Genomic DNA, 72,089 nt, shown 5'->3' on the forward strand with positions numbered 1-72,089 from the left:
ACCCACCAAAGAGACAGCAGCATCTATGAGTACATCCTTAATAAATTCAGTCAAGAAAAACATTGTATTTGTGCCTCCATCATTAACAGAGACAAGGAAACAGTTGTATCTGAACCCATATCATTATCAGACACAAGGAGACAGTGGTATCTGGACCTACATAATTAACAGAGACAAGGAGACAGTTGTAACTGGACCTAGATCCTTAACAGAGACAAGGAGACAGCTGTATCTGGACCTAGATCCTTAACAGAGACAAGGAGACAGTTGTATCTGGACCTAGATCCTTAACAGAGACAAGGAGACAGTTGTATCTGGACCTACATCATTAACAGAGACAAGGAGACAGTTGTATCTGGACCTACATCATTAACAGAGACAAGGAGACAGTTGTATCTGGACCAACATCATTAACAGAGACAAGGAGACATTTATATCTAGACCAACATCATTAACAGAGACAAGGAGACATTTATATCTGGACTTACATGATTAACAGAGACAAGGAGACATTTGTATCTGGATCTACATCAGTAACAGATTCAGAGAGAGAAATAATTTTATTTCTGCCTATATTATTAACAAATAGAGACAAGGAGAAAGAAGTATCTGTGTCTACAGTGGGTATAAAAGTCTACACACTCTTGTTAAAATTCCAGGTTTCTGTCGTGCAAAAAAAAACACATCAAGAAGAATCATTTCAGAACCTTTTCTACTTTTAATGTCCCCAATGATCTGTATAAATCTGTTGACAGCAGTATCTGTACCTTCATGATTAATAGGTAGATACAAGGAAACTTTTCTGTGCCTACATCATTTACAGGTTTAGACAAGAAAAACATTTAATTTGTACCTTCATTATTAACATATAGAGACAAGGAGACAGTAGTAACTGTTCCTATATCATTAACATATAGAGACAAGGAGACAGTAGTACCTGTGCGATCATCATTAACGTGTAGAGACATGAAGATAGTAGTATCTGTTCCTACATCATTAACATATAGAGACAAGGAGACCGTAGTATCTGTTCCTACATCATTAACATATAGAGACAAGGAGACAGTAGTATCTGTTCCTACATCATTAACATATAGAGACAAGGAGACAGTAGTATCTGTACTATCATCATTAACATGTAGAGACATGGAGACAGTAGTATCTGTTCCTACATCATTAACATATAGAGACAAGGAGACAGTAGTATCTGTACTATCATCTTGAACAGGTGGAGACAAGGAGATAGTAGTATCTGTGTGTATACCATGTGGTGGGCCTATGATAATTGGCACCTACCAGTAGGATGAGCAGCATGAATAAGCTGATTGAATATCATATTATGTATAATACACTCTTACATCAGTAGGAATCGGAATGTGAACTATAAATTGCCATGATGTCACTTTCAACTTTTTTTTTTCTAATAAGCAACAGTTAAAAGTACTTTTTGGTTTTACCATAATTTTATCTGTAGCCTAAAAGAGCATTTTAGCCTATGAAAAAAACAAGGATGAGTACAAAGGTCCTCCTGATACTTACAAATGAAAATTGAAAAAAAATGATAATATTACCCACCCAAGCCGAGCATGTCCATGTTGGAGTCAGTATAGATAATAATAGGTATTATTATCATAAGAGCCATTATGTAGATCGGTATATCCAAGAAATGGTAATCTAATCACTATCCATTCTTACATCTAATCTGAAGCCTTGACATCTACTCTCGATAATGTCTATATTAGCACGCATTCTCTGATAAGGTTGATGAGTTTGTGGGGTCACGGCTGGGGATTGGGAGTCCCAGTAAGTTAGTGTTCTAGATCATAAGAAAAGATAAAAATGTCTATGTCAAATACATTATCAAGTGAGCATGACAAACAGTTTTAATGAGCCCATATTTTTTTAATGTATTTATTCTTATTTCCACAATATCACCATCGTATGAGTCTGGAGAGCTAAGATATGGGAATATTTTGGTAGGGTTTTCACACTGCTGTTGGCTTGCTAGCCTGTGAATAGTGCAGTGACTGGTTACTTTCTTTCTCTGGCTAGCAATTAATCTATTCACCCTTCGCCATTAAAGCCGGCCATATATACTAGATGGCTGTTAGCTAAATTATGCTTCGGTCGATTGTATGGCCGGCAGCTATCTCAGCTGACTTTCCCATATACAGGAGCACTCGTTTGGCTGAGAGTCCCTATGTTCTCTATGAGACAGACACCGACTGGCACATCTCTGGGAGAACAAAGCGATCAGGAGTCTGAAATCGGACATGCCTCATCGACATTTCTCCATCAGTTGGCCAGCGCTCCATTCAGATTAGACTAGGCCTGCACAATATACGCCCCACGGGCCGCGTGCAGCCCGCTGATTCCATTGCGGCCCACAGAGAGCCAAGAGACTCCGGTTTTCATCTGATATCCAAACATATTTGCGTATTTGAGACGCAAAAATATTTCAATATATGAAGACCAGGACAGGGTCAGAGGAGCGCTCATCAGTCCCCAACCTGCAGCAGCGTTATGAGGTCATCACGCTGCTGACCTCATCACACAAGAGGGGGCCCTGCCCTTGTGGACTTACATTCTACAGAATAATGGGGAAGGATACAGTAGGTCGGGGCTTTGCAGTAGCTTCGGTGGTGGTGAGGAGGCAGCAAGGTCATTGCAGGCTGTAAGCTTTCTTGAAGAGATGGGTTTTCAAGTTTCGTCTTAAAGTTCCAAATGTGGTGGATAATCGGACGTGTTGGGACACAGAATTCCAGAGGATGGGGGATACTCGTCGGGAGAAGTATTGGAGGTGATTGGGTGAGGAGTGTACAAACGTGGAGGAAAGAAGGAGGTCTTTGAAGGACCCCCAGGTTTCGTGTCGCATGATATTGGGAGATTAGTTTGGAAACATACAGAGGAGACAGATTATAGATGGCTTTGTAGGTCAATGTTAGCAGTTTAAACTCAATACGTTGGGGAATTGGGAGCCAATGAAGGGATTTGTAGAGGGGAGAAGCTGAAGAGTAGTGAGAAGAAAGGTGGATTAGCCAAGCAGCAGAGTTAAGGACGGACTGGAGAGGTGCAAGAGTGTTAGCAGGGAGGACACAGAGAAGGATATTGCAGTAGTCGAGGTGGGAGATGATGAAGGCATGCACTAACATTTTAGTAGATTCAGAGTTGAGGAAAGGACGTATTCTTGAAATATTTTTAGGTAGAGGTGGCAGGAGTTGGTGAGAGCTTGTTTGAAGGACAGGGCAGAGTCCAGGATTACTCCGAGACAGCAGACTTCCGGTACAGGGGAAAGCGTGATGTTGTTTATTGTAAGATAGATCAGGTAGGGGAGTCAAGTGAGATGGACTGACTGTGGTTCTGGTCCTGTATTCATCTATTGATGGTGGTTTTGGAGCTGCATTCTTCTATTGATGGTGGTTCTGGCACTGCATTCATGTACCGATGGTGGTTCTAGCACTGTATTTATGTGCTGACGGTGGTTCTGATCTTGTACACATGTAGCCATCCATAATATGCTTCATGGCTATGCTAAAACTGAAAAATCATCAAAACTTAGAGTTTTGTGATTATGAGGAGGATTTGACAGGTTTTTGCTCCAAAAAAACTCAGTGTAAATTAGACTGTGTTTACACTGAGTTTTTTGAGCAGAAACTCTCCAAATCCTTCTCAAATACTAAAATCTTGGTTCCGGTGATGTATTAATGATGGTGGTTCTGGTGATGTATACATGTAAGTACTCCTTTAAATTTTTTGAGGCCTTTGGAATTGATTCAGTTTGACAATGTGGCCCTTGGACTAAAAAATGTTGTGCACCCCTGCATTGGACCATCAGCCGAACCATCGATATTGGTGGGTTTGGCCACCATTAGTCAGATGTGTATGGCGCACTTTTAAGACTTGATATTTTGTTAGGAAAAGAAAAACGTTTTGGGTCCTAGTGATTGTTCTATATCAAAGTCAAACACTAAGAAGACACCTAAAGCCACTTTTAGCTCTGCTTCCGGGCATAAAGTTAGAGCATGTTAAGATGTAGTGTATTTATAGTGGCTTTTTATTTTACAAAATCCTATTTAGACATAGAGAATTAGAGATCTATGTTAAATCCAACAATAATCCTTATCCCATGAGTGTTTCCGCAAAACCTAATCACATGCAGCAGAAAATTTCCATTAGTGAAAAAGTCTGGTGGAAATACTTAGCTTGCTGATTAATCCATGGGCTGCAATCTTCATTCATTTCCGGACCCCATGATATGAAGTTTGCAATTTGATCCAAGTTTCAAATTTCTCTCTTGTGTGAGTCAATCTCCCGGTAATACAGGCTGGATATGAGCTCTCTGTGTATCCAGGGTGTTCTCTTTATGTATCAGAACAGCTCCAGAACTTCACTTGTCTCTTCTTCTTATGCTTTCCTCCTTGCCCACATTCTGTTTTCTCTGCTCTACCTCTCTCAACTGAAGATCTGTGTACAACCCTCTTAATCCTGCTTTCTCTAAGGCTATGTTCACACGTTCAGTATTCGGTCAGTATTTTACCTCAGTATTTGTAGCCAAAACCAGGAGTGGGTGATAAATACAGAAGTGGTGACGTGTTTCTATTATACTTTTCCTCTGATTGTCCCACTCCTGGTTTTGGCCAACAAATACTGATGTAAAATACTGACCAAATACTGAATGTGCAAAATGTGGTCTAACAATGAGGAGAGAGAGGAAAAGCAGAGAAAACTGATAGGATGGATTTTGTGTCTTTTTTTTCCCACATTACTCACCTAGGTAATGTACTTATAGATATTCTGCTGCAACAAAGTGCTAGAAAATCTTTAATGAAAACTATTTTGAAAGTTGCTAAACTTTGCATCGCGGTGAAAACGAACAATGAAAAAAAAATGCGGTCTTTAAAGAGGACCTGTCAAAAATAGCCAGTTTTTGCACTTATTTTATCCCTGTTGCTCCCCCAATTATGCTGTTTTTTTTTAAAAAAAATTCTATCCTATGGTGTGGCTCACATGATGACAATGCAGAGCAGTTAAAGACACCCCTAGATGATTGCTGTGAACCACGCCTTCTTGGTAAAGAACATAATAATTAACACTAACTAAAAAGGCCCATATCTCTGAAACTGTATGGTGCAAGGCAGCAGCCATCTAGTGGACTCAATACACTTGTATGGATCGAGTCTGTGCCCACTAGATGGTCAGAAACCAGCGAATCCTCGCAGCACACAGTGGTGCACTGGGTGGATACAGACAGACTGCAGTCACACATTTTAGACAACCATTTTAAGCCAGGTATGGCTAAAAAAACTATAAAGTAGAACATTATGTGCTCCTTACTATTTTTGCAGGCTTCACATGGAGGTCCTCCTCTCATACTCACAACTCTCGGACTGCATAATAGACATATATTTACGAACTCGGACTGGCCCACAGGGGAACAGTTGAATTCCCCGGTGGGCCCCCCCCCCAGACTCCTTGAGCTCTATGTAACAGTTCATCAGCCTTATTATATACTGAATATGATCCCTTTAACAAAACAACGCTGTGATAACGTCAGTAAAAAAATACCCAGTGGCCATCAAGATAAAGTCCTTATTAGACCATAAACGTGGTGTGATTTTATACAACGCAGTTATTAGAATGTGAGCGCAAACAATCAAGATATGTCGAGCAGTCAAGGTCCATTACATGCAAAAATAAGGTCAGGCTGACATTAAAAATAAAATATCATGTCTTGTCTTTTTGTCTTGCTGAGCTGGAAAACTTAGTGGAACTGATACGGCCCCTACTGCTGCATGATTTTATGGCACCTTTATATGTCCTATCAGTGCTATAAAATACAAGATTTAAGAGTGAGTTTAACAATAAAAGGCGATATCACTGCTTGGATACATCCTCCATTCAGGAGCCTGGGAGAGCTTGGTGTCAGGACCTGTGAGTCAGTGATCACATTCACTTTTTATTCACTTCCATTTTATTGGCTGTCGTGTAAGGATCGTACGAGTCACGTAATGAAGAGCTGTGTGCAGATTAGAGGCCATGCTGCAAACATATGGCCATACTATTGCAGGGGATCTGCTCTTTATGTGACAAGTTATTTCTATTCATAGAATCATAGAATGTTAGAGTTAGCCGGGACCTCCAGGGTCATCGTGTCCAATGCCCTGCTTAATGCAGGAGTCACTAAACCATCTCAGACAGATGTCTGTCCAGCCTCTGTGTGAAGACTTCCATTGAAGGAGAATTCACCACCTCTCGTGGCAGCCTGTTCCACTCATTGATCACCCTCACTGTCAAAAAGTTTTTTCTAATATCTAATCTGTGTCCTCTCCCTTTCAGTTTCATTCCATTGCTTCTCGTTTTTCCATGTGCAAATGAGAATAAGGACGATCCCTCTAAACTGTGACAGCCCTTCAGATATTTGTAGACAGCTATTAAGTCTCCTCTCAGTCTTCTCTTTTGCAAGCTAAACATTCCTAGATCCTTTAACCGTTCCTTATAGGACATATTTTGCAGTCCACTCACCATCCTGGTCGCTCTTCCCTGAATTTACTCAAGTTTTTCAATGTCTTTTTTAAAATGTGGTGCCCAGATCTGGACACAGTATTCCAGATGAGGTCTGACCAAGGAGGAGTAGAGGGGGATAATTACTTCATGTGATCTAGGCTGTATGTTTCTCTTAATACATCCCAAAACTGTATTTGCCTTTTTTGCTGCTGCATCACACTGTTGACTCATGTGTAGTCTGAGATCTATTAGTATACTCAAGTCATTTTCAGACACGCTGTTGCATAGTTCTATTCCTCCCATTCTGTAGATGTCATTTTTGTTTTTCTTACCCAGATATAGGGGATAGATGATCACTATGTGAAAACCTGGCTGTAAGTAGAGTTCCCCAATAATGATTTTCACTGCAATAGAAAAAGGCCTAAGGTCATGTTCCTGCGTACAAAAATGCTGCTTTTTTTTACTCTGCGCAGAAGCCATCTGTTCTGATTATTGCAGTTTTGCTGCATTTTCAGCTTTTATTTCTGTTTTTTTTGCTGCAGATTTGATGCAGCATTTTTTCGTGTTCTTTTTTATGCAGAAACGCTGGAATTCTGCACTTAAATATGTGATTTCGTTTTTTACATGCGTTTTATTTTGCAGGAAAAAAGCACCAACAAATGCATAATTTGACAGCATCATTAACCCCTAAGAGCTTGCCCATTTTTAGGACAAAGCATTTTTTTTTGTATTTACTTATTTAATTTTTATTTTCATTTTCCAGCAGCCTTTTTTTTTTTTTTTTAAGATTTTTCTGTTGACACAGTTATATGAGAGCTTGATTTCTTTCAGGATGAGTTGTATTGGTCAGTGGCAGCTTTTGGGGGGGTACATATTACGTATCTAACTTTTGTTAACTCTTTATGGGGAGAAATTTAAAAAAAAAAAAGCTGCAGTGTTTTTGTTTTTTGATGTTTTACATTTTTCACTATTCAATATAGTGGATCAGCACAATTGTGATGATACCAAACTTATAATATCTCATTTATGTCTTACTACTTTTGAACAATAAATACTCTTTAAAAAAAAAAAAATCATTTGTTTTTGTGTCGCCAAATGTTTTACAATTTCCTATTTATGGAGATGTGTGAGGGCTTATTTTTTGCGTAGTTTTCAGTGGTACCATTTTCTGATACATACGAATTTTCGATTACTTTTTTTTTTTGTACATTCCAAAAATGTGTAAAAAAAACCCCAAAACAAACAAAAAAAAAAACACTGTTCACTATTCAGTGTAGTTGACATATTAACTTTATACCACAGGTCAACAAAACTTTATTGATATACTCAGGTATGGATTACATGGGCTTTTGATGCATTTCCGCCACGCAAACACGCTAAAACCACATGTGCGTTTTTTTGCTGTGGATTTTCCACATCTAATGCAAGTCTATGGGGAAATTCCACACAGAAAACTCAACGTACCAGCAATTCCACTATTTTTGTTTGATAATTTTTCACTGTACAGTAGTTTTATAGTAAAGATCAATACGATCACACTGCTATCCAATTGATATAATTTATTTTAACATTTTGCTTCTTTTGCCCAAGAATATCACTTTTTAATGAAAATCTATATATTTTTTAATCATGTTCTGAGAGCCATAACTTTTTCATTTTTTTTTATAGAGCTGTATGAGGGCTTTATTATTTTTTGAGCAACAAGCTGTAGAATTTATTGGTACTATTTTGGAATATGTACAACTTTTTGATCACCTTTTATTTAGTCTTTTCTGCTGTGAGGGGCGGAATGAACAAAGAAGGTAATTCGGGCGGGCTTTTTGCGGCATTCATCGCATGGGATGAATAATGATTCAGTGTTATAGTACATATCATTATGGATGCGGCAACAATAAATATATGATGTTTTTAAGCTACGCTTATTTTTTTCTACATTACAATTTTTTTTATTGGGAAAGCTGGGATTTGGGGGAGGGTGTTTTTATTTTTAATATTTTTTCACAATATTTGTCACTCAAAAGGATTTCAACATGCAATCTTAGGATCCCGTTAGCAGGACACAGCACTACTTTAGCAGTGCTGTGTATTACAATATCCTACTAGTGTGTATCTACGGCAGTATCTGCTTTGTATCGCAGAACCTGAGGTCCGCCATGGTTGCGACCCCACACCATTACTGACCCACTGCCAAACCGGTCATGCTGAAGGATGTTGCAGGCAGCAGATTGATCTCCACGGCGTCTCCAGACTCTGTCACATGTGCTCAGTGTGAACCTGCTTTCATCTGTGAAGAGCACAGAGCGCCAGTGATGACTTTGCCAATCCTGGTGTTCTGTGGAATTTCTTTGGAGGGCCGCACAGCCCTCCATGTGCTCGCCAGAGGTAGCCTGACTGCCATTAGGTACCGAGATGAGATCCTCAGACCCCTTGTGAGACCATATGCTGGTGCGGTTGGCCCTGGGTTCCTCCTAATGCAGGACAATGCCAGACCTCATGTGGCTGGAGTGTGTCAGCAGTTCCTGCAAGATGAAGGCATTGAAGCTATGGACTGGCCCGCCCGTTCCCCAGACCTGAATCCGATTGAGCACATCTGGGACATCATGTCTCGCTCCATCCACCAACGTCACATTGCACCACAGACTGTCCAGGAGTTGGCGGATGCTTTAGTCCAGGTCTGGGAGGAGATCCCACAGGAGACCATCCGCAACCTCATCAGGAGCATGCCCAGGCGTTGTAGGGAGGTCATACAGGCACATGGAGGCCACACACAATACTGAGCCTCATTTTGACTTGTTTTAAGGACATTACATCAAAGTTGGATCAGCCTGTAGTGTGTTTTTCCACTTTAATTTTGGGGGTGACACCAAATCCAGGCCTCCATTGGTTAATAAATTTGATTTCCATTGATGATTTTTGTGTGATTTTGCTGTCAGCACATTCAACTTTGTACAGAACAAAGTATTCAATGAGAATATTTCATTCATTCAGATCTAGGATGTTATTTCAGTGTTCCCTTTATTTTTTTGAGCAGTGTATATTGCCAGTATGGCCAGCAGTTATCTCCTCTGTCTCTGATGCTCTGGAACTCTCGCCTGGTGCCCTTTCTTTGCCTTAGGTCAGGGCCCCACTATCAGTATTTAGTCAGTATTTTTTCTCAGGAGTGGGAGCCAAAACCAGGTGAGGAACAATCAGAGAAAAGGTATAATAGAAACAAGTCACCAATTCTGCATTTATCACCCACTCCTGGTTTTGGCTCCCACTCCTGAGAAAAAATACTGACCAAATACTGATAGTGGGGCTGTGGCCTTACATACTCTGTCCTTTTTGGCCCGTTACCTTTGTGAGTTGTAAACTCTGGGCCGTACTGCTAGGCGTCCTCGCCTGACACTCCTCCGCCTGCACAGAAGCAACTCAAAGCCAATGCCCATAGGAGAGCAGAACACTAAGTGGAACGTCGGCAATTGCAGTGCACAGGTGGGGGATCTCGGGACAAGAACTAGACGTCACAGGGATACTGACGCTGATGGGAGGCCATACCTAGGTTAATGAAGACCGGAGGCAATCTTATCTTCTGGGTAGCGAACGCCCCATAGCCTGGAAGAACTCAACACAAAAAAATTATTTCTCCACAACAAGACATCTGATATGAGGCATACACGGAAGACTTTTTTCAGCAGTCTACAACCTGTATGCCCATATTAATAGTTTACATAGGTCAAATATGGTGATAGATTTCCTTTAATATCTTCTGGGGAGGATTTTTTATCTTTTTTTTCAGCTCCACTGGGCAACTTGGTCATGGGATAACTTGATTGCCGATATCACACATTATGAAACTGACAAGCTAGTGATCCCATAGGAGTACAAAGATGGCAGACATGGGGGCCTTTATTAGACTTCTGGCTACCATTCAAACTCATGGAAAATTGGGACACTGATGAGGGACAGAGGGAGCTCACTTCTTCTGACTAACTGCTTAGAAGCTGACACTTTCAACTGTAGCATCTAAGGGGGTTAAATCCCAACCATTGCAGCAGAATGTCACTTGCGATATAAACGGTTCTCGTGCCAGTACTATTCCCGCACCATCACTGTGCCATACATTTTACAGTACTCGGTACTAACCTCACACTACCAGCGCCATAAATGTACGACAGATGGAGCCAAGCTCATTCGAGAATGTACACTTAGCAATTCAAACATGTGGCACTTATTTTCTGTGTGTGAACGTGCCGTAACTCAGCTTTGATGAGAAACTGCACAACTCCTTCCTTGAGAAAACGCTAAGGATTTAAGGACATCTTGGATTGCAACCAGCAGAATACATTAGTGATTAGCACACCTTGGCTGCTGACTTTATAAGAAAGGATTGATGAATTTGGCACGGCAGGGCAAGGACAGCAGAATATTATCTTATCTTTTGGAAATCATCCTCATTGCCAGCGGGTTAGTACAAGGTGAGAAAGCAAGACATGAAGCCAGGGGACGAAGATGATCTTGGAAGATAGGACATAGGGCAGATAAGATGTATGGCCCATCTTATCAACACGACACATGGAGATACCAAGTTTCCAGCCCTAGAAAGGGGCAAAGTGTGTCAGATCAGCGAGTGCACCTGCCAAGGAGCGAAGGAGGGAGGGAGCCGTCTGGACATTCTGCTATAATCATTATTACACGGCTGGCAGTTGTAGTTCTACAGTAGCGTGATATGCAGGCATACCTCCTTATGGCATCTAGCAATGCCCCCCTAGTGCACACAGTGGGAAAGTGTACATATATCATTGGTTACACTACAAGCCCAACCTTGTGTGGTCAGATCCTGCAGTCCCCTTGTTAATCCATTGCCTATTTTTTACTGTCAGAAATTTTGGAAGAAGAGAAAGAAAAATTTGAAAAATAAGACTTTTTTGTAGGATCAGATCACACAAAGCTTTGTTTGTAGTCAGTAACCATGGTGACACATTGGTTGGCATAGGAGCTGTATACACAAAATAGAATTTAAAGAGTCGCTAAAGTGTATATACCATTTACAGCAGGGGTATGGAACCGTTTTCCGGCCTAAGGCCATTTGGACCATCTTTTTGTTGGCCGTACAAAGTTATCAATTTGAATTACCCCACTATATTGGGTCAAACATTTATTTACCTCACCCCTAATGTGACGGCTGGAGCAGCTTCTCTTTAGTGCGGCTGTGATGTTAGGTGGTAATGATGATATTGCTACTTGCAACTGCTTTTCCAGGTTTACGTCGGTCTGGAGCACAGGCGATTCTTTGCGATGATAAATTTTTGTAAAGAACTCGCAGCAGTAATTTCCAAACATGTGTATTACACTACAGTCTCCTCACAGTGGGAAATTCATCACTGCTCATGTAACATTTATAGAACTCAAACAGTGAAAGATCTGCAGTATATACACATCACACAGGAGACGCCGAGATTGCAGTATATACACATCACACAGGGGGCGCAGACACTGCAATGTATACATCACACAGGAGACGCCGAGATTGCAGTATATACATCACACAGGGGGCGCAGAGACTGCAATGTATACATCACACAGGAGACGCCGAGATTGCAGTATATACACATCACACAGGAGACGCCGAGATTGCAGTATATACATCACACAGGGGGCGCAGACACTGCAATGTATACATCACACAGGAGGCGCCGAGACTGCTGTATATACACATCACACAGGAGGAGCCGAGACTGCAGTATATACACATCACACAGGAGGAGCCGAGACTGCAGTATATACACATCACACAAGAGGAGCCGAGACTGCAGTATATACACATCACACAGGATACACTGAGACTGCCGTATACATCACACAGGAGACACCGAGGCTGCGGCCACTCACAGAGTAAGAAGATATTAAAGGGCTAGCAGCCGTCAAAACAAAGCTGCCAGCCCGAGCACTGCTTTCCCTCGAAAATTGTCCAAGGGTCAGTTTCCCCACCCCAGCTGTACAGTATCCATAGGAAATATGAGGTTGACATTAATAAGAAGAAAATGACGTCATATCCTGCACATCACCCTAACTATGGTCAGTACAAAATGAGGCTCATACAGCAGATGAGTTTTATTTACATCAATTTTGCATACAAGACTCTTTACAAAGTGACGATTGAAATCCTCTTTGTCCAGATTGCAAAGAATACCCTTGCTGTGGCACTTCATTCAAGTCCATTATTCCCATAACGGGAAAAACGCAGGTTCCCACTGTAGGATAATTAAATAAAAAGTCCTATGGCCAACATGCGGCACACGAGGGGTTGCTCACGACTCCTCTCTTTTCTTGGCGGCTGTTCTCTTTTTCCCTTTTGCATATTTGAATGTCCGTAGTGGGTTCTGTGTCTTCCTCATCTGTACAGCAAGAAGACAATTGGCTTTAATTTCTAGATATTGAACAATACAAGTCATAGAATTCAGGACAGTCCTGAAGGTAACCATCTTTTATAATTTTTATTACATCAATAGTACACATCAAAATAAGAAACTTTTGTAACATATCTTTTCAGAGAAATCGGCTTCTTTCATTTTCACGGGTAAAATCTGTATTCAGTGAAGACACATTACTGAGATAGAATCTTATTAGTAACAGCTGCCATCTCCTATGTAGTGAGTGGAGGTAGGAGCTAAAGGCGGAGCCCCTCCTCCTCCTTCTGTTAACACAGAATGTTAAGAGTGCACTGTCATCTCAGTAATGGGAAAGTCTGACTGCACTGATTTTACATGTGAATTGTGCGAGAATGAAAGCAGCAGATTTCTCTGATAACATATATTACAAAGTTGATTATTTCCATGTGTACTTTTCATTAATGTAATAAAAATTAAAATTATGGTTACCCTTTAAATAAAAGCAACTACCTGCATATTAATAGGTCAGAGCCTAGTGTCTCAAGAGTTAAGAAAAAAAGCAAATGGAGAGTGCCTCTGTCATTCAAATATGTTCTGATATCAGGGCAACTGAGGGCAGGCAAATAGACTGGGAACCACTTGATGCAATTTTTTTGTTTTTTTAAAGGAACGAAGACAAATCCTTTAAAAAAAAAAAAAGTGATGTGCAAAGTTTTATAACTTTCTATGCTGAACAAAATAATAAAAAAATGAAAAAAAAGTTTAGCTATTCTTTAAATTAGATCAATACAAGGATGAATTTATAGAGAGGATTCATGTAATGAGGTTCCTCCCCCATCACCTGCCCCGGTGACAAGTGTGTAAGGAGGTATGCAGGTAAACATGCTAAACTCTATTATCATCACACCTAGCTGACACCCTACTTTACAGGGGTCTGTATAAAAAAAAGAAAGAAAGAAAGAAAAGGAAAAAAAAAAAACCTCACAAAACTGTCACTAAATGCACTTTGGTATTTGGGGATCAGCAGTGTCTGTAACAAAGTTAATCAGTATGGTTTTAAGTTAAAACATCCCCAAAAAGTCCCCTTTATGTAAAAAAAACAAAAAAACAAATTGAGGCCTTGACTATCTTGATAGACCATTCTGTGGTTTGCAGCGCCATCTGGTGGTTGAACATTGCAAATCTCCTCCGCTGAGTGTATGGCAATGCCAATGAGTGGAAATGAAAGAGGGGGGGGGGGTCAAAAGGGAGCTCACTCCCTCTAACCGTTTACATGTTGCGGGAAATTTAAGCTATGGCATCTACAGGGGTTAATTGGCCAGCCAAGGGGTTAAGTGACCATTGCTGATGGCTGGAACCAAGAGGCAGCGGCACTGAGAAAAGCATTGAGCCCCTCTAGCTTTTGCCATCTCTTCTCAGTTTTCTTCCAAGGCCACATTATGCACATTTCATGTACGTGGTGTTTCCGTTGCGGCACGCTCACCTTTTTGGGTGGTGCTTTGGAGAGACCTGGGTGAACTCTTCTCTTCTTTCTTTTATGTAGCAGAGGATTTGCAACAGATCGCAGGGAAGGTGGAGCTGCAATGAGAGAACGGAGTCAAAAAGAACAAATGAGAACTGCTATAACCAATCAATCAGTCTGCTTTGCTTCATTGGGAACTGTACTTTCAACAAACTATTGAACTATTTAACAAGTCTTTTACATCACTCCAGAGCTGGATTCTTAGCTACTCTGCTCAGTACCTTCCTCCATGCCCCTGCTGCTCATCTATGTGCTTTAAAAAGCGATGGAGAGCAGGAATCCCTCTCTGTTTGCTGTGAGAGATCAAGGAAGCTAGTCACCTCCTACCAGCTCAGAGTGGATTGCAAATTAGGCAAAGCCGGCAGAGGGGAAAACTGGTGAAAATGCAGGAAACAAGTCATATAATGGCCAGATATAGTGTTATTCCTCATGTGCACACATAGAACAGTTTATTCTGAAGAGTTACTTGAAAGTACGGTTACCATTTTTTTAAAAAACTGCGGGTGTCCGCACCAAAATAGGCAAATAGAAATCTACTCTGATTATTGCTTTTTTTTTGCTGCGTTTTCCTTTAGTGCAGAAAGACTGGGATTCTGCACTTAAACACACAGTTCTGTTTTTTTCTTTTACATACATTTTTTAGGCTCCCCATAGAAGCCAAAAGGGGAAAATATGCACCAAAAAATTAGTTTTTCAACAAACAATGGGTCCATCCACTTTGCTTGAACTGTAAAAATGCAGGTTTTCTGCACACAAAATAAAAAAAAAAGAATGCAAGGTTTACACTATGTGCGAACATGGCCCAACACAGAGTACAGACCCCATTATTGTGCCAACTGGATTTTTTTTCCATTTTTGATAAAACACTGAACAGTCTCAAAACTGCTTAGTATGCAGTTACGGAATTATAAGAAAATAGGGGAATAGAATATTTAGTGATGTCAAGTAAAAAATATTGTGCATTTATTTCTAAAGCCAACAATTGTAATTTGGATTTGCGTGATACAATCGCCTGGAATTCGGATTACTGTCGGGCTGAGAGGCATAGTGGATGAGCCCCGAGGCTTACACAAAATTCTTGTTCTGTATTCACAAAAATCCTTGACAGTTCTGGCATTGCAATGTAAAACCACAAATAAATCATAGAGATGCTGAAACAAATGACTGTGACCGCACACAATGGGAGACATTGTGCGGTTATTCTTGTGGTCGCTGCCTCCATTATTAAAACACAGATTGTAATTGGATTTGCTCTTGGCTTTGGCTGACAGATGAGGGTCCTGGACAGGATGGGGATAGGGGGTTTCTCTCTGTATACTCAGACTTCCCTTACAATGTACATGGAAATTGTTAGATTTGCCCGTGGGATGACGCCACCGAGTTACACAGGAACCCATTCTTCATTCATACCCCTGCGGGTATTTTAGCCCACACATACTTAGGTATTCAGGAACATTTTTCAGATGAGGTTTGACAATTGCAGGGTGCAGGGGTTTGTCATGTCGAAGGAGATTGAAATCCCTTGGGTTATCATCAAAATACGTCTGCGGGGAGAAGAGAAAAAAAGATTAGGATTGTGACTTTTAGGATCGCTGCTTCTAATAGGTGACACTAGAGTTCTAGATCTCTTCCTCTTAGAAGAGGCAATTTGCATATTTAATTTCACAGAGGAGTATGCCTGGCTACAAAAAAGTCTCATCACTCTGACATGCCAGGATAGGCTTGTCACGTTCCACAAGAAGAAACGTTACCCCTTACACCACTGCAGAGAAGGAAATAACAGAAGTGATCTGATTAGTTTCCAATCACAACCAGAATCATTGAAAGCTTCAAAGGGGATGTATGGACCACCAGAGTTTACAAGACTGAGGTTGCCAGACTCTCCTGTGTAAATGGAGCATTCACTTCTATGGATGGGGAGGTGTATGTGCAATTATGCATGACCACCGCTCCCATGCGCACCGCCATGCTATTCAAACTGGGGTACTTAGGCCTCCTGTTCTCATGATCAATGGTAGGTGGGGAGGGGGGCAGTTGGTTGCAGGAGATCTCTTCGTTTGGCATTACAGACACATTCTTAGAGGCTGTCTCACTCTAGGACCCAGCGGCCACCTCCCTCCTGCTCTAATTAACACGCTGACCTGAGTGTTTAAATACTTTCTGTTTGCTACAGGGAGGCGCCGGTGATATTGACATGTTTCCTAGTGAAAGCTTGGAGCAAGTGCAGTTCTTACTTCCCTTCTGGTGCTAAGAGGACATGTGTTCTCTCTGAAGTCGGCTCAAGCTAAGTTACTTTCCCCCGTGTCTGTCTACCTTGTTGTTTTCAGTTGTTAGAGGGGGCTGACTAGCGCTCATCTCCCCCTTTCCTAGCCAGGGCCTAGCTCTAGGGAAATACAGGGTTTTAGGTTCCTGTGCGGCGATTGATGAGGAACCAATATAGGGACGATATGGGAGACAGGGTGATATTAGATCAGCCTAGGAGGTCTCCACTCCCCCTTTCCCTAGTGTCTGGGCTTCCCCTCATCCCTTCGTGTTGCACTTATTCTTTCCCACACCTTGCGTGACAGATGACCCATCTAAATGGAAAACTTTTTGCCTTTCATAGTGAAATGTTAAAAAATTTTAATTAATGGGGATCTGGGTGTTAAGACCCTCACCGACCAATATTTATTTTACTCACTTATATAACATTAATTCCACAGCGCTTTACATACATTATAATCACTGTCCCCATTGGGGCTCACAATCTAAATTCCCTATCAGTATGTCTTTGGAGTGTGGGAGGGAATCAGAGAACCCGGAGGAAACCCACGCAATCACGGGGAGAACATGCAAACTCCTTGCAGATGTTGTCCTTGGTGGGATTTGAACCCAGGACCCCAGGGCTGCAAGGCTGCAGTGCTAACCACTGAGCCACCGTGCGGCCCAATATGGTAATAATTTCTGGTGGGCTCTCCTTGGAGAAGTCTACACATGGCCCACTTATCTTCACAAGGAGCCTATCCAAAGTGATTCTTAGTAGAGCGCTTCTGGCTCTTCAGTTTAGCAATTGTGTAGAGAATAAGCACATGGACACCCACAGATCAACATTTCATGCATGTCCCTATGTAAGCGTGGGGTCAGTGTACTTGTCTTTTGTTTCCGATTTTGATGGGATTTTATGAGCCATTTTAAAAAGTAATTTTAATCTCTTCCCGAGAAAGTTGGGAGACAACCAATAGGGTTACTACTGCATTGTATCGGAGATTGCAAAGGAATAAAAAGGTATGAAGTCAAGATAGACCCACACAGCACAAAAGAGGACATTCATTTGTGAAATCCTGCAGATTTTGCTGAAACTAGCCCTACCAGACACCGGGAAATGTATCCTGCTGATAAGAGGAACGTGCGGTGCCAGCTGCTGCACAACATTACAGGAGGCACAGAAGTCAGGTTACCTGAGGCAATGACCTGGGGAAGGTCAGGAAGTGACTCAGACAGGACAAACAGGTGTGACTCACCAGGAGCCTCAGCTGCACCCTGTATGGGCAGCCGGGCGAGGTGCGCAAAAGAGCAGCCGGGCGAGGTGCGCAAAAGGGCAGCCGGGCGAGGTGCGCAAAAGGGCAGCCGGGCGAGGTGCGCAAAAGGGCAGCCGGGCGAGGTGCGCAAAAGGGCAGCCGGGCGAGGTGCGCAAAAGGGCAGCCGGGCGAGGTGCGCGCAAAAGGGCAGCCGGGCGAGGTGCGCTCAAAGGGGCAGCCGGGCAACGCGCTCAAAAGGGCAGCCGGGCAACGCGCTCAAAAGGGCAGCCGGGCAACGCGCTCAAAAGGGCAGCCGGGCAACGCGCTCAAAAGGGCAGCCGGGCAACGCGCTCAAAAGGGCAGCCGGGCAACGCGCTCAAAAGGGCAGCCGGGCAACGCGCTCAAAAGGGCAGCCGGGCAACGCGCTCAAAAGGGCAGCCGGGCAACGCGCTCAAAAGGGCAGCCGGGCAACGCGCTCAAAAGGGCAGAAGTAAGTATCGAAACTACATATATGAATTAGAAGGCGTAATTGCTTACTTTTAAGAAAGAACGTGAGTTAGAAACCACGTGGCCGAACTAGACAGCCAGCGTGCCCCCGCCCAGGCAGGCAGCTGAGCAGCCAGCGTGCCCCCGCCCAGGCAGGCAGCTGAGCAGCCAGCGTGCCCCCGCCCAGGCAGGCAGCTGAGCAGCCAGCGTGCCCCCGCCCAGGCAGGCAGCTGAGCAGCCAGCGTGCCCCCGCCCAGGCAGGCAGCTGAGCAGCCAGTAGATGTGCGACAGATTTAAAACTAAACTGCTGCAAATGAGTTTAGATGATCCAAACTTTATTTATTTTCACCGACATATTTCAGATACAGTAATTAAACACCTAGCAGTAACACCCCGCTTTTATGGGGTTGGCACAGACAATATAATGGGTAACTCTAAAGGAATATATTTTGGAAAATCAACCATTACAGTGGGTACGGAAAGTATTCAGACCCCTTTAAATTTTTCACTCTATGTTTCATTGCAGCCATTTGATAAATTCTAAAAAGTTATTTTTTTTTCTCATTAAAGTACACTCTGCACCCCATCTTGACTGAAAAAAAACAGAAATGTAGAAATTTTTGCAAATTTATTAAAAAAGAAAATCTGAAATTTCACATGGTCATAAGTATTCAGACCCTTTGCGCAGACACTCATATTTAAGTCACATGCTGTCCATTTCCTTGTGATCCTCCTTGAGATGGACCTCACAGCCCACAGTAGTGCATGTCAGACCAAATGAGAATCGTGAGCTCAAATGAACTGCCCAAGGAGCTCAGACAGAATTGTGGCAAGGTATAGATCTGGCCAAGGTTACAAAAGAATTTCTGCATTACTCAAGGCTCCTAAGAGCACAGTGGCCTCCATAATCCTTAAATGGATGAAGTTTGGGACCACCAGAAGTCTTCCTAGACCTGGCTGTCCAGCCAAACTGAGCAATCATGGGAGAAGAGCCTTGGTGAGAGAGGTAAAGAAGAACCCCAAGATCACTGTGGCTGAGCTCCAGAGATGCAGTAGGGAGATGAAAGAAAGTTCCACAAAGTCAACTATCACTGCAGCCCTTCACCAGTCGGGCCTTTATGGCAGAATGGCCAGACGGAAACCTCCCCTCAGTGCAAGACATATGAAAGCCCACATAGAGTTTGCTCAAAAACACATGAAGGACTCCCAGACTATGAGAAATAAGATTCTCTGGTCTGATGAGACGAAGACAGAACTTTTTGGTGATAATTCTAAGCGATATGTGTGGAGAAAACCAGGCACTCCTCATCACCTGCCCAATACAATCCCAACAGTGAAACAAGGTGGTGGCAGGATCATGCTATGGAGGTGTTTTACAGCTGCAGGGACAGGAAGAATGGTTGCAATTGAAGGAAATGTGAATGTGGCCAAGTACAGAGATATCCTGGATGAAAACATCTTCCAAAGTGCTCTGGACCTCAGACTTGGCCGAAGGTTCACCTTCCAACAAGACAATGACCCTAAGCACACAGCTAAAATAATAAAGGAGTGGCTTCAGAACAAATCTGTGACCATTCTTGACTGGCCCAGCCAGAGCCCTGACCTAAACCCAATTGAGCATCTCTGGAGAGACCTGAAAATGGCTGTCCACCAATGTTCACCATCCAACCTGACGGAACTGGAGAGGATCTGCAAGGAAGAATGGCAGAGGATCCCCAAATCCAGGTGTGAAAAACTTGCTGCATCATTCCCAAGAAGACTCATGGCTGTACTATCTCAAAAGGGTGCTTCTACTCAATACTGAGCAAAGGATCTGAATACTTATGACCATGTGAAATTTCAGATTTTCTTTTTTAATAAATTTGCAAAAATTTCTACATTTCTGTTTTTTTTCAGTCAAGATGGGGTGCAGAGTGTACTTTAATGAGAAAAAAATGAACTTTTTAGAATTTACCAAATGGCTGCAATGAAACAAAGAGTGAAAACTTTAAAGGGGTCAGAATAATTTCCGTACCCACTGTAAGAGGGCGCACTGTGGATCTCAATTTCTACAGCCTCCTGTTGATCTGTGGATTTTTTACCATCCAAGTGAATGTGGAGTAATAAGATCCCATTCACACGCAGTGTCCTTTACTTTTGCTGTGGATTTACCTGCAGACCACAGGGATATGCCTTAGGCCACATTCCCACATTCTCTCCGTGTTGCATGTTTTTTTTTCTCATCCGTTTTTAAAAACTGAAGCACATGGTCTGTCTGAGCTTTTAACTCTTAGCGAAGCATGGGTGAGGAGGGATGCCGAGTACAAAGTCTGGGTTTCATCTGTTTTACACGGATCCCCATAGACTTTAAGACTGCAGATGAGAATAGGATGAGCTCCGAGCCTCACAGACCTGACACACCGATGCAATTTTAAAACTGATGTATCTATGGGTCAATGAAACGATGGATCCGTGTGCTGTCTGAGAATAAATGATGTGTGAATGGAGCCTTATACTGCTATAGTTGAGTTGTATATAAGCTGAGAAGAGGATCTAGGCTGTAACGTCATCAGTATTATCATGGATTGTTAGCTCTCACCTTCAGCTTCTCGGAGTTGAGAAGTTCTTCCTTTATCTCCTTTAGACGAGCTTCTTTAATGGCATGTTTAGTTACTGATCTCATTGCATCCTGTGGGAAGAAGCAACATCACATATAATAAAATCCGCCACCATAAACTGCCCAGCGTATACTTATTAGGCATTCTTAAAACTTCAACAATTGCCAGCAGAACCAGTGTGTATGGCCACCTATTCATCTTGTACCCCCCCCCCCCGCTGGGTTCAGCTGAACATATGTGTTCACATTAGTGTGAGGGAAACAGGCCTCCGGTGGGAACTAATCTCCTGTGAAAACAAGGGATTGGGCATGTTGAAATCCAATATGCCCAATCATTCTTCCCCCAAGATCTGCTATCGGAGAATCAGACAACCCATGCAGATTGATAGACTACCTGATCCTGTAACAGAAAACCCAAGTAGGTCCATAAGAAAAGACACAAACCCATAAAGGTCACAAGTTTACATCAGAGTTTCCCTGCAAGATACTAGTTACTCTTGATGTAATGTCTGGCCAGAAGAAAACTGAAAGATCTGGATATTGCCAACTTCAAGTATGGCCTCCAAATCCACTTTGTCAGGAGATTTGCTTCTGCCATTCTCCACTTACCCTACAGCGATAGCGAAAGCCTTCCACTTCTTCCATTCTGAACCTGTACGGACGCAGTACACACTCCTCAGAGTTTCCTATGAGAGAAACATAGGACTGGAGATTACAGTAACAGAACACCGAGAACATGAAAAAAAACTTCAAGGAACATAGTAAAAGGGGTTTTCCAGGTCTGCAAACTTTATGACCTATCCTTAGAAACAATGACCTACACAGTGTAGACTCAATATACATAATTAAAGGGAAGTATCCACTGAAGAAAGCTTTGTCTACTGTATTATATATTATCATGATGCCCAATCACATCTCTGCACTTCCCCTTTTACATCAGCGCCATTCTCCTTTGTGCCAGTGGATTCTTTCCTCCTGCATAAGGACCTGGGTGATAGCGCAGGCCTCCAAGCCACCTGTCTCGGCACCGTTGCGTGACTACATCACACTCAAGATATTATTTTAGAAAGGGCAAGAGGAAGGACCGTGGCTTGTATTGCAACATTAAATTTTGTCTAAAAGGGGTTGTCAACTCAAGAAAGAAGATGATTTTGGGTACTCACCATAAAATCACTTTCTCAGAGCCGTCATTGGTGAAGACAGGAAACCATAGGTGTATGCTGCTGCCAATAGGAGGCTGATACCAGGCAGAAAAAGAGGTTAACTCCCCCCCCCAGCAGGGTATACCCACCAACTGGAAACCAGCTAATCAGTCAGTGAGAAAGCAGTAGGAAAGGAGATAAAGAGAACATAAAAAAACTGAATCAAAAATGGTGGGTGCTGTGTAAGCTAATGAAGGACCAGAGAAGGGAGATTTTACGGTAAACACCCAAAATCTTCTTTTCTTTATCACCTGTGGGGCACACAGGAAACCATACGAAGCCTAGATGTGGAGCCATCATGGAGAACAGCCAAGGAAGCCCCCACACGACATGTGGTGTGACCTCAATTCGGGGTGGCTTTCTCTTCACTCGATAAGCTTCAAGGATGGCAAATTAGATCCACCAGGCAATGGTGTACTTGGAAGCAGGAAGACCTCTACGATGACCATCAGGAATCAAGAAAAGAGAATCCAAACATCTGAAAGATGTTCTCTTGGAAATGTAGAGCCACAGGGCTGACAAGATCCAGTCTGTGTAGAGATCACTACAGTGGATGACAGGGAGACTGAGAGAAGGAAAGACAATTTCCTCATTGAGAAGAAAAGAAGAAACCACCTTTGGAAGGAAGGATGGCACTGGACATAAGACCACCTTATCCTCATGGAACACAAGGAAAGGCGAGCAACAGGAAAGAGCTGCAAGTTCAGAGACACACCTGATGGCGGTGATCACTACAAGGAACGAAACCTTCCAGGAAAGTAGAGCGATGGAAATATCCCAAATGGGTTCAAATGGTGAACCCCGAGGAGCGGACAAGACCTAATTGAGATCCCACGGCTGCAAGGGAGAAAGATCGGGAGAGACAGAGTGAGCAACTCCCTGTAAGAAAGTTCTGATTTTAGAACGAGAGGCCAAGCTTTTCTGGAAAGGATAGAAAGGGCAGACACTTGACCCTTTTTGGAGCTGAGAGACAGACCGGAATCTAAGCCTGATTGCAAAAAAGCCAGGAGAGAGGTAAGATAAAAGGACAAGGGTACAACCGGATTGGTCTTGCACCATCAAAAAAAGGACATCCAAGTGCGATGGCATAAGCGGAAGGAAGACTGTTTCCTCGCCTCGATCATGGTTTGGATAAACTAGTCGGAGAAACCTGCAGTCTTCAAGACTGCAGCTACAACAAACATGCCGCTAAACTGGGAGACTGAATTCTGGTGGAAGAGGAGACCTGGGAAAGCAGGTCTGGACGATCTGGGAGAAGACAGTTGGATTCAGAGACCACTCACCCGCAGAGAGACCCTCAAGGTTGAGAAAGTCGGTGGCCCAGAAATCCACCCTGTGCACTGCTGAGAGCGCTGGAACGTTTTGTTCGGCCCAATCCAGGATACCTCCTCTGACATGATTCATCTGCTTAGTGTTCCGCCCTGGTGATTGATATATGCCACGGCTGTGGCATTGTCGCACTGGATGCGGATGGGATAGCCCATCAGGAGATCCTGCCAATGAAGGAGAATCAAGAAAATGGCTCTGATCCCCAGAAGGTTGATGGGAATAGAGAATTCTTGGTCCTTTTGGTGGCCCTGGGGCATGAGCTTCTGGAACACAGCTCCCCAACCCAGAAGACTTGTGTCCGTCATCACAACCTTCCACCGAATCGGCAGAAAGCATCTCCCTTGATGGATGAGGGGAGATTAGCTCCACCAAGTCAGAGATAGTTTTACTTGAAAAGGGCGGACTATAAGCCTGTCCCATTGAGAAAGCAGAGCCAGCTGAAGAGGGCAAGTAGATGGCTGGCAGAGGCTGAATCCCAAGTAGGAAGGCCAAGATCTTTTCATTGGGAAGAAAAACTCTTGTGCGAACGGTGTAGAATTCCATACTTAGGAATACCAGGCGCTGGGCCGGGATTAGAGACGAGTTCGATCAGTTGATGATCCAGCTGAGATGGGTAAGAGTATCGAAATGAACTGTAGACTCTCGCAACAAACCTGATAAGAGGGGGACCTTGATTAGTGTCGTCCAGATAAGGGATAGAAAGAATCTCTCTCGAATGGACCGAGACCTCAAGCAACGGTAAAATGGTGCCAGAAGAGAGAAGAGCCGAGGAACGCAGCTGCAGCTGTAATAGGCGGGGAAGAAGAGCACCGGAGACAGGCTGCTGCACTGAAGGCGGGCCAAGGAGAAAGAGCAAACTATTGGTTGGCATAGAAGCATGCCTCAATGAAGCTGGGTCCTAAATTTTTGCAGTGATCCACTGGAGAAGCAGCCTGAAAAGGAAAAGAAGACACGGGTAAGCGAATAAAAGCCCCTGAGGTCTTTAAGACCCGGAGGGCCCACCGCCTGTAATGCTGGCAAGAGATTTACGTGTTAAGCAGAGTACAAGAGTAACTGAAGATCTCGTTGGATGGCCTCTGGTGTCCTGACTCCTTTGCATCACAGAAGACGTTCATCAGGATCTCCTCGCGGGGATCGCTGGCATAAGGTACGTCTTCATTCCCTGCACACGTCTCGCTATGGTGGATGATCAAGCCGGAGATAGGTATCAAAGGACAGTCCACTTGTCCCTCTGTGCGCACGCCCCAAACACTCTTGATGTGTTAAGGGGGATAGGGTTCTGCCTTGCAGACACGAGAAGGTACGATGTGGATCGGACCACACTGTTCTCTCAACTCTAGGTGGGATGACAGGGTGAGCGGTTCCAACCTGCTCCCCGTAGTCACAAGCTTTATCTGAAAGAAGAGAAATCATGAGTAAACACAATAAGATGGTAGAGATGGGTCTGAGCATAGACCGGTGTCTGCCTCCTTTGGACACTAAACAAAAACTGGTTAGTTCTCTCCCAGTCGGTGGGTGTAGCCTGCTGGGGAGGAGTTAGCCTTTTTTCAGCCTAGTGTCAGCCTCCTGGTGGCAGCAGAGAAAAACAAAATGTAAGTTTTGATTATATTTTATATACAAGTGTCATGATGACCAGCTATCAACCCTGGGGCTGGCTCTTATTACAAATATTTTTTTCTTTAAGAGTGCAACCCCTTTAATCCATGCAATATTTGATCAGTCTGAAGAAAGACAAATACATAGTCCTAGAGACAATATTGGTAAATCAGCCATATTGTAGACAGGTTCCCAGCACCTCGCACAGTGGTACGCACAAAGACGTAATGTGAACAGAGCTCCTTACCTCCCCCCAGAGCCTCTTCAATCTCTTTAAGTAAGGAAAGCTCGGTATTTGCCACAAATGTAAGGACCACGCCAGGGTTATTGGCACGAGCCGTCCTGGAATGACCAGATTAATATGAGACTCATTAAATAAGAAATCAGGGCACCAGAGGAAATTACAGGACGTCGTCACTCCACTGTACTTACCTTCCAGCCCGGTGAATATAGGAGTCGACAGACAAGGGGAAGTCAAAGTTTACCACTGTGGAAACGTTCTTAAAGTCGATGCCCCGGGATACCCCATACTCACTGTCCTGGCCTCTGAAAGACAAATGCCGCAAGTGACAAGGAGGGAAAACGGTCTGTTATGGTGTTACCTACTTTGTGAGAATTAAAAAAGTATATATCTTGAACAACCCCCCCCCCCCTTAACCTCTTAAAAAAAAATAAATAAATAAATGGTACCATATTCCAAGACCCATAGCGCCTCCATTTTTCGGGATGTGAGGCCGGGTGAGGGCTTATTTTTTGCGCGCCGAGCTGAAGTTTTTAATTGATATAATTTTGGGGTAGATCCAATGTTTTGATCGCCCGTTATTGCATTTTATTGCAATGTTGCGGCGACCAAAAAACGGAACTCTGGCGTTTAGAATCTTTTTCTCGTTACGCCGTTTACCAATCAAATTAATTCTTTTTTTATATTGATAGATCGGGCGATTCTGAACGCGGCGATACCAAATATGTGTATGTGGTTTTTTTTATTATTATTTTATTTTGAATGGGGCGAAAGGGGGGTGATTTACACATTCATATTTTTTTAAATAACACCTCTATGTAGCAGAAATGCTCCTGTGCTATGAGAGCCGACCACTAAGTGGCGCTCATAGCGATCAGTACATGACAACCACTGGGGTCTGCTGCAGACCCAGGGTTGTCATGCCCACCCATCAGTGACTCGCGATCACGTGACTGGGTCACCGATGGGCGGGGTAAGTGACGCGCTTCTGGCGCGGCGCTGTTAAATGCCGCACTCAGAGATTGACAGCAGCATTTAACATGTTTACAGCCGCGGGTGGATCGCGATTCCACCCCCGGCTGTTGCGGGCGCATTGTCAGCTGTAATAATCAGCTGACATGTGCCCAGTTCAGTGCAGGCTCAGCGCCGTAGCCCACTCTGAACAGGGGGTGACAGCCTGGTGCGTACTATTACGCCCCAGGCTGTAAAGGTGTTTACACTTTCACAACACATGACGTACAGTTACATAAAATGTCATGTCCCTGACTTTGATGCGGGCTCGCACATCGAGCCTGCATCTTTCCCAGCAGATGATGACCGATTTAAATCAGCCATCATGTGCCTCTAACAGCGTGCAGCTGCTAACCTGTAAAACGCTGCTTTATCTGACAGTGGCATTTAACATGTGCAAGCGGGAAGGGGGGGGGGCGCCAATGGGTTGTCATGACAGCTGGGGGTCTGCTAAAGATCTCCATGCTTGTCATGACCATTCTCCTGTGAAGGCTAGATCATGATTTTCTCTGATGCACTGCTATGTATAGTAAAATCGATCAGATGAGAGCAGCTTCAAGTCCCCTATAAGGACTATGAAATACGGTAAAATATACAGTACAGACCAAAAGTTTGGACACACCTTCTCATTTAAAGATTTTTCTGTATTTTCATGACTATGAAAATTGTACATTCACACTGAAGGCATCAAAACTATGGATTAACACATGTGGAATTATATACTTAACAAAAAAGTGTGAAACAACTGAAAATATGTCTTATATTCTAGGTTCTTCAAAGTAGCCACCTTTTGCTTTGATGACTGCTGCTTTGCACGCTCTTGGCATTCTCTTGATGAGCTTCAAGAGGTAGTCACCGGAAATGGTCTTCCAACAATCTTGAAGGAGTTCCCAGAGATGCTTAGCACTTGTTGGCCCTTTTGCCTTCACTCTGCGGTCCAGCTCACCCCAAACCATCTCGATTGGGTTCAGGTCTGGTGACTGTGGAGGCCAGGTCATCTGGCGTAGCACCCCATCACTCTCCCTCTTGGTCAAATAGCCCTTACACAGCCTGGAGGTGTGTTTGGTGTCTTTGTCCTGTTGAAAAATAAATGATGGTCCAACTAAACGCAAACTGGATGGAATAGCATGCCGCTGCAAGATGCTGTTGTAGCCATGCTGGTTCAGTATGCCTTCAATTTTGAATAAATCCCCAACAGTGTCACCAGCAAAGCACCCCCACACCATCACACCTCCTCCTCCATGCTTCACGGTGGGAACCAGGCATGTAGAGTCCACCCGTTCACCTTTTCTGCGTCGCACAAAGACACGGTGGTTGGAACCAAAGATCTCAAATTTGGACTCATGAGACCAAAGCACAGATTTCCACTGGTCTAATGTCCATTCCTTGTGTTCTTTAGCCCAAACAAGTCTCTTCTGCTTGTTGCCTGTCCTTAGCAGTGGTTTCCTAGCAGCTATTTTACCATGAAGGCTTGCTGCACAAAGTCTCCTCTTAACAGTTGTTGTAGAGATGTGTCTGCTGCTAGAACTCTGTGTGGCATTGACCTGGTCTCTAATCTGAGCAGCTGTTAACCTGCGATTTCTGAGGCTGGTGACTCGGATAAACTTATCCTCAGAAGCAGAGGTGACTCTTGGTCTTCCTTTCCTGGGTCGGTCCTCATGTGAGCCAGTTTCTTTGTAGCGCTTGATGGTTTTTGCAACTGCACTTGGGGACACTTTCAAAGTGACTGACCTTCATTTCTTAAAGTAATGATGGCCACTCGTTTTTCTTTACTTAGCTGCTTTTTTCTTGCCATAATACAAATTCTAACAGTCTATTCAGTAGGACTATCAGCTGTGTATCCACCAGACTTCTGCACAACACAACTGATGGTCCCAACCCCATTTATAAGGCAAGAAATCCCACTTATTAAACCTGACAGGGCACACCTGTGAAGTGAAAACCAATTCCGGTGACTACCTCTTGAAGCTCATCAAGAGAATGCCAAGAGTGTGCAAAGCAGTCATCAAAGCAAAAGGTGGCTACTTTGAAGAACCTAGAATATAAGACATATTTCAGTTGTTTCACACTTTTTTGTTAACTATATAATTCCACATGTGTTAATTCATAGTTTTGATGCCTTCAGTGTGAATGTACAATTTTCAAAGTCATGAAAATACAGAAAAATCTTTAAATGAGAAGGTGTGTCCAAACTTTTGGTCTGTACTGTATATAAAAAAAAAAAGTTTAAAAATGTGAAAAATAATTGGAAATTTTTTTACTTAATTTTTTTTAAATCACCCCCCTTTCGCCCCATTAAAAATAAAACAATTAAAAAAATAATAAAGTGTAAACACATATTTGGTATAGCTGTAATGGTAAATGTTTGATCTATCAAAATATAAAATAAAATGAATCCAACTGGTAAACAGCGTAACGGGAAAAAAAATTGAAATGCCAAAATTAAGTTTTTTTGGCTGCTACAACATTGCAATAAAAATCAAAACATTGTACCCACCCCAAAATGACATATCAGTAAAAAAGTAAAAAGTTCAGCTCAGGGAGGAAAAAAAAAAATAAGCCCCCACACAGCCCCAGATCCCAAAAATTTAAAATGTTACGGAAAATGGGGGCACAAGCAAAAAAAATGTTTGCTTTTTTTTTACAAATTTCCCAAAAAAAATTTCACCGCCCAAATAAAAAAGATAAAACTATACATGATTGGTATCCGTTTAATCTTACTGACCTGGAGAATCATATTGCCTGGTTAGTTTTACCATATAACCGTCCCCCAACAAAAAAAAAAAAAATTGTGGAGTTGTATTTTTTTTGCAGTTTCAACGCACTATTTTTTTCCCACTTTCCATGATAAAGTTAATGGCGTCATTCAATTTTTCAACTCACATTGCAAAAAACAAACCCCAATATGGCTGTGCGGATGGAAAAAATTAAAACATTGTGGCTCTTAAAAGAAGGGGCGGAAAAAACGAAAATGAAAAAAAAAAATTGATCGGTCATGATAAGGTTAAGAGACATCAAAGATGAGACGGATCTGCTGCTGATGGATCCATAAACATCACCAAAAAGGGTTAAACGTACAGTCCGCGGGATGAATAGCAGAGCTACTGCGCAGAACATCTTACTTCTCTGCTCTTCCACCCTTTTTCTTGCCAGCCCGTCTCCTTCCTTTCACACTCGTGTCTGATAATGCTTGTTCATCCGATGCAATGATATAATCATAGAAGCCTTGATTAAACTGTCCGATGATGTGACACCTGCAGAACAAAAGGAAGGTAATGTCATATCTTCATGAGTCCAAGACACATTACTTTATTTATCCAGCACTGATCCCGTGATGCCGCCCTTATTACAGTGCAACTATATTCCTACCAGTGTCAGACTGAGACAAGGGAATCCTAATGAAATAAGATTTCCCCTTGGCTCCAATTCTTGCCAGCAGAGAAGATCCCATCCTCCAAGTGCTGGCCTTCTGTAGAGCCTGATGGCTATAATAAAAAGCCACCAGGCATTGCTTCACTTTACAAGCAAAAGTCCTACGAATCAGATCTCGTCTCCTCCTCCCTTTCCTTTAAAAAGTTACAACAGCCTGATCTTCATGCTGGCTGTTGTAACTTCATAAAACTCAGTCAGAAACGACAGAAGTGGGAGGGAGAAGGACTACATGACAGACTTCATCTACTTACAGAAGTGTGTGTTCCATCTGTATACGAGAACCATATGTATATGCCGATCAGCCATAACATTAAAGGGGTTGTCCATTGCTGGACAACCCCTGCTTAAATTCTAGAATGTTCTATTGCAGAATTTAAAAGAACAAAACAATTGGCGCTGTTCCAGCATAGTCGACATTTCAGCTTCTGCATCCTCAATGTTCTGTCTGAGCACACATCCGCTCTGATGAAACAGTAAAAGCTGCAGGCAATCAGTGCCTGCCGATTGGCGGCAGTGGGCACATGACATAATAAGGTCATGTGAACACCCCAGAGACAGCACCGACATGTCTGGTCTGGGAGGTGAGTATAATAGTTTTTTTTATTTTACTATAGACACTTAATGAATTTAGGAAGGGTTTGTCCAGTAGTAGACACCCCCTTTTTAACCTCTGATAGTTGTGAATAACACTGATTGATTGCTCCTATCCATCGGCTGCATTGCATTATACCAAGTCCTACTTGATAAATGCGACTTAGCTGCAATACCGGACAATACCTGCAGAACTCAGGAGGTGCCGAGGACTTACCGCGAATGCACCGGCAGCTCAGAGTTCAGCACACAGGACGGGATACTGAACTGCTCCAAGAAGAGTTTGAGACGATAACTCCGCTCCACGTAATTTACAAAGATAATGGTTTTCCCACGGATGAGGGAGAGTTTAAGGAGAGTATAAAGCAAAAGAAACTTGTCCTCCTCCTCGCTCTGGATGTGATACTGCGTGAGCTGGGAGCTGTCCGGCAGCTGAGACTCCTCCAGCTTCAGGGTGACCTAAGCAAGAAGGAGCATGTCAGGTCACTACATAGATAGGAGCTAGCCGCAAACTCTACAAAGCCCAAGAATAAATAAATAAAACAATTTGTCTAAAGAACTGCCCCAGTGTTCACACTCTATAACTTGCTATCCGATGTTCTTGAATGGGTGGGAATTCTTCGCCGTCATTCTGCCATCACTATAGGTGTTAGAACTTACCTCCCTTAGATACATTGTGTTTCACGCTGCCCAACAACAAGCTGTAAGCCTGCTTCTTTTTGTTCTGCCTCTAAGCAGTTTCACAGGCACCCCTCAGATCTGGGGGGTTTCTGCTGTTAGATATGGATTACACTTAACAACAGGCAGTGGACATCTTGATATACAGAAGCAAGACACCGTGTAAATGGGACAACAGAGCGATTGTTCCAGGAGAAGATAAAATTATTTTTAAAATTAGTGATCCACTTATCTTCAGGGGGCCCTTCTGACAAAATCACCCCAAAAAATTCCTTGTACAGTGCAAAAGCCTCACCGGATTGTGCAGCACGAGTTCCTTTAAGGCCTGGACATCCTCGTTGAATGTGGCAGACATCAGGTATGACTGGTAGATATTTGGAAGTTGGCTAAAAATAGGAAAAAACATAATAAAATGATATAGGGAACAAAACGGAGCATATGCCTCGATCTAGTACTAATGGTGCACATATTAGACCCATTACCTCACCACGTCTGGTCCAGGCCCGTTCTACTCACCATAAGAGGCTTTTCAAATCTTCTTCAAAGCCAAATGAGAAGATCAGGTCGGCCTCATCAATCACCAACACTTGAAGGCTCTCTCGTAAGCACAGGGTCTTCTGGTTCATGTGGATCAATATTCGAGAGGGCGTGCCGACCACGATGTCCGGCTTCTCCATCAGAATTGGTCTAAGTGGAACAGATAGAGAAATATAACAGGACCAAGCTGGTGATGGCAATTTATTGTTCCAAGTCTGGTTCTTACCTCTGAGCAGAAATATCCGCCTGGCCAGAAATGTCGGCAACTCTAATGTCTCGCGCGCAGTAGGTTGTCAGCTGTCGGACCATTTGTTGAACCTGGTGGCCAAGTTCCTTTGTGGGTACAAGGATCAGAACCTGCACGGCCTGCTCGGAGACCGTCTAAATAGAGAAGTTTGGAATATGTCAATGTTTTTTCATTATTATAGATTATTATATCAAATCGATCCCTTTACTGGCTCCTCACCGCCCAGAGAATTCAGGTAAAAATACCAAAAATTACTTATTAATTTGTCCCCAACCTGTCCCCTCCAGACTTCTCTGGTCTAATTTCCAGTTAATTATGTGAGGAGCAGAGAAAGTTATCTCCAAGATTTCTCTTGTGCTTCCCCCTTACTCTGGAATGCACTACCCCAACAGATCAGCATCTCCCTGACCTTCAGAACTTCAACAAAAATGAAAACCCGCCTACAACCTGCAAAAACCCTGCTGCCACCATCCTGCTATATATGTAGCTTCTAACCTCACCTAAGGTCTCCTCGCCCCTTCACTTGGAGATTGTCAGCCCTCACAGACAGGGGCCTCTCCCCATGTAACAGTCACTTACTTAAACATGTTCATTGTACTTTTCTGCTTGCACCGTTTTCGCTAATTTATAGCGCCCAATACGCAAAAAAAAGTGCATCAAGTAGTAAATTCTACCTTCCCGAATTTTTTCCCTTATTTCATTGAGCATTTTTAGCCACTGTTCTGATAGAATTACCCCTATAAACACATTACACCATATTTAGAGAGCAGATTGTCGTCTAGAATACCTACCATTTTTGCCTGCAGAAGGTTCTGTATTATGGGGATGGTGTAGGCTGCAGTTTTTCCCGACCCAGTCCTTGCTCGTGCCAGTAGATCTTTGCCCTCCATGCCCAGTGGAATGGCCTTTTCTTGAATTAAAGTTGGCTTTTCCCATCCTAAATCTGCAACCGCCTTTCAAGAAATAGGAGCATAAGTATAAGCTTTACCAGAAACAGCACAATTTGTTTCTATGCATGGTCACACAAGGACAATCATTGTAAAAAATTATTTCCATCTTCATTGATGAGTATAAGATAGTGCTGGAGAAAAGGAGCAAATTTCCAGCTTCACTTTTTCATCTACTGCTGCTTACCCAGGTTACTGACCACCACTGCTGTCTAGCAGCAGTGGCCAAACATGCACAGTGCTTGCACTCTTTCTAATAGATCTTGTAAGCACTGCACTGAGGCTGTCCAAGCTAAAGCGCAGTGTAGACTCTGGATCCCGGACAGTTTTTCTCTCCCAATGATGCAAAGTCAAAGCTGCCTCTATTATCAGCATCGTAGTGAACATGGTTAAGGCTTGCAGAGCAACAATGTACCGGTCTGAGCTGTCAATCAAGCAGGAGCGCACTGCTCCCCAAAAAGCAGGAAGCCAGGAGGTAGGGGAGAAGTACACTCCTGCCAAAGATGATTGGTCAAACCTCTAAGCCACACCTGGGCAGCACCATGATGCTGTACAGGGGCTCGCACTGTCTATGCGAGGCTGCATGGGGGGCACATACTGTATACAGGAGGCTGCGTGGGGGGCACATACTGTATACAGGAGGCTGCGTGGGGGGCTCATACGAAATATAAGGGGTTGTGTGCGGGATCATACGGTATATGGGGGGTGTCAGCATACTTAATTCTGCTCAATATTAAGTCATAAAATGTATATAAAATTATAATTAAATATGTCAAACACAGCACCTGGCATAACTGAAGTTATACAGTATATCACAAAAGTGAGTACACCCCTGAAATTTTTGTACATTTGTCATTATATCTTTTTATGGGACAACACTGAAGATCTGACACTTTGATACAATATAAAGTAGTCAGTGTACAGCTTGTATAACAGTGTAAAATTTGGGGTGACCTCTAAATAACTTTTCATAACTCATCTATAGTGTTTTTTTTCCCCGCTGTTCACACTATCTGTGGCACACGACAGACAAATACATCAGGAAAATCTCCCAACATTCATAGTTTATTCAGCTGTGTTCAAAAAAGCATGGGGGTGGTCATGTATCATGTCAAAATTAAAAAGTGTTATGATCCCATTCCCACCAGTAATGGAGGTCTGGATCTAGGACAAGAAATATGTAATTCACCAGGCGATACATTGTATTTATGTTAGTATACAACTTATTTATTTACTTCACATTGCTGTACATGTTAATTCATTTATGGAGCGGGTCAGGGTCTGTGGAGCCATACAGGGTAAATGGCAGCTGTATTATACAGCCAACATCTGCTTCTAAGCATGGTGAATGTTGTATTAAAAAAAATACAAAACTGCCATTTTTTTAACCTCTCCTAAAAATGGAAAAAAAAAAAAAAAAAGTTATAGTTCTGTGAACAGCTAAGATGTGTCTCTCAGGACATGATGGGATGGGTAGTTCCACTAGTGGGCATCAGATAGAAATCAGCAGCCCACGTGACTCTGCAGTGTTTAATATGTGAGTGTTCTACGTTCCACAAGCTCCGCCCCTTTACAGCTACAAGTCCATGAACGTTCTACTCACCTTTAGCAGCCGGTGATCCAGTCCCAACTCATGGAAGCGAACCGTAGCCATACCCACGTGTATAACCGGGGAGGACTGACACCAAAGAGAGGAACCGACCGTCTAGAGCGCCGCCTCAGCACCATAGAGACTGCACAGGACAAGAGAGTTTTAGGTTTACGGGTGGACTGTACTGCAGCGCCACCGTGTGGTAACTGTGCGTACATGCACATGGCCGCCCATTGACAATCACAATTCAATGAAGTCCACTGGAAGACTTACAAAAAAAGAAGTGATTGCGTTATAAATATATTTTTTAATAATAAATAAAAAAATATATATCTTATAAATAAAAAGTGATTGAGTTATAAATTATAACACTATCATAAATTGTTCTTTTTGTAATTAATTTTTGGGAATATTTTAATTAGTGATGAGCGAACACGCTCGCCCGAGCTTCTCAGTACTCGAGATGCTCGGAGTTCGCAGAGTACTTTCAAGATGCTCAGGCAGGAGCTCGGGTCCCCTCACTGCATGTCTAGCGCTATTTAGAGCACCAATCATGCAGGGATCGCCTGCCACTCACTGTAATGTCACAGCCATGGTGGTTGTGGCATTACAGTGATTGCCCAAATCGATGGGAACAGTGCTCACAGTGAAACATGAAAAGCCGGCAATTCATCAGCGGCTTACACCGGTACCCGACAATTTAGAACAGAAAGAATAGAGCTTCACACATAGATTAGATAGATAGAAACATGTCAGTCACATATATAAGAAGTACAGTGACAGTGTTGATTACTGTACTTGTCATTTAGTGTTAAAATAAAGGATTTATTTAAAAAAAAATTGGCGTGGGGTTCCCTGTAATTTTAGTCTTTAGCGGAGGTTAAGCAGACGGCTGGGGCAGATGTTTGAAGCCTGGGAAGGGGGTAATACCCACGGAGCTTCCCAGGCTACTAATATCAGCCCCCAGCTGAATACCTAGCCTTTACTAGCTATCAAAATGGGGGACCCCCAAAATAAAATGACGTGGGGTCCCCCCTTATTTTAATAGCTAGCAAAGGCTAGGCAGACAGCTGAGGGCTGATATTAATAGCCCAGGAAGGGTGCCATGAATATTGGCCCCCTCCCAGGCTAGAAACACCAGCTGTCAGCCGCCCCAGAAATGGCGCATCCATAGGATGCGCCAATTCTGGCACTTAGTCTCGCTCTTCCCACTGCCCTGTAGCGGTGGCAGTGGGGTAATAGGGCTGGGGTTGATGTCAGCTTATAATGCCAGCTGACATCAAGCCCAGGTTAGTAATGGAGAGGCGTCTATAAGACACCCCCATTACTAACCCCATAGTCAAAGTTAAAAAAAATCGCAAAACTCAGAATAAAGTCCTTTAATTGAAATAAAGACACAATTCTTTGATGTTCTAAATTAAACTCTACTTACCGTCACGCCCATTCCAGCTGAAGCCAACGATCTCCTGCAATAAAAGAAAAATAATAAACCAACCTCATCCTTACCTTTCCATGGTTCCCAGGACGGCTTCAGCTCGGCTACATTCACATGACAGGCTGGATAGCAGCAGAACTCTGCCATCCAGCTTGCCATGCCGCAGATACTGAGAAGCTCCTCAGTGTCTCGCTGTGACTGCATCCAGATGAGCAGAGTCCAATGAACTCAGCTCACCTCATGCACGTCACTGACAGCGTGGGAGAATTCTCCTGCTCAAGCGCTGCCGGCAAATGACGTCACCGCTTGAGCAGAATTCTCCAACGGTGGGACGGCATTGAGATGGCAGCAGAACGCTGCCATTCAGCTAGTCATCCTTCAGAGACACTGCAGAGCGCATGCATGCCTGAGAAGGTGCTCAGACCTGGCCCATGAGGCTTCCTTGAGCTTTAGATCCTGATAGAGTATGTCAGCTCACCAATCTAGTACATTACAATCTATGGTGCTAGCCACATATCTGTGTTTCTTCACAGTGTACGGCCACATTCACACCTTCAGTATTTGATGAGTTTTTTACAACAGTATTTAGAAGGCAAAACCAGGAGTGGGTGAGAAATACAGAAGTGGTGACGTGTTTCTATTATACTTTTCCTCTGATTGTTCCACTCCTGGTTTTGGCTTACAAATACTGATGTAAAATACTGACCAAATACTGAACATGTGATGGGCAGGTTAATAACACTATTAACCCCATAGCTGAAGGTTAATAGCATTTTTTCTGGTGACAGGTTCCCTTTAACATTTTAAAGTATAGGAGAAGCTTTGTCATTTATTTATCCGTGAAAAACACTGATAACCTTGATGGTAAAAAATGGTCACAAGGACCAAACACTGATGACACCGGCACCATTTTTATTCAGTGATGTTCACACATCCGAGTTTAAACACAAGGCCTTATTGTGGGGGGTTCGCTCCTATACTAAAAAAAATCCCAAAGTGTGAATAGTGATAGGAGTACAGCTCTGAGGTATAATGCTGCGATGCCAATGGGCAAATAGAGCCAGGGATATCCACAATTTGCGGATGATTCTTGCCTGAATTGTCACAGTCATATGACTCTGGCCTTACGGTGCACCCAGTCATTTCTATAGACATTTAATCTTTAATAACTTGGCCATTCAGTGTACAACTCTCGTTAAATAGGCAGAAGGCCGCAGCATTTCCATCCTCACAGACAGGGACATGGACGCCACACATGACTGATGGACACCAGACACACCGATCCCACGGACACGGAAATATTCTCTTTTATTACAATTCAATAGTCACAGAAAGAGACAAACATTCTCCGATGTAATCCCCCAGTAATAAAATATATCAGACGCCTCACTCTGGAGGCCGTGACGCCGCTCACGAGCGGGGGATGATGTGTAGGGTCACCCTAATTATTGTACGGTACAAATCAGTGCTCTCTGACAGTGTGACTGCGGGGAGGAGGCGTCGGGCGGTGTCCACAGGCGGCAGGTTGGTTGCAGAAATCTCTGCTAAAGAAAAGCCATGGCACACATGTACGGGGAAGGCTCTGCAGCACGGACCCTGATATTTACAAACCCCTTTTAGATGCAAAAAAAATCTGCACTGTGTAAACAATGGGTTAAAGTTCTCCCACATATTTATTCCTCCTGTACCATTAAAAAGAATCTGGCACCAGGTTTTCGCTACCCTAAGAGCAGCATAATGTAGAGCCAGAAGCCCTCATTCCAGCGGTGTATCACTTACTGGGCTACTTGCTGTAGTTTTGATAAAATGTTACATCAGCCAAAGAATATCACAAGAGGACTAGTAAACCTGCTGCCATGTAGTCCCACCCCGCCCCCACCACAGATGTGCATAGGCAGAAAGCTGTCAATCAGTGATGTGGGCGGGGTTATACACAGCTCAGCATTCAGAGAACTGACAGCAAACAGTTTTTAATCAAAACTACAGAAAGCAGCCTAGTAAGGGATACATTGTTGGAATCAGGGATTCTGCCCCTATATTGTGCTGCTCTCAAATTTGGTAGTAAAAACCTGGCAGCAGATTCCCATTAAAAGTAGTCTGTAGTCTATATCATTATCCCACCTTATAGTAATACTTCCCTTGGGGGCACAATCCTGACAACAGTGACATATTCTGACAAATCTATGTGCAGTACAACTACCACCAGCTTAAATTAAATGTAAAGCCACCTGCCTCATTCACACTATTCCAGCTATGGTTCTGCCCCGCTCCCCAATAACATAAAACATCTATGGGGACCAATATCTAAGTATTGCTCAGGTTTATCCAACCTAGTATAGTAGACCATGGTGGCGTTATAGACAGAGGACCAATCCTAACCTATACCTCAGACAGGTAGAAAAACACCATGTGACCAGAGCCGTAAGTTTTAGGTTTTTCCCATAGTGCTAGTAACATTGGTACATGATCAGCTTTCAGAAACTCACTACTACTAAGCGCTGGGGGACGCAAAAGTATCAGACACTGATCAAGGAGGTGATTCTTGGCTTATGTAGGGGGGCTTATGTAAGTAAGGGGTGGGGGAGGTCATCCCATTGGATGCGTACTTTAAGTTTACTTAAAGGTGCATTTAGTGTAGAAATAATATATAATCTGGCACCCGACTGTCGGCTCGTTGCTGCAGTTCATACCCTTTATCTACAGTCTAGTAACATACAGACAAGTCTTCAAAATCATTAAATACACAAATTGCGAACGTGTGCCAATAATGGGATTTCTCACCAATTTTTGTTTGCACCAGTTCCCCTATAGCATTTAGAGGGAAACTGTAACCAGGTTTTTGCTTTCTCATCTGAGAGCAGCATAATGTAGGGGCAGAGATCCTGATTCCAGTGATGTATCACTTAGTTTACTGTCATATAGTCAAAGATTTTAGATGTAGCAGTCCCAGAAAGCTTCCCCTGCCCACATCATCCATTAACAGAAAGCTGCTCATCCGTGTTGGGGGTGGGGCTGGACCAGGATGCATGTGAGCTGTAGTCCTGTAGTGATAATCTCCTGTTGATAAAACCCTCATTGTATTGAAACAACAGTACACAGCCTAATAAGCGACACATCACTGAAATCAGTGTCTCAGCCCCTACCTCTGATTACATAGCAATAGCCGGCAGACAGATTCCCTTTAAAGAACCCTTCCCCTCAAAATCCTTCTAATTTATACAAAACATACCACAAGAAAAGAACACCCATCATTACAGGTATGCTGCTTTCCCAATAATAGCAAATCACACGAGCTAAGCAATGCCTGACCCGACATCTCTGAATAACAAGCATTTAGGAACCTAGGAAAGCTAAGTGACAGATGCGGAGGAAGCCATACTGGTTATTGCCCAGCATTCTCATAAGCAGATGATGGAAGAACTAGTTTAAAAACTTTGATAGAATCGACATACGTACCTGAAGACGTTTGCTTTTAGAACGAAATATCCTTTAAAAAGGGGCTAGTTCAGCTAAGAAAACATAAAAAAGAAGTCATACCTAACCAGTCACCCATCGCTCCTGTTCAGACACTTCCCGGGTTCCGATCAGATGAGCACGCATCAGAACAGGAGCGGCGAAAGATCAGGAAGACAAGTATGACGTTCCGGTTATCATCTGGAAGAAATGTCTGCCGGCTGGACAACCCCTTTAATGACTGAATAGATAAGTGGAAACAAACGAATGCAAGAACTGGAACCTCATAATTTTATGGCTCCATTCACTTACTGCAAGAACCGAGAAGATTTCATTTTTATTAGTTACAAAGGTTCCCACCCCCCATATTGAGGTTGCCGCCTGGAGTGAGTGATCAAAACCCATAAATATAAGTGACAGCAGCCAGGACCTGAGCGATTGGAGCTGTGAACCCACCGGTCTTCATTTAGTTTTGGACTTTTTTTTTTGTAGGTCTGTACATATAAAATATCTACTTGTAAGGAGCAGATGGGGATAATGGGAAAACCATTCCTTATTGTCCACGTGTGGCGGGTATACAGTATGCAGAGTTGGGCACGGAGGTAGACGGTTCACACAAGTTTCTTGGCCTCGAAGAAGCTCTTAAGGTGTCTCATTTGCCAGATGCCAGTGAGGATAAGGATGAGAGTCTGGGCAATGGACCACCACAGGACGCGCTGGTTTGTGCTCTCGCTGGTCAGTCGGAATCGCTCTTCACGATACTGCAACAAAGATTCATAAATCAGTGGATATACGGCTTATATTAGCACAATGGTTTCCTAAAAATAAAGGCTTGGAGCTCTACTTGTCTTACATGTGACTTTATCCTATTAGTGTATATGGATGTAATAAATGGGGGGGGGGTCACTCTCAGAGTGCATTAGATCAGAGAGTCATCTTGAAGCAATCACCGTACTATACGGCCACATGACCAAAATAGGATAATTTAAAGTTGTATTCCAAAATAAAACCTTTTTAACACACCACTGGATAAAGGACACGTCAGCTGGGCTCGGCTGTTTCCATCAGTGCTTTAAGACCCTAACAATAATTCAGCCGGTGGCCATCTCCCCCCAATCTACATCATTTGTTGGGGGAATGGTTGGGAGGCCCCCATACACAGTAGACTGCCGTCCGATCTCGCATATTAGCAAGTCCGGTTTACCTTAGACTAATATGTACAGGGCCTTTAGATTTATGGTGACATGAATATATGACGTTTGACCCCTCCCGGGTATTAATTATGTAGTCACTTGGTCCAGACAGTGAAGAGCAAGTGCTCCAGTGCCAATGCAGTCTGTGTGCTGCTCTCCATCTGGACAAAGCGACTACATGATTAGGATCTGGGAGGAGTCGAAACGTTGTTAATGTATGCCGCCCATGTCCATATACCATGTTGCATATGTAATATCTGCATACTAAATTTACTTTGGCATCTTCAACCTTGGGAGATTATTCCATGACCGGACTACGAGGACCTCACCCCGATCAACCAGCACCTCCCGATCTTACGGAGTGCATGCCAATACTTCTTTATATATGTAAAGCAAGATAACATGCTCCCCAGCGGACGTGGGAGATCATTTGGTTGTGGCATGACAAAAGAAAAAAAATTGCAAGTGGCACACAGATCACAGTGAAGCCAATGACAATCATTACAAGTGGTGTTACAATGTGACACTGACATCTGTATATATCAGTGTCACCGTGTGTCCTAGAAAATAAGTAAAGTACTAAGTACAGAATACAAAACTTGGTTCCCACCCGTGGCTCCCCCATCTCACCCGCTGATAGTTCTGCTCCTTTTGGATCTGTTCCACCTGATCCAAGAGTTGTCTGACGCGGAGCTGTAGTTCTGTTAGTTTGTCCTTTGCTGCAATCTCTGGGTAATTGTTTGTGTGTTCTCCAATCCGGATGTCCAAATGAACTCTCTGGAATAGAACGAAGGTCCAATGTCATCCCCAAGGGGTTATTCCTAGAATCAGTTTTCTGTACATATAGAATTAAAGGGGTTGTCCACTACTTACACAGTCACAGCCTGTTTTTAAATGCCCAAGTCCCCAGAGTTAAATAAGAAAAGCTGGTACTCGCCTCCTGCACAGGCACCGTTCTAGTGTTGTTGGCGCCGGGTCTCACTGTGCTCACATGACATTGGCTGCAGTGCTCACATGACATCACAATCAGCAACGGATGACTGGCTGCAGCCTTCAATATTTCTTCACAGCAGATGACCGCTCTGACGGAATATTGATGAGCAGCAGCCGGTCAGCATCCGCTGATTGGATGCAGAAGTGACATGACAACGACGTCACCCGCTGAGAACAGCATCACCGCAAGAGGTGAATACGCATTGTTTTTATTTTCTGTGGATCTAAGGGATAAGGTTACTCCTTGTGGAGAGTAGTAGACCAGTGTAAGGAGACTTATAGGCCATGCAATGCTCCTCTGGGAATTAAAATATGCAAATATCCTCTTCTGACAGGGAGAGGAATCCAACTCTAGTAATACATATTGGACCTGTCAATCACCTGCAGCGGCACTGTCAGAAGCCAGACTAGCCTTTTAAAGTAGATCCTTAAAGTGTATAGTCTCTGAAACCCTGAGTGTTTCAGTGAAAATATACCTGGCTGCAGTTGTGCAGCCAGGATCTGATTTATGCTGCTTGCGGTTTGGGCAGCATGAATCAGATGACAGGTTCCCTTTAACCTTAAAGGGGTTTATCTGGGACTTTTTTTCCCTCTCCCCTATGGGGCCAAGCACTTATCAGGTAGTTGCTAACTACCTGCCTGTGCAGCCCTGCAACGATCTCGGACCACTCCTGACAACGATTTTCCTGCGACAACATGTCGACAGAGCAGTTCCTTCTCTTCTGCTCACTCCAAGTCATGTTGCTTTGCAACCGGCTCACCCGAATACAGCGGGAAATTAGCTGTCAATCAACATGACATCAGTAGCAACGCCCCTATCGAAAGAGTGGTGTGGGAGAGAAGGACCTGGAACCTGTGACCTCAATGAGCCAGGTCACAGGGCAGCAAAATCCTGGATAACGCCTTTAACTTTGTGAACATTCCTCTTCCGTCAGTTTTTAATTTTATGGTGCGATATCTTTTTGTATGTTTGACAAATATTTTTTGAGACATTGTGCTGTGTATTCTAACCAGTTTTTTTTTTTGGAAGGGGTAACCCTATGCCAACGCAATCAGATGTCATCTATGGTAAAATGAAGCTGCAGCACCACTACAGGGGAGAAGAATTACATGGGGTCTGGTATGGTCAACAAGCTGTCTAGGTTCTCCAGAGACAGAGCAATGTATTACTATGAGATAAAGCTCAACACCACACTGCTCTCAATCTTATGTGTGACTGATTGCAAAAACAGATGATATGGACGTCGACAGTAACAATTATATACCAGTTTGCCTCCAGCAAAAAGGGACATTCTGGTAGAGTTGGAGTGCAGGCAGATCTGGTGTTCTCCAGGGGTGTGAGATGTGAAGGTAAATCGGCCTTCTGAACCGTACTGCCTGGAGAGGATGATCTACAAAAAAAAAAATGAAATTAGTTTCATAACAAGTGAGATACATATACATATATATGTATATAATGCAAATATGTTACTAGAAGATGGATGAAATACATAAAGCTTCATGCTCCATATCAGCTCACACAGCCAGACTCTCTGACAAATACAGCACTGCTACAGAATATCAAGCAAAGCCTTAGGGAAGGGTCACACAGAGAGCAGAGCATGGCTGAAGTGCTGGTGCCTTATAGCCCAGTCCTGACTTCGGCTGTCAAATAAGAAATTAGAGTGAATTAATAATCAGCCGTGCCCCGACCGCTTCATGAGACCCCAGCATTAGGCGAGAATCACCGGTCCCTATTACACGGCTGGTGCTCGGGACGTCACTCCAAGATAGACTGCAGGTCTTCTGACCCAAAATAATAGCCTGACATAGGCATATGAGGTCATTAGTTCTTGTCAGGTTGGGCTGAGAACTGCAGCCAAGCAAAGAACCATATAATGTGAATTTGTCTCTATGCAGCTCCACACAGCCTCCAGTTACCTTGCCGTCAGGGTCCTTCACCTCGACATGCATGCCCAGACCTGGCGTAGACGGAAGAAAAGTCTCGGCCTGTTTGTCCCACAGCTGAGTCTTGTAATTTCCTGCAATTAAAAAAAACGAGACTGATGAATCCAGCTCTTATCTCATCCTATAATGTGTTTTCTTGCCATGATAACCAGAAAACTGCCCTATTGAGACCACCGCTACATTCACTTCTATGGGTCTATGAGCCAGCAGAGCACGTGTGACCACCTCTACCATAAACAGTGGGTGCAAAGATGGCTACCACTACTGCTATACTCACATGAGGGTCATCAGACCCTCTTCTTGTAATCGATGGGGGGCGGTCGCTGCATCCGTCCTATTCTACACACAGGAGACTAATGTCTGACGTGTCCTTCTGATGAGGATGGTGCTATGAGGACTATGGGAGGAAGCGGCCTGCAGTAAGGAATCCTGGTGGAGGCAGTGTGATACTTTGTTTAATATCCTGCTGAGAAACCTGAGTCCTGCCCTCCACATGGATGTGACACCACCGACCAAACAATTGTAAAGAAAAAATTAGAACTATTAAAAAAAAAAACATAATGCAAATAACCTTTATTTTTTCCCCTCGTTAAAAATAAATAAATGTTATATAAATTAAAAGACATTTGTTATGACAGCACAGCATATATAAAAGTCCCATCAAAATATAAGATTGTTTCACTCAAATAGCAAATGTAAAGAAAAAAAAAAGAGAAACTGGAAAAAGTGGATTAAATCTGCACTGAAAAGCAGGAGACAAGATATGGAGAAATGCGGTTTATTTGTCAACGACTTTCAAAGTGACACACGTCTGTGGTTTATCCTAATGGAGAAGTTTGTCACTTTGAAACGCTTGAGAAATAAACCGCATTTCTACATATCTTGTCTCCTGCTCATCAGCGCAGATTTAATCCACTTTTTCCAGCTTCACATGTTTCTTCCCTCCGTGGATCTGCAGAAGTCTCCTAAGTTTTTACAGAGGTTGTGACTTTACAACCACATCAGGTGAGAAAAACTGCCCTTTGTCTCCATTTTCTTCTCAGGTAAGACCCTATTAGCGCTTATTCACTTCCCAGTTTCCTTGGTCCAAGAAAAAAAAAATATTAAAACACCAAAATTGGCGTCTTTTTGTCACAGCACCTCCCACAAGAAAACAGTGAAAACCGATCAAAACATAATATGTATCCAAATACAGTATCAGTGAAACAGTCAGCCCGTTACACAGAGCGCGATCCCTCACACCGCTCCATTGATTTTTAAGCCAGTTAAAAAATAAAAAGGAATAAAAAAACATATATATCTTTGGTATCACTGTGTAATCATACTGACCTGGAGAATTATGTTGCTGGGTCAATTTTACTGCCCAATGAACGCCTTAAATCATTGGTGGAATTGCGTATTTTCTTTCATTATTTCACCATTTTCCCCGTCAGCTATATGGTAAAATTAACAGTGTCTTTCAAAACTACAACTCGTCCCTCCCAAAAAAATAAGCCATCCTACGGTTAAACTGACAGAAAAATAAAATAAATTACGGCTCTCTGTAGAAGTGAAGGGAGAATGAAAAGGTAAAAATAATGAATGTTGGTTGTGTCCTGATGGGGTTAACACTGATAAAATATTCAGCTCAACACATTTTTAGTAAGGCTATGTTCACACATCATGTTTTTTGTTTGGCGTCAATTTTCTGCAGCAAAACCGGATCTTCAATAGCATTTTGTTCAGGATTTGTCTTGCAGTTCTGATGCGTTTTTTCACTGTCCTGTCTCTTTTTATGCATGTACATAAAGTTCTGTATAAAAAAAAAAAAAAACCATTCTATTTTGGCATCAAAAACGCTGAAAAAAATTTTGGTTCTTTTTTTTTTTTTCACCACCCATTACTTTCTATGGGTGAAAAACCGCTGAAAGTAGTGACATGCTCTATTTTCCAAAAAAAAAAAATGAAAGGCACAAAATCCTGAACAAAGAAAAAAAACATGATTCTGGAATCTCATAGACTTTGCTGGTACTGCAAAAGGTAGCTGAAAATTTGCATAAAAATCTGCAGCAAAAACGCTGAAAAAACCATGGTGTGTGAACACAGCCTAACAGCCAGTAAAACTAAAATCTACCTAGGCATAAAGGCCTATTGCTCTCTGTTAACTGCAGCAGGGAGGAGACCTCATGGTGTTACAACACGCACACATCTCTGGCACAAGCAGCAGAAATTCGGTTGCTGTCTCTTTAAATCCAAACAACTTTTAAATCTGTGTCCACAGCAGCGGAGCTTGTTACAACCGTTGATACAAAAGTATAAAACCGTTGCCACAGCAACACTGCAGGCACCAATCAGGGCTTTTAACCCTCTACTAACCAGAGCCCAGCACAAGCTGCACCTGCCGCTCTCACCTATCACCATGGTCTCATCCGGGATCTCCTCAATGAAGCACCGTTTCTCCGTCTCCCCGATGTGAAAATAGAGGCCCCGGGCCAGGCCGAGGTGCAGCAGCAGCACAAGCAGTGGGCCCAGTTTGGGTCTGAGGGTCCCACAACCCGGGGCGAGGGGAGACATGACTGACAGTAGTGATAGTACAGAGGTGTGCGCTCGCTGTTGCCTCCTGCGTGTCACGCCTCCGCCCGGTAAGCATCTTCGGCTGCTGATTGGCTGTGTGCGGTCTAAGGGCGGGGTTAGGCAAACCTCAAAGCGAGGCTTGGTCCCGGAAAATGGCAACGTCACCACTGGCTGGAGGGGAACGTCACCTTAGAGCCGCCATCTTCCATCCGGCTGAGTGACGTCACTGCGCACAGGTTTTTGCTTATTTCTGAGAACATTTTGCTACAAATACTTCATTATTGTGCAGAACATTGTAGGAGGTAGACGATTTACTGCAACACCCATTAATATTGTACTTGGTTTAATTTTGCTGCTGCTCATAATACAATATGTCCTCCCATGTCCCAATATAGTGAAAGTGAGATAAAACTGGTGTCAAATTCTGAATAAAACTTACTAGTGTACCTTAACTCTGCAACCTGACCAGCTGTGATATAAGACCCTCTGTTTGCCCTCATATGCAGAAGGGGGCTGGCTGGGTGGTCTGATGCAGAACTGGAGGGTAGGGGGCTGGCTGGGTGGTCTGATGCAGAGCTGGGGGGTAGGGGGCTGGCTGGGTGTCTGATCCAGAGCTGGGGGGTAGGGGGCTGGCTGGGTGTCTGATCCAGAGCTGGGGGGTAGGGGGCTGGCTGGGTGTCTGATCCAGAGCTGGGGGGGTAGGGGGCTGGCTGGGTGGTCTGATGCAGAGCTGGGGGGTAGGGGGCTGGCTGGGTGGTCTGATGCAGAGCTGGGGGGTAGGGGGCTGGCTGGGTGGTCTGATGCAGAGCTGGGGGGTAGGGGGCTGGCTGGGTGTCTGATCCAGAGCTGGGGGGTAGGGGGCTGGCTGGGTGTCTGATCCAGAGCTGGGGGGTAGGGGGCTGGCTGGGTGGTCTGATGCAGAACGGGGGTAGGGGGCTGGCTGGGTGGTCTGATGCAGAGCTGGGGGGTAGGGGGCTGGCTTAGCTGGACAGCAAGCCCCGATTCACAGAGGGAGGGGATCTAAGTGTGTTTGCCCCCTCTGATTTACTCCTCTTCCCCCGATCTAGGGCTGAGTCTCCGCCACTGTTGTCTGCAGCGCTGACATCACAACAACAGCGCTGCAGCCAATCAGGGAGCAAACTGGCTCTGCCCGGGTTGATGGCACTAGCTACCCAAAAGCCGCTGAATTCACTGAATGGCTGCAGCATTGTCGATGTGATCTCTGCGATATCAGATACCTAGAGTAGTGGACGAGACTCAGCGCTGGACCTGGGGAAGGTGATTAAACTAAAGTATAGTTTTGTTTGTTTTTAAAAAAAAAAAAACTGCAGCCGGAGAACAGGGAATTTCTGAAAACAAACCTTTTTAAAGAAGTTGTCCAGTTCTTTACCCCCCCCCTTCAATGTATCCCCCCTGGGCTCCTAAGACTTCTTGTAAATACCTCCTGGTGCTGTTTCTGCCTGTGAGTGGCGCTATCGGTGGCTGCTCACAGACATCACGTGACCCCGCACTGACGTCACGACAAGTGAGGCGTGACTCAGCGCTGGGGTCCCCGCGGTGGCTGCTGGGTTGTGGGTGGGGTTACCCCCCACATCACACCCGGCATCCACCGTGCACTTTCCCAATGAATGGGGAGAGGCAGAGCGCGCGGTGGATGCCGGGTGTGACGTGTGGGGGGGGGGGGGGTAACCACGCACACAGCCTGGCATCCACCGTGGAACCAGGAAGATAAAGACCCCCGGCTGCTGCCAGCACTTGTCGTGACATCAGCGGATGTCAGAGCCGGCTGCAGCCAGGGGTCACGTGATGCCTGTGAGCGGCCAGTGATGGCGCCGCACACAGGCATTATCAGCAACAGAAGGTATTTACAATAAGTCTTAAGGGCCCCGGGGGGGTACATTGGGGGGGAATATAAAGTAGTGGACAACCCCTTTATGTACAATAGTGAGAATTATTATTTTGCAGTTTGACATCTACGAAATAACTGTTCATCTCATCAGTCAATCTCTTTACAGGGATCCTGACAGTGGATACATGCTGCATAATCCAGGGGCAGCATGTTTCGGACACTCGCTGCATGATCTCTGCCAGGTATGTCCAACGCTGAAACGCTGCCGTGTTTCAGAGGAAAACAGTGTTTAAAGCACCACTCCAGCGTTTTGTTTTCTTCAGCTCTGGAATGGCGCTTTAAATCTAAGTCCCCGGTCATATACTCATCCTCTGGCGTCTTCACGTGTTTTTTGGTGCCGCTCTGGTTACTGGCCGGAAGTCAGATGCTATGTCACAAGAGCCCAATGCAAGTCTATGAGAGCCAGAACGAGGCCAGAACAAGGCTGTCATAGACTTGTATTGAAAAGTGACCTTCGCGCCGCTACTTGAAACACTGGAGCTACCAGCAGGTCACTTTTTACCAGAGATTGATGGGAGCAATACTGGAAAAGGATGAAGGCGGCGGCTGGTGATTATGAGACTGGGGGCATATGACTTACATTTAAAGCACCACTTCAGCGGTGCAATAACAAAAATGCTGGAGTGGGGCTTTAAAAGCAACAAAAAAAATTGCAATTAGACAGGTGGGTGTTTCCCTGGCAGCTTCTCTCTGCCCACTGGAAATGACTGACAGGTCTCTCCCTGCTTGTGTTTTGTAGGGAGAGATCTGTCACTTCAGGGCAGCGGACAGGGAGAAGCCGCTGTGGACCCCCCATATTTGCCTAGTCACTCGTGCAGCTCGGTCCTTTGAAGATTTTAAAGTATGTTTTTCTCTGAAACACAATAGTGTTCCTGAGTCACATATTGTACATGGCTCAGATCATACAGCCGGTGTCTGATACATGCTGCCTGTGGATTATGAAGCATGAACCGGCTGTAAGGTTCCCTTTAAAACCACCTGCCTAAGAATGAGATCCTCCTTGTGCCGTCTGGAAATTTCTCAAGGCGTGGACTCCACACAACCTCTAATGGTGTCATGTGGTATCAGGCACCAAGACAGCCAGTAGCATAGCTATCGGAAGGAAGGGGCAGAGGGGTCAGTCGCCCCGGGTTCTGTATTAGGAGGGGTCCACTGGAGCAACTGCTGCCCTAATTTGTATCGGTCAGTGCAGCACCCTGTTGCAGGTAAACTTCGTGGTATATCAGGAAGACAAAGTCAGGGCCGATTTTAGACAAAGTGGGGCCCTAGGCAAAAGTTTAAAGTGGGGCCCCAAATGCTCACATATTGCACCATCACACAGAAACATTTCAGTTGTATTTATAATGCACACCCCATAGTCCTCCATATTGTATGATGCACCCTCCCCATGGTCCTCCATATTGTATGATGCACCCCCCCATGGTCCTCCATATTATATGATGCACCCCCCCATGGTCCTCCATATTATATGATGCACCCCCCCATGGTCCTCCATATTGTATGATGCACCCCCCCATGGTCCTCCATATTGTATGATGCACCCCCCCATCGTCCTCCATATTGTATGATGCACACCCCATAGTCCTCCATATTGTATGATGCATACTCTATAGTCCTCCATATTGTATGATGCACACCCCATAGTCCTCCATATTGTATGATGCACCCTCCCCATGGTCCTCCATATTGTATGATGCACCCCCCCATGGTCCTCCATATTGTATGATGCACCCCCCCATGGTCCTCCATATTGTATGATGCACCCCCCCATGGTCCTCCATATTGTATGATTCACCCCCCCATGGTCCTCCATATTGTATGATTCACCCCCCCATGGTCCTCCATATTGTATGATGCACACCCCATAGTCCTCCATATTGTATGATGCATACTCTATAGTCCTCCATATTGTATGATGCACACCCCATAGTCCGCCATATTGTATAATGCACACCCCATTGTCCTCCATATTGTATAATGCACACCCCATAGTTCTCCATACAGTATAATGCACACCCCATATAATTCACACCCCATAGTCCTCCATATTTTATAATGCTCTCCCCATAGTCCTCCACATTATATAATGCGCACCCCATAGTCCTCCATATTGTATAATGCACACCCCATAGTCCTCCATATAGTATAATACTTGTTTAGTATAATGCACCCCATAGTCCTCCACATAGTATAATTCTTTCCCCAAAGTCCTTCATATAGTATAATGCACCTCATAGTCCTTGATAGAGTATAATGCTGCCACCTCTCCACAGTATAATGTAGGCCCCCCACATAGTATAATACAGCCCCCTATAAAGTATAATGCAGGTCCCCCCCATACAGTATAATGCAGCCTCTCCCATAGTATAATGCAGGCCCCCCCCATATAGTATAATGCAGCCTCCTCATATAGTATTATGCAGGGCCTCCCCATAGAGTATAATGCAGGCCCCCCATATAGTATAATGCAGCCTTCCCCATAGTGTATAATGCAGGTCCCCATTGAGTATAATGCAGCCCCCCCCTCATAGAGTATAATGCAGCCTCCCCCATATATTATAATGCAGGCTCCCATAGAGTATAATGCAGGCCCCCATAGAGTATAATGCAGCCCCCCCCATATAGTATAATGCATCCCCCCATAGTATAATCCAGGTCCCCATAGAGTATAATTCAGCCCACCCCATAGAGTATAATGCAGCCCCCCCCATAGATTATAATGCAGGCCCCCATAGAGTATTATGCAGGCCCCCCCCATATAGTGTAATGCAGCCTCCCCATATAGTATAATGCTGGCCCCCATAGAGTATAATGCAGCCTTCCCCATTGAGTATAATGCAGGCTCCCATAGAGTATAATGCAGCCCCCCCTATAGTATAATCCAGGTCCCCATAGAGTATAATTCAGCCCTCCCCTCATAGAGTATAACGCAGCCCCCCCACATATAGTATAATGCAGCCGTCCCCATAGAGTATAATGCAGCCCCCCCATATTGTATAATGCAGCCTTCCCCATAGAGTATATTGCAGCCCCCCATCCATATAGTATAATGCAGGCCCTCCCCCCATAGTGTATAATGCAGCCCCCCCCCATAGTGTATAATGCAGACCCCACCCCCAATATAGTATAATGCAGCCACCCAGTCCTGCAGTATTATAGTGACTGCGTACTCACTGATTTACAAAAAAAATAAATACATACTTACCCCTCCTCCTCGTTCCCCCGCTGCCCCGGCGTCTGCAGCGCGTCTCAGCAGCTCCACTGCCGGCACAGCGTGACTTGCAATGAAATGACGTCATCGCTCCCGCTGCAGGCAGAGGGGGAATGATGGGAGAGGGAGCGTCACATGGCTCTCACTCCTCCATCATTGCTTTCAACTGTAACGGCATCATAGATGCCCATACAGTTGAATGCGGAAGGCGGGGAGGGGGGCGAGCGCTGGCGTTGGGCCCCCCTGACTCACTGGCAGCATGCCACTGGTTTGGGGGAGTGGGGGCCCTAGGCAGATACCTAGTCTGCCTGCCCTGGACATAGTCTCCCTGCATTACCGTTCTCTATTCTGAAGGCCGCAGATCGCTTTACTGCAGCCTGCAGAACACCAGGTCCCGGGCGGAGCATCATGATGATGATATCCTGTGCATGCTCCGGCGCGATGACATCACCGCGTCAGTCCATTCATGCCTTTGTTGCCACTGGAGTCCGCGATAGCTGATGGGTTATTATGGCAACCAGGGGTCTGCTAAAGTTCCCCATCACTACTATGTTGTTCCTTCTATGAAGTCCTGCCAGCGGCTGAGCTTCATAGTTGAACCGCAATTTAACTACAGCTGCTTCTCACAAAATTAGAATATCATCAAAAAGTTAATTTATTTCAGTTCTTCAATACAAAAAGTGAAACTCATATATTATATAGAGTCATGTATAACAGACTAAGGGACATTTTTAAACGCTTCGGAAGCCTTTGCCGGTGTTTTTTGTTAATTATTCTAATTTACTGAGATAATGACTTTTGTGTTTTCATTGGCTGTAAGCCATAATCATCAACATTAACAGAAATAAACACTTGAAATAGAGCACTCTGTCTGTAATGACGCTATATAATATAGGAGTTTCACTTTTTGCATTGAAGAACTGAAATAAATTAACTTTTTGATGATATTCTAATTTAGTGAGATGTATGTACTACTAGACTGTAGTCTATATTAATAATCTCAAATAATTAAGACTTGGATCATTTAAATGTTTTTCTCATTTTTCAGTTCATTACATGGTAAAGTGAACAGTGTCACTTAAAAGTACATTTTATCCCATAAAAAACCAAGACCTGTATGGTTAAATTAACAGACAAATAAAAAAAAATCATGGGTCTTGGAAGAATGGAAGGAAAAAAGTAAAATGCAAAAACTGAAAAATTCCTGAACATGAAGGGGTTAATAAGCGAGCCCATGTCTAATGTACAACTGGGTGTTACTCTTCCCCTTGACAATAGGTTGAATACTGTCAGTGATGATTGGGCAGTGTCAGTCTGTGGGGGACACAGCCCTCGGACAAGGGGAATGGTAACAGAGAGAGGCCGGCAAATTTGCAAATAAATGTTCAAACTGCGCCAACATATTTTGTAATGAAATCCATTTTTTTTGTAATGTAATGCTCTTTTTTTTTATTCCCCCGTAAATATGTAACATGGAGTCAACCAGGATTCTTGGAAACTGCAGCAAGATGCAAACATTGACCTGAAATCAATAGAAATAAATCCTTTACACAGAGGAGACATCTAGTGGTCATAGAATGGTATGGAAATACATGTACAGTGGCTCAGGAACATTGTAACAGCGTACAGATGGCTAAAGTGCTTGTACAAACAAGAAATGTTGCGATTTAGTTGCTCTTAAAGGGAATCTGTCACATTTTGACCTATGTAAACTATTAATATGGGCTGTGAGGGATCAGCCCTGTGGTAGACGCTGGTTCACACACAGTTTTGAACCGATGAACTAAATCCTAACGGACGGTTTATTAAAAATTCATAAACCGTCCGGGTTAACAAAAGCAAATAGACTCTTCCAGGTGCAAAAAGGTATAACAGCACAAAAATGGAACAAAGCAACCAGTCTATATATCGCACGGCTCAGCCATTTAAATGTCAGTCCTTTTCTCTCTGACCAGCACATGAAAGGCCTCCTCGCCTTGCAAAGACACAGAGCAAGTGAGACAACCCCAGCTGCCTTATATCAGCCATTTTAAGACCTGGACTGGAGGTAAGTGAGCAACAGATCCCACCCAGCTCTTATAGCTGCTCGGAAAACCCGGACCCATAATCCGAGTCCATTAAACACCTCTCTGCACTATGTGTGCTGGAGCCTGCTTCTCCGGGTCCTACATCCCCGCGGCATGGCACCTCGGGGACACATACCTCCCGTCCACGACCTGTCCAGCTGCCACCTTACAGGACATATAGGTTACAGACTGCTGAGAAGAGTGATACCTGTATGCCTCATATCAGATGCCTTGTTGTGGATAAATCATTTTTTTATCACTTTATGTAAATGATCTCTTCCAGGCTATGGGGAGGACATTGTCTGGAAGATAACTCTCCCTCCGGAGATTATTTACCATGAAGGGGGAGTTACCAGTGTGAGACAAGTAACTAACACAGAAAAGGAGAAATAACATTTGTCTTCTTGTAAACACATTTTTTGCAGCTCTCTAGCTCTGCTGCATTGCTACAAAATTACAACTGCGTCTGCCTGTGAGATGGAAGCTGCAGCGGGAGGAACCTGCAGATGTGTCAGGTATAATCACACACAGCTCTGCAGTGAGATCAGGAGAGCAGAGAGCAACCATTACACATCACATTGGTAACTCCTCCTTCATATAAAATAAGCTTTTATGGTTTAGCAGGAATGTCAAACTGAAATACACAGAGGACCAAAATTAAAAATGTGGACAAAGTCGCTGGCTGTTATGCACACACCTGGGCTGACTGGCTTGTGCGTGATTTAGTGATTCCACTGTGCCATGAATCGGAGAGTGCGTGGAGGGGCGTAACTACACTGTGTTCCAAATTATTATGCAAATAATATTTTCTCAGATTTTCCCAAATTACCTATATGAATTGCAGTCATTGTAATTTTCCAGTCAAATAACTATTAGAGTACAACTGAATGTTTTTTGTACAAACTGCCTATGATAACAGTATATTTTTTAAAAAATAAAAAACTCAAACTGCACTCAAAATGCATGTTCCAAATTATTATGCACAGCAGAGTTTTCAACCTTTTCATTTTAATAAAGAACAAAAAAAATGGTCATTTTTAAATTAAAAGCATTAGCAGGTTATTACAAACTGAAATCAAACAGTTTTCAACTCAAAACTTTATTCTAGGTGATGTTACATTTGCACATAGGACCCCTTGTTCGAAAGGAGCCTCTGAACTCTCTCGTCCATTGAATTTGTCAGGTTTTGGATGGTTTCTGCTTTAATTGTTTTGCATGAGGACAGAATACCCTCCCAGAGCTGTTGCTTAGATGTGAACTGCCTCCCCCATCATAGACACTCCTTTTGATGATGCTCCAGAGGTTCTCAATGGGGTTGAGGTCAGGGGAGCATGGGTGCCACACCATAAGTTTGTCCCCTTTTATGCCCATAGCAGCCAGAGATGCAGATGTGTTATGTGCAGCATGAGACGGGGCATTATCATGCATGAAATGATCTCGATGGTCCAGATGGATGGAGTGGAGGATGGCTGGTTGATGGACACCCCATGCAAACACGGCTACGGCGCTAACAAGGAGGAGGTGGAGTAATGTTTTGGGCTGGAATCATCGGGAAAGAGATTGTCGGCCCTTTTAGGATCCCTGAAGGGGTAAAGATGAACTCCATAATGTATGTTGAGTTTCTCAAACAGCACTTCCTGCCATGGTTCAAGAAGAAGAACCGTGCATTCCGCAGCAAGATCATTTTCATGCATGATAATGCCCCGTCTCATGCTGCACATAACACATCTGCATCTCTGGCTGCTGTGGGCATAAAAGGGGACAAACTTATGGTGTGGCCCCCATGCTCCCCTGACCTCAACCCCATTGAGAACCTCTGGAGCATCATCAAAAGGAGTGTCTATGATGGCGGAAGGCAGTTCACATCTAAGCAACAGCTCTGGGAGGGTATTCTGTCCTCATGCAAAACAATTGAAGCAGAAACCATCCAAAACCTGACAAATTCAATGGACGAGAGAGTTCAGAAGCTCCTTTCGAACAAGCGGTCCTATGTGCAAATGTAACATCACCTAGAATAAAGTTTTGAGTTGAAAACTGTTTGATTTCAGTTTGTAATAACCTGCTAATGCTTATAATTTCAAAAATGACCATTTTTTGTTCTTTATTAAAATGAAAAGGTTGAAAACTCTGCTGTGCATAATAAATTGGAACATGCATTTTGAGTGCAGTTTGAGTTTTTTATTTTTTTAAAAATATACTGTTATCATAGACAGTTTGTACAAAAACCTTTCAATTGTACTCTAATAGTTATTTGACTGGAAAATTACAATGACTGCAATTCATATAGGTAATTTGGGAAAATCTGAGAAAATATTATTTGCATAATAATTTGGAACACAGTGTAAGTATCAACCCGATCCGACCAAGGTCGCACGACGGCTAACGACGCCGTGCACCAGGGAGGAACCGAGCAGAGGGACCAGGTGCTACTCCAGGCCAGACCCCGGACACGGCTGTTGACCCACACCGGGGAATACAGGAACAGGCAGGTTAGGCTGACACACAGACAGGTGGGTATTGGCAGGCACGGCTGGTATGCAGACAGGTGGGCACTGGCAGGCACAGCTGGAGTGCAGACCGGAGGATACTGGCAGGCACGGCTGGTATGCAGACAGGAGGGTACTGACAAGTACGGCTGGCGTGCAGACGGAGAGGTACTAGCAGGTTGGAGCACAGGCTGGATAGGGTCCAGTACAGACTGGGATTCAGGAACAGAACCGCAGATGCGGTAGACAAGCAGAGCAGAGAGGAACCGCCGGAGCGGTGGGCAAGGCAGAGCAGAGAGGTACCGCCGGAGCGGTGAGCAAGGCAGAGCAGGCAGGAACCGCCGAAGCGGTGAGCAAGGCAGAGCAGGCAGGAAGCGCCGGAGCGGTGAGCAAGGCAGAGCAGGCAGGAAGCGCCGGAGCGGTGAGCAAGGCAGAGCAGGCAGGAAGCGCCGGAGCGGTGAGCAAGGCAGAGCAGGCAGGAAGCGCCGGAGCGGTGAGCAAGGCAGAGCAGGCAGGAAGCGCCGGAGCGGTGAGCAAGGCAGAGCAGGCAGGAAGCGCCGGAGCGGTGAGCAAGGCAGAGCAGGCAGGAAGCGCCGGAGCGGTGAGCAAGGCAGAGCAGGCAGGGAGCGCCAGAGCGATGAGCAAGGCAGAGCAGGCAGGGAGCGCCGGAGCGGTGAGCAAGGCAGAGCAGGCAGGAACCGCCAGAGCGGTGAGCAAGGCAGAGCAGGCAGGAACCGCCAGAGCGGTGAGCAAGGCAGAGCAGGCAGGGAGCGCCGGAGCGGTGAGCACGGCATAGCAAGCAGGAAGCGCCAGAGCGGTGAGCAAGGCAGAGCAGGCAGGACACGCCGGAGCGGTGAGCAAGGCAGAGCAGGCAGGAAGCGCCGGAGCGGTGAGCAAGGCAGAGCAGGCAGGAAGCGCCGGAGCGGTGAGCAAGGGAGAGCAGGCAGGAAGCGCCGGAGCGGTGAGCAAGGCAGAGCAGGCAGGAAGCGCCGGAGCGGTGAGCAAGGCAGAGCAGGCAGGAAGCGCCGGAGCGGTGAGCAAGGCAGAGCAGGCTGGAAGCGCCGGAGCGGTGAGCAAGGCAGAGCAGGCTGGAACCGCCGGAGCGGTGAGCAAGGCAGAGCAGGCTGGAACCGCCGGAGCGGTGAGCAAGGCAGAGCAGGCAGGAACCGCCGGAGCGGTGAGCAAGGCAGAGCGGGCAAGAACCGCCGGAGCGGTGAGCAAAGGCAGGGCAGAGGGGACAGGGCTCTGTTCTCACGGAACAGACTGGAAGGGAAAGGCAGAACCAGATACACAAAAGATACTTGCAATGAAGTAGCGAGTGGACTCTAAACTCACAAACGAAAGTACAGCGACAACGAGTAGGAGTTAGGTGCAGGTTCAGACTCTGCAGAAAAAGGGAAGGTACGGACATAGAGAAAAACAGGTAACAGACTAGGAGAGTGTTCAGACAGGAACTGAGTGTTCAGACAGGAACTGACACTGCAGCGAGATACAGGAGCGAGTCTGGGTATGCGGCCCCCAGAAGGCGGGACGAACAGGCTAGGAGCGTGTTCTGACTGGCCTGGAAATACAGCCTCTAGGAAGGTGGACAGACAACAGGCTAGGAGATAGTTCAGACAGGCCTGGGAATACAGCCCCCAGGTTGGCGGACAGGCAAGAACAGAACAGGACCTGGCACATTCAGCGTCAAGGAGCACACTGAATGATAGAGTTGCTCAGGCACCAGCTTCCAGGTGGAGCTGGTTTAAATATCCAGTGACAGACAGCAATAGGCTGAGGACACATTAGGGGTGTGCCCACAGCAGCTACAAGAAACAGGAAGTAACCGGGCCGCCGCCCTAAGCAGTCAAAACAGAGACAAACAGACAGCATGAATAGAAGCCAGGCTAGCAGACTGGACTGAAGATCAAGTTTGCGATCTTGCATAGTGAGAGATGGTGCACCATGCAAGCCCGCCACCAGGTATGTTACACTGGCCAATCTTAATATTTAGGACTGGCTCCAGGTTTTTTGTGGGCCCCTTTAACACATACCACGATTCATAATGCACAAATACGGCAGAGAAATATAGATATAGTACATTGCCGAAGATTTGACTTGTAGATTTCACTCTACAATACCATACAGCAGAGGGGATTCAGTTGATCTAGTGTCCACAGGTTTCAGGGTTTCACTGCCTGTAGTATTAGAGGTAAACGAGATATTGATAAATGTACCCTACCTGTAGAAACTGTCCTCAGCAGTGTACCCTTGACAAAAGTCATTTTCCTCCTATATAGTCCTACATACAGTGTTATGGGTACCACATAGTCCTCCATACCGATTAATGGGCCCCACGTAGTCCTCCATACAGTATAATGGGCACCACATAGTCTTCCATACAGAATAATGGCCCCACATAGTCCTCCATACAGAATAATGGCCCCACTTAGTCCTCCATACAGAATAATGGCCCCACTTAGTCCTCCATACAGAATAATGGGCCCACATAGTCCTCCATACAGAATAATGGGCCCCGCACAGTCCTCCATACAGAATAATGGGCCCACATAGTCCTCCATACTGAATAATGGGCCCCGCACAGTCCTCCAACAGAATAATGGGCCCCGCACAGTCCTCCATACAGAATAATGGGCCCACATAGTCCTCCATACAGTATAATGGACCCCACATAGTCCTCCATACAGTATAATGGCCCCGCACAGTCCTCCATACAGAATAATGGGCCCCGCACAGTCCTCCATACAGAATAATGGGCCCCGCACAGTCCTCCATACAGAATAATGGGCCCCGCACAGTCCTCCATACAGAATAATGGGCCCCGCATAGTCCTCCATACTGAATAATGGGCCCCGCATAGTCCTCCTTTCTGAATAATGGGCCCCACATAGTCCTCCATACAGAATAATGGGCCCCACATAGTCCTCCATACAGAATAATGGGCCCCACATAGTCCTCCATGCAGAATAATGGGCCCCACTTAGTCCTCCATACAGAATAATGGGCCCCACTTAGTCCTCCATACAGAATAATGGGCCCCACATAGTCCTCCATACAGAATAATGGGCCCCACATAGTCCTCCATATAGAATAATGGGCCCCACATAGTCCTCCATACAGTATAATGGGCCCCACATAGTCCTCCATACAGTATAATGGCCCCCACATAGTCCTCCATACAGAATAATGGGCCCCACGTAGTCCTCCATACAGAATAATGGGCCCCACGTAGTCCTCCATACAGAATAATGGGCCCCACGTAGTCCTCCATACAGAATAATGGGCCCCACGTAGTCCTCCATACAGAATAATGGGCCCCACGTAGTCCTCCATACAGAATAATGGGCCCCACGTAGTCCTCCATACAGAATAATGGGCCCCACGTAGTCCTCCATACAGAATAATGGGCCCCACGTAGTCCTCCATACAGGATAATGGACCCCACATAGTCCTCCATACAGAATAATGGGCCCCACATAGTCCTCCATACAGAATAATGGGCCCACATAGTCCTCCATATAGAATAATGGGCCCCACATAGTCCTCCATATAGAATAATGGGCCCCACATAGTCCTCCATACAGTATAATGGGCCCCACATAGTCCTCTATACAGAATAATGGCCCTCCACATAGTCCTCCATACAGAATAATGGGCCCCACATAGTCCTCCATACAATCCTAATCTGCTATAGATTAGATTATAAACATATATCAAATAATCTAATCTATTTATGGCAGATTAGGATTGTTAATTTATTACTCCTTAAAATAGCTATTTTAATGTAGTACAAAAAATGTTAAGTTTTATTTATCTGCCAGAAATGGGTCATTTCTAGTGGGGCTTTGACTCTTTAGACCTTTTTGGTCATCATTCCCTTCCCAGGTCATTCATCTCCATTTTTGGTTATTTAAAACTGTATTAAATCATGGCATGAGCGCATCGGCCCAATAGCATACCTGTGCCCAGCTTGTGGAGGAGACAGAGGGTAGTAGGCGCTATGTGCGCTGAGATGTATGGGAGAGCACAAGGGTAATGTGCAGAGATGTATGGAAGAGCACAAGGGGAGTGCGCCCTGAGATGTATGGGAGAGCACAAGGGGAGGGCGTGCTGAGATGTATGGGAGAGCACAAGGGGAGGGCGCGCTGAGATGTATGGGAGAGCACAAGGGGAGGGCGCGCTGATATGTATGGGAGAGCACAAGGGGAGGGCGTGCTGAGATGTATGGGAGAGCACAAGGGGATGGCGCGCTGAGATGTATGGGAGAGCACAAGGGTAATGTGCAGAGATGTATGGGAGAGCACAAGGGGAGTGCGCACTGAGATGTATGGGAGAGCACAAGGGTAATGTGCGGAGATGTATGGCGGAGCACAAGGGAAATGTGCGCTGAGATGTATGGGAGAGCACAAGGGGAGTGCGAGCTGAGATGTATGGGAGAGCACAAGGGGAGTGCGCGCTGAGATGTATGGGAGAGCACAAGGGGAGTGCTCGCTGAGATGTATGGGAGAGCACAAGGGGAGTGCTCGCTGAGATGTATGGGAGAGCACAAAGGTAATGTGCAGAGATGTATGGCAGAGCACAAGGGTAATGTGCAGAGATGTATGGCAGAGCACAAGGGAAGTGTGCGCTGAGATGTATGGGAGAGCACAAGAGGAGTGCGCGCTGAGATGTATGGGAGAGCACAAGGGGAGTGCGTGCTGAGATGTATGGGAGAGCACAAGGGGAGTGCGTGCTGAGATGTATGGGAGAGCACAAGGGGAGTGCGTGCTGAGATGTATGGGAGAGCACAAGGGGAGTGCGTGCTGAGATGTATGGGAGAGCACAAGGGGAGTGCGCGCTGAGATGTATGGGAGAGCACAAGGGAGTGCGTGCTGAGATGTATGGGAGAGCACAAGGGGAGTGCGCGCTGAGATGTATGGGAGAGCACAAGGGTAATGTGCGGAGATGTATGGCAGAGCACAAGGGAAGTGCGCGTTGAGATGTATGGGAGAGCACAAGGGGAGTGCGCGCTGAGATGTATGGGAGAGCACAAGGGGAGTGCGCGCTGAGATGTATGGGAGAGCACAAGGGGAGTGCGCGCTGAGAAGTATGGGAGAGCACAAGGGGAGTGCGCACTGAGATGTATGGCGGAGCACAAGGGTAATGTGCGGAGATGTATGGCGGAGCACAAGGGAAATGTGCGCTGAGATGTATGGGAGAGCACAAGGGGAGTGCGCGCTGAGATGTATGGGAGAGCACAAGGGGAGTGCGCGCTGAGATGTATGGGAGAGCACAAGGGTAATGTGCAGAGATGTATGGGAGAGCACAAGGGGAGTGCGCACTGAGATGTATGGGAGAGCACAAGGGTAATGTGCGGAGATGTATGGCGGAGCACAAGGGAAATGTGCGCTGAGATGTATGGGAGAGCACAAGGGGAGTGCGAGCTGAGATGTATGGGAGAGCACAAGGGGAGTGCGCGCTGAGATGTATGGGAGAGCACAAGGGGAGTGCTCGCTGAGATGTATGGGAGAGCACAAGGGGAGTGTGCGCTGAGATGTATGGGAGAGCACAAGGGTAATGTGCAGAGATGTATGGGAAAGCACAAGGGGACTGCGCACTGAGATGTATGGGAGAGCACAAGGGTAATGTGCAGAGATGTATGGCAGAGCACAAGGGAAGTGTGCGCTGAGATGTATGGGAGAGCACAAGAGGAGTGCGCGCTGAGATGTATGGGAGAGCACAAGGGGAGTGCGTGCTGAGATGTATGGGAGAGCACAAGGGGAGTGCGCGCTGAGATGTATGGGAGAGCACAAGGGTAATGTGCGGAGATGTATGGCAGAGCACAAGGGAAGTGCGCGCTGAGATGTATGGGAGAGCACAAGGGGAGTGCGCGCTGAGATGTATGGGAGAGCACAAGGGGAGTGCGCGCTGAGATGTATGGGAGAGCACAAGGGGAGTGCGCGCTGAGAAGTATGGGAGAGCACAAGGGGAGTGCGCTCTGAGATGTATGGGAGAGCACAAGGGGAGTGCACACTGAGATGTATGGGAGAGCACAAAGGGAGTGCGCGCTGAGATGTATGGGAGAGCTCAAGGGGAGTGCGCGCTGAGGTGTATGGGAGAGCACAAGGGGAGTGCGCGCTGAGATGTATGGGAGAGCACAAGGGGAGTGCGCGCTGAGATGTATGGGAGAGCACAAGGGGAGTGCGCGCTGAGATGTATGGGAGAGCACAAGGGGAGTGCGCGCTGAGAAGTATGGGAGAGCACAAGGGGAGTGCGCTCTGAGATGTATGGGAGAGCACAAGGGGAGTGCACACTGAGATGTATGGGAGAGCACAAAGGGAGTGCGCGCTGAGATGTATGGGAGAGCTCAAGGGGAGTGCGCGCTGAGGTGTATGGGAGAGCACAAGGGGAGTGCGCGCTGAGATGTATGGGAGAGCACAAGGGGAGTGCGCGCTGAGATGTATGGGAGAGCACAAGGGGAGTGCGCGCTGAGATGTATGGGAGAGCACAAGGGGAGTGCGCGCTGAGATGTATGGGAGAGCACAAGGGGAGTGCGCGCTGAGATGTATGGGAGAGCACAAGGGGAGTGCGCGCTGAGATGTATGGGAGAGCACAAGGGGAGTGCGCGCTGAGATGTATGGGAGAGCACAAGGGGAGTGCGCGCTGAGATGTATGGGAGAGCACAAGGGGAATGCGCGCTGAGATGTATGGGAGAGCACAAGGGGAGTGCGCGCTGAGCTGTATGGGAGAGCACAAGGGGAATGCGGGCTGAGCTGTATGGGAGAGCACAAGGGAAATGCGCGCTGAGCTGTATGGGAGAGCACAAGGGGAATGCGCGCTGAGCTGTATGGGAGAGCACAAGGGGAATGCGCACTGAGATGTATGGGAGAGCAAAAGGGGAGTGCACACTGAGATGTATGGGAGAGCACAAGGGGAGTGTGCGCTGAGATGAAGGGGAGGGCGCGCTGAGATGTATGGGAGAGCTCAACGGGAGTGTGTGCTGAGATGTATGGGAGAGCACAAGGGGAGTGCGCGCTGAGATGTATGGGAGAGCACAAGGGGAGTGCGCGCTGAGATGTATGGCAGAGCACAAGGTAAGTGCGCGCTGAGATGTATGGCAGAGCACAAGGGGAGTGCGCGCTGAGATGTATGGGAGAGCACAAGGGGAGTGCACGCTGAGATGTATGGGAGAGCACAAGGGGAGTGCGCGCTGAGATGTATGGGAGAGCACAAGGGGAGTGCGCGCTGAGATGTATGGGAGAGCACAAGGGGAGTGCAGCCTGAGATGTACGGAAAAGAGGAGGGAACTTCCGGCTCAGCGGAATGCTGGTCAGGAAGTGCCTAATAGCTGGCAAGGGCATTACTACAAAATGTGTCGTAACCAGGGAGCGTGGTGGACCGAAAAGGCAGGATTGTAGTATAATCGGTACATGCTCTGTCTAACGGCGGGCCAGCTCTAGTAGACATTTGGTATTTTCTCATTGGCCAACTATAATTACACTGTGGGCCAGATTTGGCCAGTGGGCCTGAGTTTAACATGCATGATTTACAGCAAGAGGAGCAGCACTCTTGCTGTCTAGTAGTGGTGGCCAAACATGCAGACAAGAGCTTGTAAGCGCTACCTGAAGCTGTCCAGTGCCGTCCTGATGCACTATGCCACTGCACTTCCAATGCTGTAGAAGCAAAGCTGCCCTATGTAGAGTTTGTGCCGGTGAGGTGATGCTGCCGCTGGTCCAATCTGCCAATGAAGCAGAAATGCATGCCTCCCCCAGCAATCAGGAAGCTGATGAGCGGTACACTCTTGAACTGATAGAAGGGTTATACCTCTTTAAAGAGAACCTGTGATTGTGATTTTATACCCCCAAACTAAGCACGTATGTAAAGGTGCTTTACTGCTGATTAAATTCCTTCCTTTCTTGTAGAAATCCGGTTTGCTGATTTAGAGAAATCTGTTACACGCACGCCGCTAGGTTCAGGTAGGACGAGACGGGTTTCATGAATTCTTTGGAATCCTGGGGGAACCGTTACTCAGGGCGACCATAGGCTGCAGCTTCTCTCAGGCACACAATAGATTCAATTGCTGACCAGACACATCTGACAGGAGTCTTTTTCAACAGTTTAACAGTGGAATTTAATCTGAAGCACGGCCAGTGCAATTCAGGGATATTACAGCAACAATCTTCATTACAGTACAGTCTGAGTTTCTTGAGCAACCGGCTCCAGTAACTATACAGTAGTTTCTTCACAAGGCACAGTATTACAGTCTCTTCAGTAGCATAGATTAGATCTCTTAGCAGCACACTTCTATGCATACACAACCACAGGCTTTTCCTTCACAAGGACACAATAGTACACAGCATTCTTTATCCTGCATGGAGGTGGGGGGGGTTTGATGAGGGAGATGATCCCTGTGATACAATTCCTTCCAGTTCTTATCTTCCTGCCCAATAATACTCTGCACTGTTAATTCAGGGAGTTTATCTGACCTGGGTTTAGTTTCTCTCCTGATCTGAATCCTGTTTAGTTGCCTTCTGTCAGATCCAGATAACACACCACCTTTCTCTCCGTCTTCAGCCAGACTACAATAACAAGTTCCCCAGGCTGCTGCTATGGTATTTTACAATGGTAGAGAGTGGCCTCTCTCTGACCCATGGAGGCATGAAGATGGCAATAGATGTGCTTGTAGCAGAGGCGTAGCTAGGGGTTCAGCTCAGGGGGGGGGGCAAAACGTTTGAGTGGGCCCCTAACCAGATAACCCTAATTACAACTATGGTGGCGCACTGATATTACCGCCATGTGGTGACATATAGTGGTAGATACCAGTCCTGCAGAAAATACAAGTGATTACATTACAGATCGTGACTTTATAGCTGATGTTCTTCCTGATGGAGTTGCTCACATTTTCCTTTTTTCCATCAGGCTCAGACCGACAACTCGTCTGCAGAGATTACAACAAAGACACATGTGACTTCTCACATTTCCAGCACTGTCAACATCTAGTCCAAACCTGCACAAACTGAGCATGCTGAGCCGCTGCTGCCATATGTGTCCCTATTACTGCACCTGCTGTTTGGCACAATAACAGCGCTCATAATAATAATCCCACCATTGTACCCCTTACATAGTAATAATGCTTCCTTTGGCCCTCTAGAAGTTAAAATTGCCCCTTAGACAATATTAATTCCCTGTGCATATACCCTAGAAAATAGTGTTCACATTTTGCGCCTTTGACGGCCACAATACTAGTGCTCATATAACAATAATGCTTCTTAAGTGCCCACTTAACATTTAATAATGTCCACTGAGTCCCCCAATGTACAGCTCCCTTATGCAGAGTGTGATGTCCCCACAACTCCCCCATACACAGTATGATGGGCCCACAGCTCTACTATACACAGTATGATGGGCCCCCAGCTCCACTATACACAGTATGATGGGCCCCCAGCTCCACTATACACAGTATGATGGGCCCCCAGCTCCACTATACACAGTATGATGGGCCCCCAGCTCCACTATACAGAGTATGATGGGCCCCCAGCTCCACTATGCACAGTATGATGGGCCCCCAGCTCCACTATGCACAGTATGATGGGCCCCCAGCTCCACTATACACAGTATGATGGGCCCCCAGCTCCACTATACACAGTATGATGGGCCCCCAGCTCCACTATACACAGTATGATGGGCCCCCAGCTCCACTATACACAGTATGATGGGCCCCCAGCTCCACTATACACAGTATGATGGGCCCCCAGCTCCACTATACACAGTATGATGGGCCCCCAGCTCCACTATGCACAGTATGATGGGCCCCCAGCTCCACTATGCACAGTATGATGGGCCCACAGCTCCACTATGCACAGTATGATGGGCCCACAGCTCCACTATACACAGTATGATGGGCCCACACAGGGCGCGGACTGGCCTGGCGGGGTACCGGTGAAATGCCCGGTGGGCCCCAGAGAAGAAGAAGAGGAAAAATAAATATATATATTTTTTTAGGGACATAAGCCCTTTAAAAGCACGGGAGGCAGGGGCGTGCGCACACCTGACCCGCCGTTATGACCACGGCCGCGTCACCACCCGGCGCACCCTGGTATGTGCTTGAGCCCTGGGGAGAAGGGACACCAGCACTCTATTGGGCCCATGAGTCGGGGGAGGGAGAGCCCCCCCTCCGGGAGGGAGGGAGAGTCCCCCCTCCCGGAGGGAGAGCTCCCACCCCCACCCCTCCTCCTCAAATACATCTGCTCGTTCCCCGCAGCTCCAGTGACATCGGCGTCTTCTGATTCTGACGTCTCAGGGCAGAGGGCAAGATGATGTCACTACCACCCTCTGCTCTGAGCACTGCAGTCAGAAGACATGCTGAGTACACCAGACCTGCAGGGAATGGGAGAGGTGAGGATTTGATTTTTTTTATGTATGCAGCATTACAAGGTGTAGTATCGGCATCTCTGCCTCCTGCCGGGCAGAGACGCCGTTCCCCTCACTGCCGCTGTCTCCCGGTCCGGGGTCTTCCTGCTCCCTTCCTGCTGCTGCTGTGGCGCGCACCGCGCGCAACTTCCCCGGCACTGTGCTTAGGGCGCGCGCGCGCTCCATCCCTCTTAAAGGGGCCGCACGCTCCATCCTAAAGAGTCCCCGGCCAATGGCCGGAGGACTTCCCCTATATAAGACACTTCCTCCAAAATGGAGGTGCCTGTGCAAGGTTGTTGTTTTGTGTCCTAACACTTTCCTCAGCCCTGAGGTCCCGCTGCCTGTCAGCCTTGCCCGCCAGTCTGTTTAACAGTCCAGCCCGCCAGTCTGTCTACCTGTCATGCCCGCCAGCCTACCTACCCGGAGCACGTGCCAGTTACCTGCCGTGCCCGCCAGCTTGCCTACCTGGAGCACCTGTCTGGCTGTCCGCCATACCCGCCTGCTTATCTACCTGGATCACGCGCCAGCCTTCCTGCCGTGCTCATCCGCTGTACCGGTCAGTTCCTGTGATCTGACCCGTGGGAGTCACCTGCTCTCACACAAGGTCGGTCCCAGAGTGGCACCTGGTACACCCGCCGTGTGACCTGGGTGGGTCCGAGTAGGCACTTAGTTACGCCCCTCTGGTCCCTCCTTGCACCGAAGCACAGACGTTACACCACCCGGACCCGTAATACAAGGGGCCAATATACCGTATGGAGCAGCATGGGGCCAATATACCGTATGGAGCAGCATGGGGCCAATATACCGTATGGAGCAGCATGGGGCCAGTGTACCGTATGGAGCAGCATGGGGCCAATATACCGTATGGAGCAGCATGGGGCCAGTGTACCGTATGGAGCAGCATGGGGCCAATATACCGTATGGAGCAGCATGGGGCCAATATACCGTATGGAGCAGCATGGGGCCAATATACCGTATGGAGCAGCATGAGGCCAATATACCGTATGGAGCAGCATGGGGCCAATATACCGTATGGAGCAGCATGGGGCCAGTGTACCGTATGGAGCAGCATGGGGCCAATATACCGTATGGAGCAGCATGGGGCCAGTGTACCGTATGGAGCAGCATGGGGCCAATATACCGTATGGAGCAGCATGGGGCCAATATACCGTATGGAGCAGCATGGGGCCAATATACCGTATGGAGCAGCATGAGGCCAATATACCGTATGGAGCAGCATGGGGCCAATATACCGTATGGAGCAGCATGGGGCCAGTGTACCGTATGGAGCAGCATGGGGCCAATATACCGTATGGAGCAGCATGGGGCCAATATACCGTATGGAGCAGCATGGGGCCAATATACCGTATGGAGCAGCATGAGGCCAATATACCGTATGGAGCAGCATGGGGCCAATATACCGTATGGAGCAGCATGGGGCCAATATACCGTATGGAGCAGCATGGGGCCAGTGTACCGTATGGAGCAGCATGGGGCCAGTGTACCGTATGGAGCAGCATGGGGCCAATATACCGTATGGAGCAGCATGGAGCCAATATACTGTATGGAGCAGCATGGGGCCAATATACTGTATGGAGCTGCATGGGGCCAATATACTGTATGGAGCAGCATGGGGGCAATATACTGTAAGGAGCAGCATGGGGCCAATATACTGTATGGAGCAGCATGGGGCCAATATATTGTATGGAGCAGCATTACATGGGACCCATAATTCTGTATGGAGATGGTCACTGTATCACCTGTATATACCTGTATTAAAGCATTTACAGGTACTCTGTATATGCTTTAATATCACCGGTGATCACTGTATTACCTGTACACTATATACAGATCTCCTGTGTATAATGTCACCCGTGATCCCTGTATTACTTGTACAGTATGATCTGGTCATGGTATGGAGGTATTTCTTCCTTGTATGTGGTATTATTCGTTCACTGTGGTGGTAATACCTGGTCTGGTCATGATGTGACAGTATTATTCAGTCTCTATGTGGTCTGGTAATGGTGTGACGGTATTATTCAATCTCTATGTGGAGGTAATATGTGGTCTTGTCATGGTGTGATTGTATTAATCGCCTGTATGTGGTCACTATGTGGTGTGGTCATGGTGTGACGGTATTTGTCCCTGTGTGTGGTATTTTTCGGTCACTATGTGGTGGTAATATGGAGTCTGGTCATGGTGTGGCAATATATATCACCTGAATGTATTGCTATTAGTATAGTGTATTATGTTGTGTATGGCGGCCATTTGTTCTCTCTGATATCAATAAGTGGAAGATTCCTAATAGAGATTAAATACTTGGATGTTTTTAACCCCTCCCTGTCCTTTGACAATTACACAGTAGCAAATATGCACTTACAGGTGTTCTATGGTGAAAACAAGTAATCACCTATCCTAAGGCCACGTTCACCCATTCAGTATTTGGTCAGTATATTACATCGGTATTTGTAAGCCAAAACCAGGAGTGGGTGATAAATACAGAAGTGGTGACGTGTTTCTATTATACTTTTCCTCTGATTGTTCCACTCCTAGTTTTGGCTTACAAATACTGAGGTAAAAAACTCACCAAATACTGAACGTGTGAACGTGGCCAAAGGATAAGTGATAAGTTATTGATTGGTGGGGGCCCAACTGTTGGGACCTGCACCGATCTTCAGAATGTGGAGCTTTTATCCTCATAAGTATGGAGCGGCATGTGCGACTCGACCACTGATCCATTCATTTTTTAAGGGGCTGCACTTGGCTTTTTCTGGAAGCCCCCAAAGAGGATGCGGTCAGATATCCCATCTGCTGCTCCATTTTTAAATGGGGATAAAAGTTTCCCATTCTTCCGATCAGTGCTCGGATTCCACCGATCAATAAGTTATCACCTATCTAACCTGTGGATCAGTGATGATTTGTTTTCATCAAAGAACACTTTAATTCAAACTACCGTAATTGTACATCCCAATTATAGTGGTGCACAGTAGATGTGAAGGAGCCACATGCGTTTTACAGTCAATGCTCCACTATAACTGGAATAACGGCTAACAGGTATTTTCATATAGATGTAGGGTGGGCCCCTAGAGTCAATTACCCCTGTGGGCCCCAGACACCCCAGTCTGACCCTGGGCCCACAGCTCCACTATACACATTATGAAGGGCCCACAGCTCCACTATACACAGTATTATGTGCCCACAGCTCCACTATACACAGTATGATACCCCCACAGCACCTCTAAACATAATATGATGTCTCCACTGCTCCTCCAAAACACAGTATAATGACTCCCACAGAAGCTCTCACACTCTATAATAGCCCCACACTGTATAATGGCCTCTACAGTAGTCCCCACACTAGCCCCCAAACTGTATAATGGACCCTGAATTACCTCTCACATTGTATAAAGGCCCCCACAGTAAGCCCCAAACTATATCTTGCCCCTCACATTAACTGCTGTATAATGGCTCCTACACTTTATAAGGATCCCGACAGATGTCCCTAAAATGTATGAGAGCCCCCACACACTGTATGAGGGCCCCCCACAGTAGTCCCCACACTGTATGATTGCCTCCACGGTAGGCCCCAAACTGTATGAAGGCCGCCACATTAGTCCCCAAACTGTTTAATGGCCACCGCATAATATAATATTAAATGTAATATGACATAGCCTGTTGCGTTGTTATTTGGAGAAAAGTTTGGGCAGAAGTCATTTGGGTAGGAGCAGAGCTGGCTATGGCCGGCCTAAATATGTCCTTGGCAGGTGACGCTAGGAATAATGGAGTGGATGGCTTATTAGAGGCAGGTCCTGGCAGACAGTCATCCTAATGCTGACTCATGGGGTAAAAGCTTTTCCTCTGCAACATCATCATATGTACAAATTCTGTTGTGTCAGTGCTGCTGCCATTGCCAGTTAGCAAAAAGTATAGGTGAAACTGGGACTAGTAAGTGTTATGATTTGCAACATGTACTAAGGAAAGATAGGGGAAAGCTGTCCCTACAGTAAGACTAAGCTGAATCCCTACGATGTAGCGGGCTGCCTGTTCCTAATGAACAGACCCGCCTTAGTCCTCGGCTAGTCTGAACGAAGACCTATAGAATTAAGGGAGGGGTCCCTAAAAGAACTAAGGACTGGGACAAAAATGGGACACCTCCTAAACAGAGAATTTGTTGCAGAACACAAAAAGATCAAACTGACATAAATGTATTAGAGGTCCCAGAGGACCAAGCGAACTTGACAGAGAAAGGCACCGAATCACCAGGCTAGAGAAACAGTCAAACACTGAAGTCCCGCACAGCCACAAGGGCGGTGCTGGAATATAAAGGCAGATGGTCACGTGACCGCAAAACACAAGATAGAAAAAACAAACAGGAGGGTTCTAACAGTACCCCCTCTTTTATGAGGATCCTCCGGATCCTCCAGGCCCAGGCCTATCCGGAAACCTCCTGTGGAAAGCTTTAACAAGCCTAAGAGCAGAGACATCATCCGTCCTTACCCAGGATTTGTCTTCGGGACCGAAACCTTTCCAGGAGACAAGATACTGTAATCTCCCTCTATGCCATCTAGAATTCAACATACGAGAAATTTCATATTCGCCGTCTTCCACAACAGGAGGAACTGTGACAGTGGCGTCCCTATCAGATACATCAGCCTTTTTCAACAAGGAAACATGAAACACAGGATTAATCTTCCAGGAAGTAGGGACATCCAACCTAACAGACGGGTTAACAACCTGAAGCACTTTAAATGGACCCACAAACTTGGGACCCAGTTTTTTAGAGGGAATCCTCAACCTCAGGTTCTTCGAGGACAACCAAACCATGTCACCCACAGTAAACAAAACCTCCTTACATTTCCTGTCAAAATACTTCTTGGACTTCTTGTTAGCCTCTTGAAGGTTGCAACGTACATTAGTCCAACCTCTCTCCAAATCACCGGAAAAATTCTTCTCCTCCGGCACCGCTGACCCCAATTTGGAGAACGAACCAAAAGACCGATGTCTCCCAGTACAACAAAAAAAGGAGAACACCCAGCAGAGGAGGATGTATGATTGTTAAGAGCAAATTCTGCGAGAGGCGGAAACTCAGACCACACCTCTTGATTGTCCGCCACAAAACAACACAAAAACTGTTCTACATCCTGGTTCTTTCTTTCAGTCTGTCCATTAGACTCAGGATGATAACCAGACGAAAATGACAAATGGTCTCCCAACCTGTCACAAAAAGCACGCCAAAAGCGAGCCACAAACTGAGGTCCTCTATCAGAAACAATATCCGTGGGAACGCCATGGAGCTTAACAATCTCCTTAACAAATGCCTTAGCGAGTGTCTTGGCGCAGGGCAACTTAATGAATGGAACCAAATGACACATCTTGCTAAAACGGTCCACGACCACCCAGATGAAAGTAAAACCCTCGGACACAGGAAGATCAGTAATAAAATCCATTGTGAGATGCGTCCAAGGTGCACTAGGAACCTCCAGAGGGCAAAGCAACCCCGCAGCAGGAGTATGTGAAGCCTTTGACCTAGCACACACAGTACACTGACGCACCCACTTGAAGACTTCCTTCTGCCATCCAGGCCACCAAAAACTGCGACTGATAAGTCTCTTAGTCTCCGAAATTCCTGGATGACCTGCCAACTGAGACTCATGACACTCCACAAACAAATCTCTCCTAAAGGCTCTAGGCACGAACAACCTCCCATGAGGAGTGTTAGATGGAGCATCATCTTGAGCTTTCAGAATCCCATTCTCCAAAACGGTGTCCAATGCCGCCACCACAACTCCTTTCTGTAAAATGCTCTCCTCCTCCTCGGCACCGACCGTAGGAGAGAAGCTGCGAGATAAAGCATCGGCTTTAACATTCTTAGTACCAGGGATATAGGTAACAGAAAAATGAAACCGAGAAAAAAAAAAGTGCCCACCTAGCTTGACGGGCATTCAAGCGCTTGGCAGCATCCAGATAGATCAAATTCTTATGATCTGTGAAAACCTGAATAGGAAATCTAGCGCCTTCCAAAAAATGATGCCAATGTTCAAACGCAAGTTTAGTAGCCAGCAACTCCTGATTTCCA

At 45.6% G+C, this 72,089-nt stretch overlaps 2 protein-coding genes across 2 annotated transcripts; both read right to left on the minus strand.

Annotated features, from left to right (window-relative positions):
• Positions 1-12,582: 12,582 nt before the first annotated feature.
• DDX56 (DEAD-box helicase 56) lies at positions 12,583-34,526 on the minus strand. The gene is made up of 14 exons (XM_073653766.1): positions 34,391-34,526; positions 32,632-32,793; positions 31,820-31,974; positions 31,573-31,743; positions 31,352-31,442; positions 30,596-30,837; positions 29,478-29,609; positions 25,536-25,649; positions 25,351-25,445; positions 21,586-21,662; positions 20,959-21,048; positions 15,836-15,941; positions 14,359-14,453; positions 12,583-12,881 (listed from the first exon to the last, which is right to left on the minus strand). Exons 1-14 carry the CDS (start codon positions 34,439-34,441, stop codon positions 12,795-12,797), a joined length of 1,668 nt encoding a protein of 555 aa, XP_073509867.1. The 5' UTR covers positions 34,442-34,526; the 3' UTR covers positions 12,583-12,794.
• A 2,569-nt stretch (positions 34,527-37,095) lies between these two features.
• TMED4 (transmembrane p24 trafficking protein 4) lies at positions 37,096-46,047 on the minus strand. The gene is made up of 5 exons (XM_073653767.1): positions 45,790-46,047; positions 43,373-43,473; positions 42,718-42,843; positions 41,090-41,236; positions 37,096-40,027 (listed from the first exon to the last, which is right to left on the minus strand). Exons 1-5 carry the CDS (start codon positions 45,950-45,952, stop codon positions 39,878-39,880), a joined length of 687 nt encoding a protein of 228 aa, XP_073509868.1. The 5' UTR covers positions 45,953-46,047; the 3' UTR covers positions 37,096-39,877.
• Between the last annotated feature and the right edge of the window lie 26,042 nt (positions 46,048-72,089).

Source organism: Phyllobates terribilis, unplaced genomic scaffold (genome assembly GCF_046119375.1).
Source record: "Phyllobates terribilis strain yellow unplaced genomic scaffold, ASM4611937v1 Scaffold_11__3_contigs__length_659146591, whole genome shotgun sequence".
Taxonomy (NCBI): domain Eukaryota; kingdom Metazoa; phylum Chordata; class Amphibia; order Anura; family Dendrobatidae; genus Phyllobates; species Phyllobates terribilis.

What these genes read in the sequence shown, in the direction of transcription:
- DDX56 (XM_073653766.1), bottom strand. Translation starts at nt 34,441, where the DNA reads ATGGCTACGGTTCGCTTCCATGAGTTGGGACTGGATCACCGGCTGCTA. An exon ending in TGAAGAGGCTCTGGGGGGAG is followed by an intron (nt 21,663 to 25,350) that starts GTAAGGAGCTCT and finishes TTTCTCTCATAG; the next exon opens with GAAACTCTGAGGAGTGTGTA. An exon ending in CCAAAGCACCACCCAAAAAG is followed by an intron (nt 12,882 to 14,358) that starts GTGAGCGTGCCG and finishes CTTGCTGTACAG; the next exon opens with ATGAGGAAGACACAGAACCC.
- TMED4 (XM_073653767.1), bottom strand. Translation starts at nt 45,952, where the DNA reads ATGTCTCCCCTCGCCCCGGGTTGTGGGACCCTCAGACCCAAACTGGGC. An exon ending in TTTTTGCTGGAGGCAAACTG is followed by an intron (nt 41,237 to 42,717) that starts GTATATAATTGT and finishes GTTCTATTCCAG; the next exon opens with AGAGTTCATTTGGACATCCG. An exon ending in AGGAGCAGAACTATCAGCGG is followed by an intron (nt 40,028 to 41,089) that starts GTGAGATGGGGG and finishes TCTTTGTTGCAG; the next exon opens with TATCGTGAAGAGCGATTCCG.